This window comes from Glycine max, chromosome 14 (assembly GCF_000004515.6).
Source record: "Glycine max cultivar Williams 82 chromosome 14, Glycine_max_v4.0, whole genome shotgun sequence".
Lineage (NCBI taxonomy): Eukaryota > Viridiplantae > Streptophyta > Magnoliopsida > Fabales > Fabaceae > Glycine > Glycine max.
Window position 1 is genome coordinate 28604595 of NC_038250.2, and position 72089 is coordinate 28676683.

At 34.8% G+C, this 72089-nt stretch overlaps 3 protein-coding genes across 3 annotated transcripts; 2 read left to right on the forward strand and 1 right to left on the reverse strand.

The window, feature by feature from the left end:
* Window positions 1-5932: 5932 nt before the first annotated feature.
* On the reverse strand, window positions 5933-10737 carry LOC100775687 (BTB/POZ domain-containing protein At1g21780). The gene is made up of 4 exons (XM_003544644.5): window positions 10343-10737; window positions 10109-10257; window positions 6997-7112; window positions 5933-6728 (listed from the first exon to the last, which is right to left on the reverse strand). The coding sequence occupies exons 1-4, from the start codon at window positions 10453-10455 to the stop codon at window positions 6132-6134; spliced, it is 975 nt and encodes a 324-aa protein (XP_003544692.1). The 5' UTR covers window positions 10456-10737; the 3' UTR covers window positions 5933-6131.
* Window positions 10738-26918: 16181 nt separating this feature from the next.
* Window positions 26919-40291, forward strand: LOC102659869 (uncharacterized). Its single transcript, XM_041009041.1, has 5 exons — window positions 26919-27149; window positions 37637-37687; window positions 37900-37950; window positions 38286-38432; window positions 40247-40291. Exons 1-5 carry the CDS (start codon window positions 26919-26921, stop codon window positions 40289-40291), a joined length of 525 nt encoding a protein of 174 aa, XP_040864975.1.
* A 5995-nt stretch (window positions 40292-46286) lies between these two features.
* LOC100776231 (V-type proton ATPase 16 kDa proteolipid subunit) lies at window positions 46287-53562 on the forward strand. The gene is made up of 3 exons (XM_003544645.4): window positions 46287-46612; window positions 46802-47087; window positions 53263-53562. The coding sequence occupies exons 1-3, from the start codon at window positions 46537-46539 to the stop codon at window positions 53393-53395; spliced, it is 495 nt and encodes a 164-aa protein (XP_003544693.1). The 5' UTR covers window positions 46287-46536; the 3' UTR covers window positions 53396-53562.
* The last annotated feature ends 18527 nt before the right edge of the window (window positions 53563-72089 follow it).

Genomic DNA, 72089 nt, shown 5'->3' on the forward strand with positions numbered 1-72089 from the left:
TGGAAGTGTGATGAACTATGTGTAAGTGACAAGTTGAGTATGTGTTAAATTGTGAGATCACACGTGTGTATTGAAATGTTGTATGCATTAAGTTGTGAGCTATAAATCGTACAATCACACGACTGTAAGACCCTTTAAGGAAAACGAGTTAATGTGCGACGAGTATTATGATGGGATCCACTGTGGGAACCCAACAAATTTAATCACTTTGAGGCGCGACAAGTTAAAATTATTTTGAGAACAATTGAGGAGTCGTGTGTTTTGTAAAGTCTGTGTGCTAAAATGTTTTCTGGGTTGGACCTGAATCAGGAGAGAGAGGCCCTGATGGACTCTTCAAAGTGTAGCATTGAGGGTAAATACACTCGATTTGAATATTCCTTAAAGTCTATGTTGATCCCATATGGCTGGAGCACTCTTGCAAAATAAAGTGACTCTAACTGGTCTCTCTATAATTTTATCTAGTGAGAGTGACTTACCAATGTGTGGTCTATATTGTCATGTACTCCTGGGCACTCGACAAGGTTTTTCACTAATACGGTACGACATTGTATATAGAATTGAGTCTTAGTATATTTGTTGCATAACACTTGTGTATTGATCGATATTGATTGGTTGAGTGATTTTGTGTTTTGATCCTTAAGTGCGTGAATGATGCGAAAATGTGTGAGACGTGTAGTGTTGAGATGTCATGTTACGCGATAAGAAGTGAAATGACATGAATTGAGTTAAAGTAAATTGTATTTCATTTATATAATATGTATATCTATGTTATCTTGTTTCTCTTTATTAGTTAGGAATGTAATAACTCACTCCCTATGTATTGTTTGTGTTTGGATCCTGTAATAATCTCAAACTTTGTGTTCGTGGGAGCAGATGATTAGGTGGATGGTTATGGAAAATCTCATGCTAGAGAACGTTGGAACACAATGTTCTAATAGGATGTGACATTGAGACATGGGATTCTGTGAAACCCTCTACCCTCACATATATACTAATAAAGGAATAAAAATTCAAATATTAATTAAAATTATTTTTAAAACATTTTTAGAAACAAGTCTTTCAAAGGGGAAAAAGACTCACGTTCATTTTCTTCTACATCATATTCAAACTAGTCCAAATAAATAATAAAGTTATCTCAGCTCAAACAAGGTCGTCTAAGACTTTATACAATTAATATAAAATCTTATACCCCAATGTCACATCCTATCAAAGGGTTGTGTCCCGACGTCCTTCAGCACAGGGTTCCTTAAAGCAATTCACCTAGTCATCTGCTTCCCCAAACACAAAGTTCAAGATCATCACAGGATCCAAACACAAACAACACACAGGGAGTGAGTTATCACATTCCTAGCTAATAGAGAAACAAGACAACTAATTATACATATCATATAAATGAGATACCACTTGCTTAAACATAACTCACGTAATTTCACCACTTCGTCATTTCAAATTCACTTTTCAATCATCAATCACATTACACATGAATCACATAATCCGATCAACACATAATAACACATCAATTTCATAATGAACAATTAGCAGGCGTTATGCAATAGTTATGTTAAGACTCAAACCTATATGCAATGTGGTACCATGTCAGTGAAAAACCACCCTAGGGCGCTTAGGAGTACATAACAAGAGACATCATACAATGGATATGTCAGGTCACTCTCACTAAGTAAAATCATAGGGAGACCAGTCAGGGTCACAGTGTTTTGCGAGAATGCTCCAACCATATGCGATCAACATAGGCTTAAAGGAGCACTCAAACCGGGTGACCCCCAAGGCCTACACTCTGAAGAGTCCATCAGGGTCTCTCCCTCCTGATTCAAGTCCAACCCCTAAAATCATTTTTGCATGCAGACACTGCTCATGAATTATATAATACTCACGACCTCACACTCGTGTTTTAAACACGTTTAACACAATTGCGCTACAATTTAACACTGGTTCCTGAATAGGAAACCTACATCTTCTCTTTAACACTGGTTCCTAAATAGGAAACCTACACTTTTTCTTTAACACTGCACATCAACACTGGTCGGGTTATTGTACAATTCACAGCTTACAACACAAGTGATGTCTCATTAAGTGTTAACCACACACTTATTCGTATCCTTACAACACAAGTAATGTCTCATTAAGTGTTAACCACACACTTATTCACAGCCAAAACTCATTCACAATTTCACATCTCATAGTGTCACAATCCACCATTACATGTTTACACGTATCTCACAAATTAACACATGTTCAACTTTACACTTATACTTAATCTCAATAACAATATCATAATCTCAAGGAAACATGTTATTACACAATTCATCACATATTTCATTGATAAGCACTACTCATGAATTATACAATACTCACGACCTCACACTCGTGTTTCAAATACATTTAACACATTGCGCTACAATTTAACACTGGTTCCTAAATAGGAAACTTACATTTTTTCTTTAACACTACGCATCAACACTGGTGGGGTTATTGTATAATTCATAGCTCACAATACAATTATTGTCATATCAAGTGCTAAACACACTTCATGAATTACATACACTTTACCTATAAACCATGCAATACACACAACTATTCAATTGTTTTCAAAATCATTTTAACTGTCGGGTTCCCACAGTGGATCCCATCACAATACTTTTCGCCCTTAAATGGTCTTACAATTGTGTGATTGCACAGTCTATAGCTCACATCTCAATACACACATCTCAATACACATTCACCATTAATCACAGGTTTAAATTATCACAACATAGGAAATAAAACCCCTCAAATAATTTTACACAATTATATCAAAATCATGGGTCAAAACACAAAAACATCAAGAGCAATCAAGCTTATCAATCAATTCTTATCAGAAGATCAATTGGTACATAAAACACAATAATATTGTATTTATAACCATAAAGAAAAAATTATAAGTCAATAAACATCCCAAAATAAATTCCAATTTAATCCTCTAAGAATTCCTATACATGTTCATTCTAATCTCCAATTGCGATAAACTCATCCCTTACCTCTAAGCGGGTTCACGTGTCTTCCGACAACGATAGCGCCATCTCTAGCAAGTTCCTGAGATTTCTCAATTTTTTCTCTGGTTGCTCTGATAGGATTCCCAAACTTTAGAGAGAATGAGAAGGGATTGAAGCCTCCATTTGTACTATCTTGATGCGATTCCTTTTTCTCCCTCCACGAACATTATCTCACAAATCCCAACGGTGACGGTGTGCGCACTTGAATTTCTAACAACATATAAAAATTTCGTGAAAATCCAACGGTTAACGAAACTGGGATCGTAATTTTACCTAGATAGCTCTAGGTTTCTGCGGGAAAGAAAAAGTCACGATGCAAACAATATTTCTCTTAGCTCCGACATATTTTCGTAGTTCCCATTGGTAAGAATGCTCAGAATTGAGTTGCGGACCTGGTGCTTAAATTTCACGATGATCCAACGGTGAATGAATCCGAAATCATCATTTTTCTGAGACAGGTTTGGTGGTCTGCAAGAAAAAAAGAGGGCTTTGGGAGGAGAAGAGAGAAAAACGAAAATGAGGGGAAGAAGAGGCATCGTCGGTCTGAAAACTGACCTAACATATCGCTATTTACACATAGAATACTCACAGCTTATTGTTTACTCTATTCATTTATTTTTATTATTTTATAAAAAGGAATACTATTTTATTTCCTATCAAATGAATAAATCAATATATATATATATATATATATATATATATATATATATATATATATATATATATATATATATATTCAAAGCATTATTTTTTTGCTACTATTTTTCTCTATTTATTTAATTATAAAAACATCATTGTTCTCTAAAACTTTATTTATTATTTATTTATACTAAAAAATATTTTTAATTTATTCACGAAAAATGGGATGTTACAGATTCTGGATTAATTGCATAAAGGTCTGAACATGTAATTTTTATCATTTTTTTCACATGTTGAGTCTTTAATTCATTCTTTGGAGTTTTAAACGGCCTTATTTTGAGTCTGAGATGTGTTTAATAAATTTTATTTTATAACGCTGAAGTAAATGTGATTCTCTTACCTATATGAATTTGTTTAAGTGATTTGAATAAAATTGAGTTAATTAAATTTCATATTTTTTATATTTTTCTTAAGTATATGTATATCGGAGTAAAAAGTATCACAACTCCTACCTCTCCCACACTAGTGGTGAATATCTGCCTTCAAAATATAGTTTCTAGTTTATTTTATGTTACTTTCTCTCAAATCATTCCCATAAATCTCCCGATCCTCGAGCTTTTTCCTTACCTTTCTACCTTCAAAAGTCACCGTTGACTTCTTCTATCGCTCTAATCTCTCAATACTACTTCATTCTTAGTTAACATTTTAATTTTTCTTTTAACTTTCGGTCTTTTTCTTTTAACACCTAAATAACTTTTTCAATAAAATTATCTTCATCAAATTGTCACAAAATTACTTTTTAAACATGTCTCTCTAGCCTCCTTCCTCCTTTAAAAATGTATAATTTAATTATTATTATTATTAGTATTAGTTGATGGTAAATGATTTGTAAATTTAAAATTAATTTTAAATTCTTTTATTTGTAATATGATACTACCATCTGACATTTGAAAAGGAGAATTAAACTATAAATCTCATGAAAAATTTGGATATTCTTATTTTTTTAATATCTATTTATCTATCACATTAATTGATAAGTTATACTTTATTCTCAAAAATATACATTATCTGCACTTACCATCAACTCATCCACAATAACCTAACAAACTTAACAGTTTTTGTCTCCTAAATTTTTATAAATATTTTTTCTTTTATTTATAGAATAAATATTTTTTCTTATAATCCTTACAATTTTTCTATTTTACTATTATTTAATTTTGTACTTTAATGTAATATTTTGTAAATATTTCTTATTTCTCTAAATTACGTCATATAAATTAATTTATAAACCCACACAACATGCGAGAAAATTTCTAGTTAATATATATTTACAATTCTACAAATCCAAATTAAAAACATTAATTGCTTTCTTGGATATTAGTAAAAATAAAAAAAAAATATAAATCATTATTATCATAAATTACTTTCTATTATTTACAAATAGAAATACTATCGATCTCATTTTTTTTCTTTTTAAATCATTCATAAAGAAAATAATTTCAATTTTTGGTTTCTTAAGAGACAGTGTTTCTTTGTTTCTATATTATATGTTGTGTGGTGGTATTTGATTTTCATAAAACCTTTAAAACTTTGACACTTCATCAATATGTATCAGCGAAGTATCCAAAAAGTATTGGTATCAGATACGTGAAACAAATTGAATTATCAATGCTTCAAAGGTTTGGATACGCCATCTATATGTGTCAATGAAATATCCAAGAATACCAGTAGTATCAAATACGTGAAGCAAATTGAAGTATTGGTGTTTCATTGGATAAACCAAATTCTCCCTCCTCAAAAGTTCACAATCATTGGAGAGCTTTCATATTCAGCTTTCCATTGTTATTGATTGGTAATTCCCTGAATGATCTCAGCATCTCCTCTAAAATCCATCTTTTTTTTTTTTCTATCCCTGTTTTAGATTGGAAAGAATCACAAAAATGTAGAAAATCATATAGCAGTAGCAGTGATAACCAAAACGAAGAAGGCATTGCAAGTCAAATAAAACAACTAATTAAGAAGAGATAGGTAAACTAAACGTTCTTATTTTTTGGTGTCTCTTCCTTACAAACCATTTGTCTGTTAATCTTATTTTTTTGTATTTCCCTTTTCTTCAACAGCAATCTGACAAGGTTAGCCTGAGTGTTCCAAGTTCCGACCTTGGAGCCACAGTTGGGTCCTCTTTTAAGGTAACAAGTGATAATGGGCCCCAAGACGGGACTTAATTTAAGAACAAAACCGAATTAGAAACACCAACCAAACTCAACATGCCATTATATACAGTGTAATGTACTCCCTCACTTGACAATTTAACCGCTAGGTTGTTGAAGAGGGCAGATTGGTATTATCTACATCATAACACAGTACTATAAAGTTAAAAAAGTGATTACACAAAAGGATCCATCATTTGCAAGATTAGGGTCCTAAGAGTTTCATGGCAACCTATTTTGAAATTGTAAGCACTTCCTGAAACATCTCCAGCATTAGCTCCCTATCTGCATGTCGGAAAAAGGTATCTATTTCATCTCTAACATCATATATCTTACCAAAATCAAATAAGTATGAGAAACATCCTTTCTTTAACTTGTGCAACTGGTAAAGCCTCGCATCATTTAGCCTATCCAGAACATTTCCCGAGTTAAGATCTTCCAGTAGGCTTTCCTCACTGGCATCTTTGAGATCACCAATCTCATATTTATTGGCTGCTCCAAGCAATGCAAGCCTGTGCTTCCAGAAATCTTGTTGCTTTATAGTGCCGTACAAGTAACTCAGAAGGGCCATGCAGGATTCTTGAGACATATCTTCTATGTGGATTGTAGATGTCTCTTTCTCATCACCATTGTGAAGATACAAGCTATGGAACACAGTAGAACTTGCAGATAAAACTGCCTTATGAGCCCTCAGGGTACCATCTGCAGTGATAATGGTGAGGTCAGCATGTATAGCCTCATCAAGCATACGGGACAAGCATCGAAGAGTGCTTTGAGCTGCAACAGTTTGCAGTTTTCCATCAGATGGCCATACAGATCTGGTTTCACCCTGATTTTCAAAAGAAACAATCAACGGTCAAGAAGCAACAATCTAATACTAGTTCAAAGGTTCCCTGGAGCTGGAGACAATGAAATTTATTAGATAAAGGACATGATGTGCTGCTTAGTGCTTAGCAAGTAACTTATACCAATATTTTTATAAACAGATGAATATTTAGAGGAAAAAACAAACACCATTATATTTACAAATTATAAAATTATTTAATTACATCAATATCATATAAATATATTAATGATTATAAAAAGTAGCGACTCACATTCACGGGGCAGGTCCTCAGGTCAAGAAATTCAATATCAATAACGAAGCGACCAAGGAATGCAGTATCAACAGGCCAGACAAAGTCTTCACATGTCCTAAGCACCCTTTCATGAACTGAACATTAAAAGCACATACAAATGAAGGTGTAAGCTGTGTCAGCATTTCATTATACAATCTTGAAGTTGGTACAGGTAAATGCAATTTCAATTTTCATGGTTGCCATTTTGAGGTGGTGATGCAAATTGAGCCCTATTTCTTGTAGGTAAGCAAAAGTGAAGAGTGTATGTGTACAACAGCAGATGCCAAAATCATAACACTAGAACTTCTGCTATAAGGCTAAACCCTGATGATACCAAAACTGGGAAGCAAACATCAAGCTTATGTTGGTAACTTGAATTTAACGGTCAGGATAAAAAAAAAAATCTTACATGCATTTTGAGAGTAAATTTCTAGATTCTAATGAAATTGCTCCAAGTACTTTTCACTCAGCATACTGAAGTTTATCTATACAGGAAAAATAAATAAAACACAAGATTAACTATATTTTTAGACAAAAATGACAAATGACTTTATTTGAGTTTGGTCCTTCAAAAAGTTTTATGTTGGTTTTAATCCTCACAATTTTTATTTTTTTTAAATAGTCGTTGTTAGCCTGTTACCACTTAGGGGAAATGTGGCAAGCATCTAGTCATGTCATGTTAGCAATCATTTTAAGGTGACATGTGACATGACACAACTAGATGCATGTCATGTCATTACTAACTTTTTTTGGTGAAAAACATCATATCATGAGTCATGACTAAGTTGCGATAACTGACAAAGATCATTTAAAAATAAACATGGACCAAAACCAATAAAAAAAATAGAAAACTAAAACTATAATAAGACATATTTACTAAAACTATAATAAGCCAATAGTAATATAGAAGTAGACTGTTTTCTGTGATCCTTATGTTCCCAATGCATGATAAATTTCTTTTATTGCCAAAGGCTTAACTACTTCCCACAAAAGCCAAAAGTGAAAAGCCAGCTCATTCAAGAAGAGAAATAACAAAAGGTGTGAAAAATAAATAATGAGGATAAGAACTTTCATGACCAAAATCATTTTTTTGCCACAAGACTTTATCATAATTATAGGAAGTGTTTCTGGTCATGTGAGCTCTATTTTAAAAAAAGTTCGTACTAACTGCTGATGATTTGATCACAACATGAAAATTATGTAACAAGTATGGGTAATTAAATGTGTAAGTTGGCAATGTTTCAAGGCTTGACAAAACTCCGCAGCATTTTAAAGTCACAAGTTTCTTATTGTTAATCACAAATATTTAAAATACACATTGTTTCAAATCACCACAGTTAAATGTCTTTAAAACAATGTTATTTATCATGAATTCTGAACAAGCAGTTTTCTTTACATGCTTACTCCAGAACAATCCTTTTGGTGATATGGAAGCTACTACTAATGCAGAATAGTTATTGTTGGAATATGAAATTGATAAGCACCCAAGCACTTGGGGAACCCTCCCTTAAAAGCCAGTTGTCAATGGGGATAACTAAACCACTTAAGTACTCCACCGAGCATCCCACACTATTCAACGTGAATTGTGAGACTTAGGCACCCAAAATACCAAAGTCTCTATCAAGCACCACCCTTTAGAGCCAACGTATTGGCAATTGCACTCTACAACGCTTCACTAAACATTTTTGGTCAACTATCTGTAGGTAGCCCTTTCCAAGACACTAATAACTAGCTCTGGTACCAATTGATAAGCACTCAAGCACTTGAGGAACCCTTCCTTAAAAACTAATTGTCAAGGGGAGAGAATTAAGCCATTTAAGTACTCCACCAAGTATCCCATAGTACTCAATATGAGACCTAGGCACCAATAACCAAGTTCCAATAAGAAATGTATAATGATCACATGTGCTTATTAATTTGTGTGTTGTAAAAGTTTCTGCATACTTGTGACACAAAAACTTGAATATTGCATAGTTGTGTTGTGTGTAGAAGGATGTAATACGTGAGCAGTGAGATGATGCATCAGTTTGTTAAAACCTAGTCACTATTCCTTAATACCAACATCCATCGGCCACATTTGTCCACAATTTCCACCAACATGAAGAAACACGACAAAACCACAGCCGCGACCACAATTTAAAATTGTTAGGAACCAAGAATTGATATGGCAAAGAAAAGAAAGAATTTTATTGAATAAGATGAGAAGAACAGAACATAGGAGAGAAAACTCTCCTCCAAGAGTTTCTCCTTCACAAAGGATTTCTCCTTTCACAAAGAGCTAATGTTCAATCTACAAATGATAAGATCCCCCTTTCTCCTATCCTTCTTCCCCTATTTATATCTAATAAACCCCTCTAACTAACTAACTAACCCCTTAACTAACTAATCAATATCCTAACTGTAGTAACTAACTCCCCCTTCTTCATAGTTCTAACAATAACCTTGCCCACACAGCATAAAATCACATTGCCCAAAATTTTCACCTCTTTTCTCTTGGTGTCTCCCCTTACTTAAAACAAACAATTCCATTCCTTGATAATAGCCACACAGTAATAACTACTGACAAATCAAAATCAGAATCTAAAAGTTTGGCCTACAAGTATAATCTCCATCAAATGTTCCATCATATCTCCTTGCAATCAACAACCCCAAATTCCATCTTTTCACTCACAAACACACATGGATCAACTAAAACGAATTGAGATAAAATATTTTCACATGATCAATTAAGGTCACACTATCTCAAGTCTCAACATTAAGACACTGACATCTCCCAACAAATGTTATTCATACACACGAACTTGGAAATCCATTGAACCAATAATCACATACTTTAAAGACATAGTTATTTGTCAACCATATCACATACCATGTTGGTCTTAAATCAATATTAAGATTTATAGCATGTTTGGAAACACGTCAAGAACAGCAGAACTAAATTTAGGCTGTGAAAGCTATAACTATTAAAAATCGCATCCAAAACGTGAAACCAAACACGCTATTAATTAATAACAGAAAACCAAAACCTGAATCCAAAACCTTGGCTACAAAAGGGGAAAGAAAAGAAGGGAATGAGTAATGTGGCACAGACCAGGGGAAATGTAAAATTTGCGGGTAGGGCCAGAGTTGTTGGAGACTCGCAGGATGAAGCGTGCCACGGGTGGCTGTTCCTTAGTAAGCCGAGAAGGCTCCGGAAAGATGTGTATGTAGAGGTACCTGTTCCTCTCTATGGACATGAACCTGAAAAAACATAACAACATATACATAACAATTCAGGCACAATCACTCACAACACAAGGGTATTAAATTAAGAAAATTGGTGTACCAGTTCCAAATTCCGAGCTTGAAAGGGTCTGATTTCTTGTAGGAGCAGGGTCCGAAGTTGTCGATTTTCCATTGGGCTAATCTGGCGATGGTTTCGACCTTCGAATCGGACATGATGTCGGTGGTGACTGGTGAGTAACTGAGTGTGTTGCTGTGGCTATTGGGAAAGTGCGGAGATCGAAGGAGAAGAAGGGAGAATCACAGGCAGAAAGACCAGGGTTGAACTGTGTCAAAAAAGCATCTTTGTATAAAGAAAAATAAAAAACAGGCAAGTTTCTAATGTTTGATGTGTGTCATTGATTGTTAACTCCCGTTATTTGGGTTTCGTTTTTGGGTTTCGTTTAGTTTGGATTTTGATCCTATGCAGTTATTGGTGGAACGTCACAAATCCCATCCATTAATTTATCTTTTAAATAAGGTTTAAATATAACTAGTGGAGAGCCTATAAGTGACATAAATACTATTGGTTAAAGTGTTGTTTGTATCATTAGATTGTAAGTGAATAAATAATATTTATTTTTTACTGTAAGTGACATGAATATTATTTGTTAACATGTTGTTTGCATATAACATAAAGATAATTTGTATGAAGAGTTGATTGTGTTAAAAATATTTAAAAATTGATTTAAATTATATAAAAGAAACATAGGAAATAAAATAAAAAATATTTTGTTTTTCAGGAAAAAAATTATTTTAGATGTATTTAATTGTGAAGAGGGACTAAATTTTTAAAATAATTTTGTAGTGGGCCTGATAGGTGGTGGTATCACACCCTTCTCAAAGGAACCGTACATGAGACTCTCGCGTCAACATAAATATTATTAATCATGGTGTTGTTTGTATATAAGATAAATAGTCAGTGTGTTGTTTGTATATAATATAAAAATAATTTACAAAAAGAGTTGATTGTGTTGGGAATATTTTGAAATTGATTTAAATTATATAAAACAAATATAGGAAATTAATTTAAAAATATTATAGTTTTGCAGGGAAAATTTTATTTTAGATGTATTTTATTGTGAAGAGGGACTAAATTTGCATAATTAGTGGGCATAAATACTATTAGTCAGGGTCCTGTTTGTATATAACATAAATATTGTTTGTAAGAAGAGTAGATTGTGTCGAAAACATTTTGAAATTATTTTAAATTATATAAAACAAACATAGAAAATAAATTATAAAATATTGCGGGTTTGCAGGGTATTTTACTATAAGTGGTACAAATATTAATAGTCAGGATTCTATGTTGGCATTAGTCAAGATGTTGTTTGTATATAATATAAAGATAATTTGTAAAAAGAGTTGATTGTGTTGAAAACATTTTGAAACTGATTTAAATTATATAAAAGAAACATAGGAAATAAATTCAAAAATATTGTATGCAAACGAACACAAAGACCAAAACGAACGACATACGAACGTGTGTAAAAAAGAGCAAAACAGAAACAGTAGTACGCATCAAAACGAACAGAAAGGCATAAACAGTAGCAATGTAAATTAGAATCAGACAAAGCTCACACATGTTTTCACCACTTTCAGTCCAAAAGAAACTGAAAAAAGGTTAACAGACAATGAACACAATCGCAAAAAAAGAAGCAAATGCAAGACAAACCAAAAGTTTACTTTCATATGAAAAAAAAAATTTCCACATAAATTATATATATTAATGTGGTCTAAGAACACAGCATGGTGTGATAGGATTTTTTTTTTTTTGATCAAGTAAATCTGAAAACAAATCATGAATATAACATGGTTTATAAAACATAAACACTGGAAGAGGCAACAAATAAATATAAGATCACTATAGCAGGGAATGTGTAAGATGAGCAAAGTAGACAATAATATTGCTTTATCAACAATGTTTAGTTTACCATACCAAAAATTTGTAGTACAGCAATTGTAAATTACTAATATAGCATATTAAATTAAACAGTCATTTCATTCAAATTCAAACCATGAAATTTCAAAATTGAGTGATACATTTGTTAACAATGTCATACGACAAAACAAAATCTGAAAGCCAAAATTTATGTGTAACACATGTCAACTGCATCAGAAATATAGTCGATGTGTAAAATGCTTAACTGTGGCTCTACCAATAATATTCATGTTGAAAATAAAATAAAAATAACATGTGCATACAATAGTGATTATATTATGAGAAGTCAAAAAACAAAATAAAAATGTTTTTATGAACCAATACTCATGTAAGAAAACATGTACCCACAAAGGTTAGCAGAACAAAAAAAACCACAAAATTAAAAATTGAATGACAGTAGCCAAAATGCAAAAGCCAAGAGAACAGATGCAAGGCCAATTTTTGATGGGTGTAGTAAAAAAGAAGAAAACGAAAGGAACAAAAGGAGTGGGTGAAAATGAAAATGCCAACACAAAAAAATAAATGTTGTTTCAATTAAATGAGAGGACAGGGGAAAAACATAAAAGACAGATAAATCAAAGTACATAAACTAAAGCTAATAGTCCCAATTCTTTCTCCGGCGGATGACAATTTCCCATATTTTATCAATGGTCCTATAATAGAAGGAGACTTCATCACCGTGGGAGAAATCATTATCTGCAAGGAATTGATATCATGGTTGTACAACATATTTGCACCCAACTCCACCATCAACCACGACAACATTCCACTGTAATGGAGGTCCAAATCTTCTGAGAATGGTCATGTGTTGACTGCAGGCATTTACATGTGTCATGACACAGTTGGGGAGTCTCTGCATGGGAAAAAAAACAACATGATATATAAGCCTGAATTAATAAGCAACATTGAAGAGGTTTTCATTGTTACTAGTGGTCCTGGTGCACCAAGCATTGATTGTGTGATTTCAACTGTCCAAATATGTTGTCTTGACATAACTTTTGGCCTTCCGCAAGTCAGGCATTCCAGTAAGGGAACGAAATAAAGATCAAACATGGATTTGTTGTTGCATGCCAAGAATTTAATTATCACAGATTCAAAAATTGATAAATCTTTTCTGAATTCTTTCAGCCCTTCCGCAAAGTAGACTTTTGCTCGATGCTGCCTTAGCCTGATTTGGTATATTGTTCCATCATATCTAAAGTTGACAAACTCAGGGTATTCTGGTGCCCATTGTCGATGATAAAAAGAGGGCACTTCTATAATGTTCTGCAAATAATCATAGCAAGAAAGCAAATATGAAATTATATGAAGAATAAAAAGAATTAGTATGTAACATTACCATATCATTGTGTAATATTGCAGTGAACTGTAGGATTAATGGATTTGTGTGAATTGGATATTGAATCTGCAGTGAGAGGAAATGCAAAAAATGAAAATCAAGTATGGTACTGAAATAGGAAAGTGTAAAATATCTGGACAATGACAACAACATAATAAAATGAATGAATAGGACTATCAGTGAAGATGAGAGATCAATATAGGCCCAAATTCCAAAGTTTAGCAGCATAATTTGCTATCCAGAAACAATTGAGGTAAAGAATAAGCATAAAAAAAGGAATTGTAACGTGCAAAGTCATGAAGAAACAGAGGAAATAACAATCCTACCAGTAGAATATTATATTTAATTGCTATCTATCAGTGGTATATTCCAAATAAACAAAGCAAATAACAATGGAAATTGTGTATTTGTTGTCTGCTGGTAAAAAATGAAGAAAATAATGTTTACAACATTTGACAATATTAATGAGTCAAAATATATCCCTGTATGCATTCAAAACATAAAGGAAGAAAGAAGGGTTTGTTTCATAGCTAGATCAAGATCAAAATAGCCGGAGACAAAGAAAACCTAGGTATGACAAAGGTCATGCATTTTTTCAGTATTTCAGTCGAAAGCAATATACATAAAAACCAAATAAAAATAAAACGATTACATGCAAAGGAAATCAAAAGCTGAGCGAGTAGGAAGCAAAACAAAAACCCAAACCGAAAAAGGAAAACAGAGAATGAGCAATGTTCAAAGTAATTTGAAAAAGTAAGCGAGTAATTGGTTTTACATTCACCTTGCTTGTTGCTGATGATGAATCAGAACTGGTACTTATCTTGGTTGTCTCAATCGATAACTCTGAAGCCATTCTCCGAGCCGTTTCAGTATTTTTTGTTAAAGGAATGAACATTGAATATTTGCCAAAGAAGTGGTCTGTGGAGAATAAATGTTGCAGTGACACAGTAGTTGGTGAAAATGTTGAAGTGGCGGAATACGGAGGGGTTTAAGAATTGTCGAGCATTCAATGCAGTATGGCAAGATTGGAGGTGGAGAGTCATGTGAATCATTGTGAATGTATTTGTGGTGGCGTACACAGCCAAAGTGTTTTTTTTTTTTTACTGAATGTCCACAACCAATATTGATATTTATAAAAATGTAGAGAAACAAATATATGAGCAAAAAATAATCAGCATGTATATAATATGACAAGTATGCACAAATAAAAATATGAGAAGAAGGTATATAAAAAAATATTTGTGAAAACTCAAAAAACAAAATAAAGGGAGAACACCTGAAAAAAAATTAAGGATTTTGTCTTGGGAAAAATCATAAAACCCAAAACTTTTTTATGAAGATGAAAAAATTTAACCATAAACCAAAAAATCAAAGAATACAAACTTGCTGAGGAAGAGAGGAAGAGAGAGAAGAAGGTAGTGACAGAGACAAAAGAAAAAAAAAGATAAAAAAAGAAACAGTGAAAACGCATGAGAGAGAGAAATGGAAAAAAGCAAAACACGTGGAAAGCGAGAAGGCTCGAGAACGCTTCCAGACTCCACGGGAGCTAGAAAAGAGGGGAGAATGAAAGATTGGAGAGTGGTGAGATTGAGGGGAGAAAGCACGCGTCTGAGATGTACACAGAGGAAAGTGGAATCCACGCGTCAACTAATCAAGAAGACCAAATTGATAATAAATAATTTTTTTAAAAAAAAATTGCAACAACTGACACTAAGGAAGAGAGAAGTGGTCTATTAAAACACAGCTTCAGAATTGAGGAGGGAAAAAGATAAAAATATCAACCATATTTTTAGCCAGTTAAAATAAAGAAGATAGTTTAATGTTTTTTAAAAATCGGATGGAACACATCATTTAATTATTAACTTTTCTTATATATGTATGAATTTATATTTATATAAAATATTAAATTAGGATAAGTTGCTTTTTTAATTTTAAAAATGAAATATATATATATATATATATATATATATATATATATATATATATATACACATATAATTTTTTTAAATCATTTGTCTGACTTAAAAGGCATAATTTTAATTTTAATTTTATAATGTTGAATGAAATAAAATTAATAGAATGAGAATTTAGTATAAAAATCTTTGATGTTATTAATAATATTTAATGCCTGTTTTAATTATGGCCCATATAAAACTGTAGATGACAAAAGTAAGGTAACCTTAGACAAAATTGAAGTTATATTTCACATATTTTCTGTATTTTTAATTTTTCATAAAATGGAAAGGGATGTAAAAAAATAATGAAATGGATTTTTTTGCAAAATAATAAAGGAGGAAAAACAAAAGCGAAGAAGAAAAAAAGGAGAAGTTGAGGAAGAGAAAAGAGGGGAAACTAAATATTGATAGAGAAGAAAAGAGAAGAAGTTGAGGAAGAGAAAGAGGGAGGGGGAAGAGAATCCGGACTGATGCAATAGAAATGGAAGAGAGAGAAGAAAGTTCTCGAATTAAGGAGAATTAAATGGTGCGGTGAAATCCGGCAATTAGAAAGTGACATGTGGCTTGGTGGTTGTGGAAATAAATAAATAATAAATAAATAAATTTAAAAAAGGGAGGAATTGCAACAACGGGCACAAAAAGAGGAAAGGGACCTTCTAAACACAAACCGTTAGGAAAGGATGAAGCCTTGCACGTGGACTGAAGTGAGCAAAGAAGGTAGAGGGTTTATTATTTTTTGATTGGACAGGTGTCAACAGGACAGAATTCCGGTATCAACCTTTGATCCCTTTGTTTCGAAATATAAATTTGTGATTTCTTAAATTTTTTTAAAATTCACACTTTTTGTTTAATCTTTAATTTTACTTATATTTAATTTTTTTCTTTTTTTACTTTGTAACCAACCAATACATTTTTCAATAGTACCTTAAATGAATATATTAAATTAAGAATTCAATATAATAAAAAAGATAAGAAATAAAACATTTAAAAATAAAAAAATGTGAGCAAAATAAAAAGGAAAATAAAATTAAATGTCTTTAGGATAAAAAGCCAAATGTGCATATTAAACAAAATAAGGAGATTGAAATGACATTTAAGCCAAATAACTAACTACAAAAAATCTGAATTCAAATTTAAAAAAATTTTGGTTTTTAAATTTTTTTAAAAATTCACACTTTTTCTTGAATCTTTATTTTTTTTATATTTTATTTCCTGTTTTTTACTTTGTAACCAACCAATTCATTTTTCAATAGTACCTTAAATGAATATATTAAATTAAGAATTCAATGTAATAAAAAAATAAGAAATAAAACATTTAAAAATTAAAAAATGTGAGCAAAATTATAAAGGAAAATAAAATTAAATGTCTTTAGGATAAAAAACCAAATGTGCATATTAAACAAAATAAGGAGATTGAAATGAAAAAGAGCTACCATGTTCTGAGAAAAATAGACTGATGATGACCCCATTTTGATTGATGGAGAAATTTTTATGTTACTTTGTTTTGACAGTTTAAAGTTGTAATTTAATCATTATGATTTCCAGATAATGCATTTTATGTTACACTGACTTATTTAATATTAGTTATTTTATTCATTTCACTTTAGTATGAAATTTTTTTTCCATTTTTCTCTATTTTAATTTATAGCAATTTCGGGATTTTGGAAGTAAAAGGAGCTTGCAAATTGATGGTTTTCTGAAATGCATTGGTTGCAATTTTACCGTGCATTATTGTTTCAAAATGTTAATTTTTTTCAAAAAAAAAAATTCCGAGAGGCTTTTATTTTCATTGTATCATATTTTTGTCATTACTACATTTGATTTATTATATAATCGAATTCAATATAATGATATGTTAGTATGAATACAAAAAAATAATTGTATTTATTATTTATTATTTGAAGTCAATCAAAATTTAAATATGCAGTTATCACATGTCATCTTCCCTTTTAAAAATTATTTCGATTAATTACAAATGATCTGCAATCAATCAAATTGTTTGAAACAATCAAAATTGAATCATAATATATTTTTGAATCAATCAAATTCATATTTTAAAGCATATATATTTTATACAACTGCAAATCATCCACAAAGTTAGAAATCATTTTTAAATATTTTGTTCAAATATGGGAATAATCATAATCTTCAAATTAATTATCATATTCTGTTGGTATAGGTCTATTAATTTTATACGGGCCATAATTGGTAAATAATTTTACGACCCACTCTTAAAATGATTTGATTGATTCAAAATAAAAATAGTCTTTCAAAAATGAAAACTGAAAATATTTTCAGAAAACTAAACAGCTTGTTTTAAATATTTTGTTCAGATATGTGAATAATCATAATCTTCAAATTAATTATCATATTTTGTTGGTATAGGTCTATTAATTTTATACGGGCCATAATTGGTAAATAATTTTACGACCCATTCTTAAAATGATTTGATTGATTCAAAATAAAAATAGTCTTTCAAAAATGAAAACTGAAAATATTTTCAGAAAACTAAACAGCCTGTTTTGAAGTAGAATTTTAGGTTGAAAAAAATAATGAATATGAATAGAATTTTAAACTAAAGTATTGATCGAATTTCGAATTAAATAAGTATTGTTATTTTAATATATATGTTGATGTTGCCTATTGTGTTGGGAAACATTCATGGTTAGAAGTAAGGTGGTGGGAGTATTGCAAGGATTGTAATGCTTAAGTCAGTTACAAACCCAAAAGAATATAAGTAAGGAAATAAATATTAAAAGGTACAATTTGGTATGGATTTATATGAGAGTGTCCATTGTGATTTGTGAGAGAGTGACTTATTCTTGTTAAGCTATGATTTGGGTGGCTTTATAAGGATATTTGTGAGAGACTAAAATTAAACTGTAAAGTTCAGGGGGCAAATTATTAAGTAGAATTCTAATATAGAAATTTATAATTTATAGACCTAGGATTCTATTTTATCATCAATCCAATCACCATTCACGTTTTTTATTTTTCTTATCAAGGAATAGATTGTTTTACTTTAGGATAAAAGTAATAAAGAATAAGCTTCTTCTCATCACAACCTTACAAAAAATACAAATAGCTACCAATACATTTCACCTTAACTTTATTCATTCATTCATATTCATATTAGTAAAAAGTAAAAAATCCATCATCCCTTACAATAAAAAGCAGAAGGGGATACAACTATCACAGAACTAAACTACTTTACTTAAACAACCTCTTTTGAATCCTAACTATAGAAAATCAAAATCAAAACCTGATATAAAAAAAAGAACCAAATCAAAATTCCACAGGTTTTCTAGGAACACAACTGCAATTAGCAATCTTCCTACAAGCTTGGCATAGTACTTAAAACAACCAACATCATCCTACATGATAAATGATAAAATCAGAGATAAAAATAAGGAAGAAAAGCTAATGGTAACATCACTTGTTTTTTTGGCAAAATTAAATGTAACCACTCACCAGGTCTGCCAGTGCTCCATTTTTTCTCTCTGTTATCTAGGATAAAGAGAAGCACATTAAGGTGTCCACACATAGTAAAAGGTCAGAAAGCATAAAGGGAAAAATGTATATAAAAGGTATATAAAAGGGAAGATATATAGTAAAAGAAAGAAGGTATCGTTGTACTCATGTAGAAAACAAAATAAAGGCAGAACACCCCAAAAAATTTAAGCTTTTATGTTAACGAACCTGTACTCATGAAGTTTTTTAGATAAAAATCGCAACTTTAATGTGTTCTTCCACCTTCTCTGCACACAACATGTCAAAAAATATATCGAACCATTACACAATCAAAAAAGGACGAAAACACAAAAAGCTAAGCATAAGAAGCAATGAGCACGTTGGAGAAGGCTGAGGAACACAAAAAAATGTAAACTTTTATATCTTGAGAAGTCAGAAAACAAAATAAAGGCAGAACACCCAAAAAAAATTAAGCTTTTGTGTTTACGAACCTGTACTCTTGGATTTTTTGAGATAAAAATCGCAGCTTTAATGTATTCTTCCACCTTCTCTGCATAAATAAACACACGTCTTCTACCATTGTAGTTCAAGAGGGAAAAAGAGAAGAACAAAAGAAGAAGAAGAAGAAGAAGAAGAAGAAGAAGTGAGAAGTGAGAGAAAAAGGTCAGCACACAAATGAAAAAAAACAAAACAAAGGCAGAACACCCAAAAAAAATTTGAGCTTTTGTGTTTACGAACCAGTAGTCATGGAGTTTTTTAGATAAAAATGGCAAGCTTTAATGTGTTCTTCCACCTTGTCTGCATACAACATGCCAAAAAATATATCGAACCATTACACAACCAAAAAAGGACGAAAACACAAAAAGCTGAGCATAGGAAGCAATGAGCACATCGGAGAAGGTTGAGGAACACAAAAAAATGTAAAATTTTATATCGTGAGAAGTCAGAAAACAAAATAAAGGCAGAACACCAAAAAAAATTTAAGCTTTTGTGTTTACGAACCTGTACTCTTGAATTTTTTTTAGATAAAAATTGCAACTCTAATGTGTTCTTCCACCTTCTCTGCATAAATAAACACACGTCTTCTACCATTGTAGCTCAAGAGGGAAAAAGAGAAGAACAAAAGAAGAAGAAGAAGAAGAAGAAGAAGTGAGAAGTGAGAGAAAGGGGTCAGCATACAAATGAAAAAAAAAACAAAATAAAGGCAGAACACTCAAAAAAATTTAAGCTTTTGTGTTTACGAACCTGTACTCTTGGATTTTTTGAGATAAAAATCGCAGCTTTAATGTGTTCTTCCACCTTCTCTGCATAAATAAGCACACGACTTCTACCATTGTAGTTCAAGAGGGAAAAAGAGAAGAACAGAAGAAGAAGAAGAAGAAGTGAAAAGTGAGATAAAGGGGTCAGCGCACAAATGGGAAAAAAAAACCATACGCGTTTGACGATAAAAAGGAGCAATAAGGAAGTAGAAAGGAAGTACCTTGTAGAGGAAACACACGTCCTCTACCATTGTAGTTCAAGTGAGAGTAAAAAAAGAATAGAGGAAGAAGAAGAAATGAGCAGTGAGAGAAAGGGAAAGAGAGAGAAGGAAGAGGAGGGGAAGAATCTGGATGGATGCAAGAGAAATGGAACAGAGAGAAGAAAGTTCTGGAATTAAGGAGAATTAAATGGTGCGGTGAAATCTGACAATTAGAAAGTGACACGTGGCTTGGTGGTTGTGGAAATAAGGAATTGCAACAACTGGCACAAAGAAGAGAGAATGGGCCTTGTAAAACACAAACCTTCAGAAAGGAGAAAGCCTTCACGTGACAATGAGCAAAGAAGCATAAAAGAAGGCCTAAACTGGACAGGTGTCAACAGGACAGAGAATTGGCAGTGGACAGGTGTCAACAGGACAGAGAAAAAGTAGTCAGGACCTTGTTTGTGTAATTATATAGATTTTTGATACTTGATATTCAAATTTTATATTTGGTGTCTGATACTTTTTTGTTTTACGATGGGGTCCTAATGTTTGAAAAATTTTGTATAAGATTTCTGCTGTCAAAAGAAAATACGTTTAACCGTTAATGTGGTGGTCGTTAACTCGACTCATTTTATATTTGAGTTGGGATTCCACGTAAAAAAATAGATTTTTTATTTTTTTTAAAAATAGCAAATATTATTTAGGATAAAAATTTAAATTAAGATTAAGAGGGAGGGAGAAGGACATTGTGACGTCGTTTGGCTAATACAAATAGGGCATTGTGTTTTGATTCAAAACACAAACGCGATTTTCTCTCTTCATTCTCACACACTCCGTTAATGTTCACCACAAAAGATGATTAGGGTTAATAATTTGCTCTGTCTATAGCGTCACCTCTGCGGCCACCACTACTGTCATAACATTCAACGGCACCATCGTTTACAGCAAAAAAAAAAACCAGAAACCAATTAATCAAGCTCAATTCCATAAAACTATGATGTCATCAATCAAATTGTTTATCGCAACAAATGAACCAAAAACAATCAAAGAAAAAAACAACCCAAAAACATCACCATCACCCCCATACGCAGTATAGTTCCCCCATTGTTCCTCTTGTCGGAATCACTACAAGTCCATGAATGAAGGAGAACGAAAAACTAGAAAAGCTCAAAATTTCAAATTTAGGGTGAGTATTGTCATATCTGGTGTGGGTTTCATCGGATCTTCCAAGATTCATCAGATCTGGGATGCTTAAGGTTGGTTCTTAGTAGCGGTTAAAGTTTTTGACCGATAACGTCATGGTTGTGGTGTAGACATAGGTGTCGATGAATTCCAAGCATAGATCCATGTCTTTGATCTCTACCACAACACCCACATCCTCTTCAAACTCATATTTTTGCTTGCTTTAAGAACCTTCGCCATGCACGTGCACTCGTCTACCACTGTTGCCCCATAACCCATTTTGTGGAACATTCTCATCTGAGGCTATGTCACCAACAATTCCCCCTCGAAGCCTTCTGAGGGTTTTAGAAAATGCGAGAATGCAATATCATGCCCAACAAACTCACCTTCTCTTTCCTCACCAAGTCTTGTGTTGTGGCTTCTGGACTTTTGGAAGGAAACAAGTGCACACGAACAATGGTTTGGACTATTATTTAAATTTTTATCCTAAATAATATTTGTTAATTACTTTTTAAAAATAAAAAAATCTATTTCCTATGTAGAATCTCAACTCAAACATAGAGTACGTGTAACATCACAAATAACTTGCCAACGTGTCACGTTAACGATCACATGAGTAGTTAACGGATATCTTCTAACGACAGGGATTTCGTACAAAACTTTTCAAGTATTAGGGACCCATCGCAAAGCAAATTTATTAGGAACTAAATGTAAAATTCAGGCATATATCAGGAATAAAAAATATATTTAAACCTTTAAATAATAAATTAAATTTTACAAAGTTTCATGGTTAGATTTGCAACTGCACCGTGTGAAGTTTCTTTTCAAACTCTAGACGATCCAAATCCAGTTTATTTATTGTTTTCTATAGAAAATATTAAAATAAATACATTACTATGGTTACAGGGTCGGTAAAGTTTTTTACTAATATTTTTTTAAAAAAATGTTAACTAATATCTTAAGTATATTGATTAAAGAACTTAAAATATAAATATTTTTATCATAAAGTAAAAAATTATGTTGTTTATAATATTTTTTACGTTTCTTATAATTTATACAATAAATATTTTTTTCATTGTAGCTTTTTTACCAATTTCCTAAGAGTATTGATTATCAATACTTTTTTCAGAGAAAACTTGGATACAGTACAATAAGTATTGTTGGTTCTCTTGTACAAAAAAGTTTTTTTGTTCTATTTTTTTCCTTCAAAATATACTTTTGGTCTGAATAAATGTGTACTTTTTTAATTTTGATTTCTGTAACTTTTTTTAATCTATGTAAGTTTGTGATTTTTTTCAATTCTTATCCTTGTAATTTATTTTATTTATTTATAGTCCTTATAAATTCACAATTTTTCAATTTTGGTTCATCTAAGTTTGAGTTTTTCCAATTTTGGTCCCTATAAACGTGAACTTACAACTAAAATGAAAAAAATTATAAACTTAAAGGAACTAAAATTTAAAAATGCAAACTTATATGACTAAAAATGAACAAAAAAGCACATAAGATCCAAAATTGAAAAGCTACAAACTTATATGGACTAAAAGCGAAAAAAAACTTACAAGGACCAAAATTTAAGAAGTGTTAACTTACATGGACCAAAAATATATATAAGTTTTTTTTATCGACTAATGTTAGTTGTTAATTATTAGTTAAATCTAGAACTTTCAAAATAGATCCAAACTTGTAGGCCAACTCAGCCCACTTGGGCTAAACCCGTGGTGAGCCAGATTGACCCACCAACCACCTTAACAATTACACAACTTTAATAAGTAAACCTAATTTAGTAAAAGTGGATTGACACTTGACAAACACAGGGAACAACACTCTCTCCCTCTCTGTCATACTCACTTTCGTCTCTCCCTCTCTGTCACACTTACTTTCATCTTTCCCTCTTTGTCACAGTGTCATCGTCACTCACTCGAGCTCGACGTCACGACGATTCAGTCACTCACCCAGACACAACCACACAGAGGCAATGTCCATCGTGATCGCCATCCACTCTGCATCAAGAGTTGGAACCCACTCTCCATTGCATCTCCCACAAGTGACCCACTCTTTACAGTGAGACCGTGACTCACTCATAAACACTACTCGACACCGCAACCCTGTGCCACTGCTTTGTTGTGATCGTGACCCTATGCCACCATGATTTTTTGTTGAATTTTTTAAAATATGTGTGTGTGTGTGTGTGTGTGTTTTTAATTTTAGGAGGATTGGTGGGCCAATCCATTTAATTAATCCATAACTCGTGGTGGCCCAAGTTGAGTCATTTTTTTCAAGACTTAATTATAAGTGGCCCGGGTTGGGTTGACTTGTTTATAAGGTGGGTCGAGGTGGACTGGATGAATCTATTTTGAGAGCTCTAGTTTAAACCCCCTATAATATTTGTAGTTTTACCTTGGGAATATGGGAAACAAAAGAATCTATTAAATATCATTGTGTATAACTAAGGTGAAACTCTAAATCTGATTGGAAAATAGTGTCTATAATATTGTATTTAAGTTTTTTTGCTTTTTTTGGTGAGGTAAAGTTTATTTAATATCTAATAATAGTATTTTATAATAATTTCTTTATTTTTTGTTTGAAAATAATTTTAATTTTTTGAATTTTTTTTTTACATTTATGCTCTTATTCAGGAACCATCGATGTAGGAGTATCATATCCAAACTAAATGAGATTCAGTCAGTTTGTATCTTTTTGTGTCAAAAAGGGGAAGATATTATTATAAGTCATGAGGGAAAGTTACAGCAGTTTCATCAGGTTGTTCATGAGTATAAAGATAAAAAAAAATTCCCTCCTAGTTCATGGAGTGATGAGAATCCAAAAACTGCCCAAATACAGGGATCTATGACCAGGAATAACAGTCAGTGGATACCCTCTAATAAATGATAGCAGACATACTTAACAAGGCCCAAGTGGAGAAGGATGAAAGCCCACACTAATTTGAAGGCCCATGCCAAATATGTTCTTTTTTATAAAAAATTTCGTTTTAATTTTGGGCCAAACTGTTTTGAAGGCCCATGTCTATTTCTATCTTTTCGTTCAGATACACTATATGTATGGATTTCGTTTCAATAAAAGGAACTTTTGGCATTTGATAAAATTTTGTGAGAGCTTCTCTCTGGGTTCCTCACTAAACCAATCTCAGACTTATCAAGGTAATCCTTATGGTGACGTCTACCCTGACTTATCTTCCTTCACTGGAAGTGGTGTCATCCAAAACTTTGTAACCTGTATCAAGCGATCCGCTCCTAGTAAGGATCACATCATTTGGTATCAGAGCTTCGACTCTTGTTACAGGTTCTATCCTATACAATTTTTATTTTTTTTCCTTTTCCATTTGTGTCTCAATTTCGTGTTTGCATCTTGTTTCATTTTTGTTTACATCTTGTTTCGTTCTTGTTTGCATTCTTGTTTGCATCCTTGTTGCATTCTTGTTTTCGTCTTCTTCCATTCTTGTTTGTGTTCTTGTCCTTGTTTCTTTTAGATTCAGTGTCAAAAAAAAATTTTGTTTGAATTATGTTTCAAATTTTGTTACAAATTCTGTTTGGGGACAATTTGGCTTATGGGAAGAATTTTGGGGGTTCAGGGTTTAGTAGGCCATTGAATTTCTCATATTTGTTTGTTTGACTATTGAGTGAATTGCCTAATTGCCTATTGAATTTGGACCAGTGGAATTGATTGAGTGAAAAATAGTCTATTATCCTAGACGAATTTTGAAAAAGAAAGCAAAAAAAGGAAAGCGGCAGACAGTTAAAAAAAAGTGGGTGTTTGAATCTTTGAACACGAATTTGAGGCAATTAGAGGCGTTTTATTTTGGCAAAAAATCTGTTATCCAAGTTTGTTATCCAATCTGTTAGTTTGTTATCCTAGTTTGTTATCCAATCTGTTAGTTTGTTATCCAATTTGTTAGTTTGTTATCCTAGTTTGTTATCCAATCTGTTAGTTTGTTATCCAATCTGCTATTCCATAATTAAGTTGTCTTTCCTGTTCTATTACCTTTGTGCATCCAATTTGATTCATCCAGGAACTTAAGAGGGAGGGAGTGGTAAAAGGCAAGAGTGAACAAAAAAACATCATACAAAAGCCTATATTGAGAGCATCAAACACGAGTGAACTACCATCAAACAGAGAACACGTGGGTAGAGTGTGGTGAGGTCCTGTAATCTTTGTTTAAATTACTGTAGAATTGTTTGTTCCTTAATCATGGCAGGAGCTGGTGACGGTGGTGGTAAATATCATCAACTGGACAGATCTCAGCGCTTATTACAGGACGTGATGACTACACAAATGCAACATTTGATGAACCGTAACAATGAAGAGCTCTATAGACGAATATAAGGACTAGAGCACCAAATGAATCTAAATGTTGGAAGACCTTATGCTGAGAATAGAAGGGGCAATAATGGACCGAACCGAATCGAGGGGCAAAACATAATTGAGGGAGTAAAACTCAATGTACCCCCTTTCAAAGGCAGGAGTGACCCAGACACCTACCTTGACTAGGAGATGAAGATTGGGCATGTATTCTCCTGCAATGACTATACTGAAGAGCAAAAGGTGAAGTTAGCAGCAACTGAATTCTCACACTATGCCCTTGTTTGATGGAATAAAAATCAAAGAGAGATGATGAGAAAGGAGGGGCGAGAGATAGATACATGGACTGAGATGAGAAGGGTTATGCGAAAAAGGTATGTTCCAACTAGCTACAGTAGAACCAAGCAACAGAAACTCCAGAGGCTGTCCCAGGGAAGTTTGACTATGGAGGAGTACTACAAGGAGATGGAGATGGCACTAGTGAGGGCCAACATTGAAGAGGACACTGAGGACACAATGGCTCATTTTTTGAGTGGCCTAAATCCTGACATTAGAGATGTTAATGAATTATAAGAGTACCTGGAATTAGATGACTTGCTGCATAAGGAAATTCGGGTTGAACAACATCTGAAACGGAAAATTGCAACAAGAAGGAACTCATCCAACAATTTCAACCAGAACTGGACTGACAGATCCAAGAAGAAGGGAGGCAACTCGTCCAATCCCCATGGAAAGTCAACAGTTTCTAGTGTTGAAACCAAGCATTATTCTGCCTCATCATCCAACACTGGTACCAAAAACATAAAATACTTCAAATTCCTAGGCAAAGGACATATTACTTATGATTGTCGAACCAGGAGGACCATGATCATGAAGGCAGACGAAGAAATCACTAGTGAATCTGAAATCGGTGAAGAAGAAGAGGTGGAAGAAGAGCTTGAGGAGGGAGCTATGTAGGGTGATATGCTAATGGTGAGAAGGCTCTTGGGAAGTCAGATGCAACCACTGAATGACATCCAAAGAGAAAATATTTTCCACACCAAATGTACAATTAATGGTAAGCTTTGCTCTTTAATTATTGATGGAGGAAGTTGTACCAATGTTGCAAGTTCCAAGTTAGTCTCCAAATTGAATTTGGATACTCAGCTCCGTCCTAGGCCATACAGACTTCAGTGGCTTAGTGAAGATGAAGAGGTAAAGGTAACTCAGCAAGTTGAGGTGTGTCTCACCATTAGAAGATACAATGATAAGATGTTCTGTGATGTGGTTCCAATAGAGCCGACTCATATACTGTTGGGAAGACCATGACAGTATGACACCAAGGCAGTGCATGATGGCTTCACCAACAAGATTTCTTTCCAATACCATGATAGGAAGATTATTCTTAAACTTCTATCCCCTAGAGAAGTGTGTGATGACCAAATCACAATAAGAGAAAAGAGAGAACAAGAGAAAGAAAAAAGTGAGGCACCAAAGAGGAATAGAAAAAAGAAGAGTGATACATCTGAGAGAAAGAGTGATACACATGAGAGAAAATTTAATTGTTTAGCAAAGGCGAGTGAAGTGAGGAAAGTGTACTTGCTCGTGAGCCACTTTATCTATTGTATTGCAAAGACAATAAAATTTCTACTGATAATTCTAATGAGTTAACTATTTTTGTTTCTCCTAGTGTTGAACCCTTATTGCAGGAATTTAAATATGTCTTTCCCAAGGAGATTCCTCATGGACTGCTATCTTCAAGAGGCATAAAACATCAAATTGACCTCATTCCAAGAGCTTCATTGCCTAACAGGCCAACTTACAAAAGCAATCCCCAAGAGACTCAACATAAGGATACACATACTAAAGTTGAGTATGTGAAAAGATTGCATGCCCAAGTGAAGGCGCAAATTGCAAAGAAGAATGAAAGCTATGCCAAGCAAGCCAACAAGAATAGGAAGGAAGTGGTACTTGAACCAGGTGATGATTCTGAACATTTGAGGGCAAATTCTTTCCAAGAAGGGAATGATGAGAATCCAAAAACTAACCGAATATAGGGATCTATGACCAGGAGTAGAACCAAACAGTCAGTGGATACCCTCCAACAAATGCTAGCAGGCACACTTAACAAGGCCCAAGTGGAGAAAGATGAAGGCCCAGAAGCAGAGGAACTACCAAGACTATTAATTGTTGTTAAAGGCCCATACTAATTTGAAGGCTCATGCCAAATATGTTCTCTTTTTATAATTTTTTTTTCGTTTTAATTTTGGGCCAAACTATTTTGAAGGCCCATGTCTATTTCTATCTGTTCGTTCAGATACACTATATGTATGGATTTCGTTTCAATAGAAGGAACTTTTGGCATTTGATAAAATTTTGTGAGAGCTTCTTTCTGGGTTCCTTGCTGAACCAATCTCTGACTTATCAAGGTAATCCTTGTGGTGTCTACCCTGACTTATCTTCCTTTATTGAAAGTAGCGTCATCCAAAACTCTGTAACCTATATCATGCGATCCGCTCCTAGTAAGGATCACATCATAGAGAGACCAAACTTCACAAGCGCGTTGACCATTTGATTAGCCTTCTTATAGACATGACACCAAAAACAAAAGTCACCTTTGCTCACAAAAATCTTTAATCTGTTGGACCAATTGATATCAACCATGAGAAACATCACAACTGCCTTGGATGAGAGTTAAAGCACACTTGGAATAATAGAGCATCTACCCAACTTGAAGGAGTAAGAACGAATAACTTCTCCATAATGATCCCATACAGTCCCCTTGCATGCAGCAATACCACTAACCATGACTGCCCATCCTAATTTAAACTTACCTGTCATAGGTGGCACCCAAGCTATTTGCTTGTTATTGTAATCATGCCTCATACCACCATGCATCACTTCTAAATGCTTCTAAGTATGAATTATGTTTGCCCCTATTCACCGAATATTACTCACCAACACGTCGGTTGGAAGAGATGTTTGATTAAAAACAAGTTCATTATGGCCCCTCAATCAGCAACATATACAAGACGGTGCCATAAATAATCTACAAGTACTAATTAAGTTCCTTTACCTGAGTACCTACAATTCTTGCTCATCCAAAACTGCACATCCCCACTGAAAAAAGTAAACAATAGTTTGATCATCCATCAGTTGCTCCTATAACTTGTAAGCATAATCATAATCACAATCTCGCAAGGTATGGATGATAGATTCTGAGTGAAGTTGACAATGATGGCACAAGTCGTTGCCTGCAAAACCTCTTTGAAAATGCAATTCATTAGCTAGTAAGCAACCCAAATTTAGCTACCTTCCACGCATGGCACCATATTCTCTCGTGTCCACGCCATTTCTAGATTCCCTTGAAGAGTAGTGGATCACACCTGTCAACATTGCCCACAAGGAAATTGTAGGTAGATGCTACTATAAAGAACTCGTCTTTATAATGCTTCTAGGCTGGGATATCATAAGGACACAAAATCACAGGGGGAACCATGGCCATAATAACCTCCCCAATTTCCCTGGCAAGCATCCTGATCGATCAACTTCGAATGGTGTGACAAAGTCATTGGCAGAAGCAAGCTTGTCAATATCATCTAACACCATCAATTGTTGCTTTGTCCTCCAGCGCCGTATAATTTGGAACACATGCATCTTTCAAGAACATGATAGATGTTCCATGGCTAACACCCGAAATTAAACTCTTCTCATCAATACCATCCCAGTATTGACTAACTCCTTTTTGTAAAGCTTAGGAATAAGCTGACTGCCACATTTATACTTGGAGCATATGATCAATGAGCAACGATTGTGCTTTATGGAACACATTCTCCATATGACCTTCATTAGTTAGAAAAGCTCTATTCATTGCCTTTGAAGAACGAAAACCCAAAACAACCCTTTGGTTGATTCCAATATATGCAACGATGCTTATATCTAAAATAGTGGGTTCAATCACTACTAGAAAAACTAGCTTTTACGACGCTGATTTTAAGTCAGTTGATAAACAAGCGTCTTAGAAAGAAACATGGTGGCATTTTTGTAAATAAATATAATCATTTTAAGACGGTTTAGCGAAAATCGTCTTAGAAGGAAGTCATTCTAAGACAGTTTTACAAAACTATCTTAGAAGATTTTCAATTGTTTTTAAATATATATCTCCCTCTAGTCTCTTGCACCTCTTCCTATTCTCACTCTCCCTCTCACTTTCTGTGCCAACCTTTCACGTTTTTGCGCTAGGGTTTTTGCATCGTCCATCTCCTCCTCCTTCTTCGCCAACCTCAAAAATTTGATTTTCCTTCTTTGGTCGGATTCATTTACAAACCTGAATAGAGATCACATCTCACTTCTTAGAGATCCTCACTAGTGATTAGTGATGCCTCAGCCGCTTGTGAAGAAAGACGGTGACCGTGACGACGAAGGTGCACTTCTTCTTTCGTAATTTGACCTGCTTTCTCTCTCATTCACACTTTGCATTTTCATTTCTCTCTATTGTTGTTACCATTTCCATTTTCGGATCAATCTCTTTCACTTTTAGATTCGTGTTTCATTTCCATTTCCGAATTCTACAGTAGGGTTCACCTAGTTAGATATCTCGATTCTCAACATCCTTGTATTGGATCTTGATGCAATCCTACCACGCAAGGGCATTGGATAGAAGACTCCAAGTAGATTGTGCAAGAGATCCAAGGGAAGGCCCTAGGGTTCTCATGAGCCTTAGGGTAGATTTCGAGCCCATGGGTTAAGTATGAGCCCGCTTATCTTTGTAAATATTAGAATAGGTTTTTCCTTCGTTTGGGCCTTGTATTTTGGTCATTTTAGTAGTATAGGGTTTTAGCCTTGTATTTCGGGGCATTTTGAGTAGTCTTTATAGTCAGGACTTTTTTTTTGTATTTTCATGTATTTTGTCAAGGAGGTGAGCTTAGTTTTTATATGGGTGTGTGTAGCTAAGCTCTAGCTTCTCAAGGAAGCTTCTCAAGGAGGTGAGGTTAGTTTTTAGATGGGTGTGTGTAGCTAACCTCTAGCTTCTCAAGGAAATTTTCTCAAAGAAGCTTCTCAAGGAAGTTTTCTTAAGAAAGCTTCTCAAGGAAGCTTTCTCAAAGAAGCTTATCAAGGAAGTTTTCTTAAGAAAGCTTCTCAAGGAAGTTTTCTTAAGAAAGCTTCTCAAGGAAGCTTTCTCAAAGAAGCTTATCAAGGAAGTTTTCTTAAGAAAGCTTCTCAAGGAAGCTACCTAGTCTATAAATAGAAGCATGTGTAACACTTGTTGTAACTTTGATGAATGAGAGTCTTGTGAGACACAACTCAAAGTTCAACTTCTCTCCCTTTTTCTTCCTTCAATTTCGTGCTCCCCCCTCTCTCTTTCTCTCCCTCTTTCTTTTCCTCCATTGAAGCAGTCTCTCCAAGCATCTTATCCAAGGCTCATCTTGGTGGTGAAGCTCCTTCTTCCATGGCTTATTCCCTAGTGGATGGCGCCTCCTCTCACCTCTTCTCCTTTGTATTCCGCTGCATCTCCATGGTGGAAAATCACCATTGAGGGACCTCATTGAAGCTCAAAGATCCAGCCTCCACAGAAGCCCCACAAGCAAGCTTCCATCAAGTGGTAATCAGAGCACAAGAGCTTCAAGTAGGTGCTCCTTAAACCTCCATTAATTTTTTGCTTTACATTTTCTTCCATTGTTGTTTCTTCATTTTTCTCCATGTATCTCCACACATGTCTTGTGCTAAATGTTGTTAACATGATTATTTAGAGTTTCCACCGATTAAACTTGCTATAGAAGCTAGATTTGATTTTCTATGGTTCAAATTTCTTGTTCTTGTTCTTGAACCATGAATTGTGTTGAGTTTAGGTTCCTTTGAGTTTGGTCTTGTTATTTTTTGTGGCTAAAACCTAAACCATAAAATTCTTACAAAAACAATAAAGTAGAAGAAAACCTCAAAAATCTAGAGTGACTTGTTCACCTATTGTAGTTTTGTCATAGAAGTCATGTCTAGCCATGAAACTTGTCACATAAGATTTCTTATGTTGTGCTGAATTTTATTTTCTTGTTTCTTTGTCTAACTCATTTGTTCATGAGTGTATGAAATTCTTTTAGTCTATTATTTGATTTGAGTCCAATCTTTCATGTTAATTAATCTTTAACATGTTCATGCAAAATTCTTAGAGAGTCTTTGATTGTGAACCTTTTCTTGAACTTTTAGGTTTCCTTATGATTGTGTCTATTGTGAATTTGAGTTTTGGTGATTGAATTGCTGGCTGAAATGTTGATCCTAAGTGAATATTGAACTCCTAAAACTGTGGTAAACTATCCTAGTGAGTTCAACATACATAGGAAGGTTGAAAGTAAGCCCAAGGCAATCAATATACCATGCTTAAAAAAAAAAATCGTTGGTGCTGGCAGCTTGGACATACAAACTTGTAAAAATTACTGAGAATTGGTTACTTCGAATTTTGAGCTGAAATTTTTACTGAATTTTCTAGACATTTGGAAAAAAGTTAGAAAAAAAGAAACAAGTGATTTGGATAAAAGGAAAAAATACAAAAAATCACACAATTTGGCAGGAAAATCAATATCCAGAAAAAAAAGGTAAAAGGGAAGTGTGCTTGTTGTTTTAGCTCAAAATTTATTCTATAATTGGAAATTTCAATTGAAAATTAGTGTGAAGACAAGTGCCAAAGCTAGAGGTTTTTTGAGTCTTTTTTTTCAGTTTTTTTTACTCTACTATAAAGCCATTCTAAGTTTCTCTTTGAGTCTTAGCTTGCTTCTATGTCCTTTTCATTGCTTTAATTGTTGAATAATCCTTGAAAATTTGTCTTGTTAAAACTCCATTGGTTTAGCTTTCATTTCATTTTTTTTTTGTCTTTGGTTATTGCTTGTCTCTTTGTTTCCTTGTTTGTGGGTTGCCATATAGGGAATTGGAAGGAGGATTGGTGCCATCCCTTGAAGAATTTGAGTCAAGAAGCAAGGGGCCAACCACCTTAAAAGCTATTGGACTAATAAGCACTCCAAATTGAGTGAATCACCAAAGAGAGAACAACCACCAAAATTAAGGACCGTTTTGTAATTTTATAATTTGTAATTTACTTACTGATGTGCCATCATTTTCTTCTATTTTCTAAACCCTTTTTGCACCATTTTAATTACTGATTGGTCTTAATTGTCAATTAATCAGGCAGTTTTATTATTTGGGCTCATTTAGCTAATTTGATGTTTTTAATCTAATTTCAGGAATTAATGAAACATTGAGCTTAATCCGGATTTTGGTTATGGACTTGAAGAGGGCAAATAAAGCAGCGCTTATCTTAGTTAATTTCTAATTAGGAAATTTCGCAATTTTATTTTATGTTGTTCAGTGTTTATTTCGTTTTGGGCCAGAGTATTGTAATAGGGCCCAGTGACATTGAGTGACTCTTTTTAAATACCAGCCTTGGGATTCGTGCAGGGCTATTCTATTATGCTATTTTCATTATTCAGAGCTTTGGTTTTAGGTTTTCACGTTTTTCTGTTCCCTTGTTACGGTTTTCGTTCTTAATGCAATTTTCCGTTTTCTGCTTCTAATTACGAGTTCATTCTTGCTTCTTCTTCTACTTTCATTTACGTTTCTGTCTCATTTACGTTTCTGTTCATTTACGTTTCTGTTCATTTACATTTATGCTTCATGTTTCAATTGCGTTTTCTGTTTGAATCCATGGAAGGCTAGATTTTCTGGTGTTGTTTCCTTTTGAGGACGAAGCCCAACTCTCTTTGAGGTTTCGCTTGTAATGTGGTTTCCTGGCAGTTTTCCCTTCACCAGTTATCCCAAATTCGTGAATATTAATCAGTGCACGCTTCGTGTTCGATTAATTGCCTCTGAGCCTAACTTGCGTTCATGCTTAATGGACGAAGGGCTAACTGGTGTATGTGGTGCCTAATCACGTATTGACAACCCTAAGTTGATTTTCGCTTAGTAAATTGAAATAGGGTTGGATTAAGTGGTTGACTGTTAGGGACGAATTCTCCATAACCCAGGATAAGAGAATGACTTCTGAATCAAAGGAAACAACCCGTTTTTAATATTAGTAGTTTCGTATTCCAGTTTACTTGTTCTGCTCTTTAATCACAAAACAAACAAACCCCCCCCCCAATCGTTACTGTTACTGCAAGTATATTATGAACAATTGGTGTGTCACTGCTCGTTGGGAAACGACCTAGGATCACTTCCTAATTACTGCATTTTCATGTTTATTTGATTCGGGTATGGCCTCGATCACTTACCTTCATTGCTTTCAAGTTTTGTAACAAAAAGGCCTTTCATTGGAAGTGTGTTGGGAGCCTCCAATAGGTTACCAAACTTCCATTTGTGTGTAATAATTTTAGGCAATTTTTCCTTAGGATAGTGAGTGTTTTGTTGGGAACCTTGAATGTGGTCATCTAAACACTCTTAGGATTCACCTAGTTTACATTTCTTACTTACTTTCATAGCTTATTTCCTTTACCTTCCATTGTCAAACCGCCTAGATAGCTTTCCTTTTACCAATTAGTTTTTTACCTTATCTTTCACACCTTTTTTAGTGTTTATCTTGGCTAGTTTCAACCATAGTTTCTTTTACCTTTTGTTTTCAAACCTCCAACAAAAAAGAACCACAACTTAGGAACCAACATGAGTCATCATTCATCTAGTGTTAATGGCGAGGGTACTAGTCATAAAGACCCTTTATCTAGAATCTTAGATGAGTTGAGTTCCCTCAAGTTATGGAGAGAAAAACAAGAGAGAAAAGAAAAAGGAAAAAAAAAGAGTGGAAGAAATAAGTCAAGATGAATGAAAGAAAATAAGAGAGGAAGAAAGAAGAAAAATAATGAAAGAAATGAAAAGAGAAAAACATGCCTCCTATAGTAGTCATAACTCTTGCAAGAGCCTAAGTGAAGAACTTCGTGACTTACGAAGGAAGGCATAGGTCATATCTTAGACCTCACTCCCATAGAAGAGAAAAGAAAAGAAAGCCTCAAGAGGCTAACATTAACCTCCCATACTTCCATGGGAAGGACAATGTAGATTGTGTCAGAGATCCAAGGGAAAGCCCTAGGGTTCTCATGAGCCTTAGGGTAGATTTTGAGCCCATGGACTAAGTATGAGCCCGCTTATCTTTTTAAATATTAGAATAGGTTTTTCCTTCATTTAGGTCTTGTATTTTGGCCATTCTAGTAGTATGGGGTTTTAGCCTTGTATTTCGGGGCATTTTGAGTAGTCTTTGTAGTAAGGACTTTTTTGTATTAGGGGTAGTTTTGTAATTTCACATGCACTAAGTGAATATTTGATGTGTGTGGTTGGAAATAAATTTAATTGAATTGGTAGAAGCCCAATCCAATTAAATTTTAGAGGGGGAGGTGAGCATTTGCTTACTACACCCCATTGCCACATCATATAGTCACACTTTGTGCATATCCTTCATGCTTTACATGCCTCATGACACCTAAGCACACTTAGTGGAGAATCTTGGAATTGATCTTGGATTAGTGGGCTGAACCATAACTAAAATTTACTAATCATAATAAGTGAAATTTTGGCTCCAAAGTTTGGCTCCACAAATTCAATTTCAAATTCAAGTGAAATTTGAATTGAAATTCAATTTCCCTCCAATTTTGTGTGACACTTAGGTTATAAATAGATGTCATGTGTGTGCATTTTTTTCAACTTTGATAATTTGAATATTAAACTTCAGATTTCAGAGCTTATTTAGAGCACAAAATTTCGTGTTCTTCTCTCCCTCTCCCTTCATTCATCTCCTTCTTCCTCCAAGCTCTTATCCATGGCCTCCTATGGTGGTGAGCTTCTTCTAGACTCATCTTCTCCTTGAAGTGGCATCTCCTCTCTCTCTTCCTTTCTCCATTCCACTGCCATTCATCTTCCAGGAAGCAAAGGAATCTATTGATGAAGAAGATCCTAGGCCTACATGCTCCAACGGAGCTTACATCAGATCTTATGTTGCTTTTCTCCGACTTCCCTAACTCTCTTTCTCGTTTGATTTCTTTTTGTTTGTGAATACTGGAATTGATCATTCGCAATGCTGATTGTGAAATAAGTTTTGGGTGATTACTTGATAGTGCTAGATTTTTTAAGCTCTTTGTTGAGATTTTCTTTTTTCTTTGGTCCCGGGTCAGGGTAATACTTATGGGTGATATTCTTGAGGTCAAAGCCTTGATGAATTGCTCTAATCATGTTATAAACCTGTCCCTTTCTGCAAGTGGGGAAAATTGGGATCGTTGTTTAAAAAAATATTCATTTTAATTTTTAGGTTTGATTAATGAAAGACAGGGACACTGGAGAACACAAGGGTTATGCCTTTGTGGCTTTTAAAACAAAACAGGTAGCGCAAAAGGCTATTATGGAGATACATAACAAGGAATTTAAGGTATTTACAGTGCTTCCTAAAAGCTTCTTCCTTTTGTTTCTCACTTTAATCTTTTTTTTTTTTATTGTTGAATAATAATTGGGTTGTCAATGACATGCATGGGTCTTCTACTAAGAAGAACAAAGAGTACCAAGAGAAGCTACCCATTGTTGTGCTCAGGGCAGAGGGAATTATTTACTCTAAAGCCAATTTCAAGGTAACCTTCCTTCTTTGTTTCTTGCTTGCTAGTGTACTCAACTATTTTATTTTATGGTTTGCAAAACAAAAAGGGAAAATAAAAATGACTTGAGGTTATTTTATTTCTTGAGGAGGTTGAAAGAGAAATATCACACGTGCATTAAAAAAAAACTTTTTTAGTGTTTAATAAATAATAAATTTGTTTTTTTGGGTAGGCTGAATACATGGACCTTACAACACTTTTTGAGAGAACAAATGATGTTATTGATACAATAATTTGACGTGATGAGCATATAGAAACTGGAGAGTATTTGCGCCCTTGCATCGAAGGTACTATTTTACGTTACTAACTCTTATTATATCAAGTTGCACCATTTCTATTTAGTTTGTTTCATTTAACCAAAGGAGTAGCAACTTAAGGGGAAAAAATAACAAAGGTTGCAACTTTTGTTCATTCATATCAAGAATTAACAAATAAAAGGGAGAAAAATGTTTTCATAGTCTTCAGTTTTTACAATCTCCGTGCACCCATTATTTCATGCTTAAAATAGAGCAGGAAAATCTTTTCTTTTCCAGCACCAACGGGTGGAATTGCACTTGGTAGGTAGTACATAAAAATTAAGTAGTGTAAAAAAGTGCTTTCTTTTAACACTTTGTTTGGTATGAATAGAATTAGAAGGAACTTTAAAAGAAAAGTAGAGAAAAAGCACTTTTCCCTTGTTTGGTTTTCTAATTAGAGAGGAAAGAGTGTTTATTTTGTGTGAGTCCTATCTTAAAATGTGTTTCTCCCAATATGGTAGGAAAAAAAAGACTAGCATTTTTAGATTAAATTAAAAGAACTAGTATCATTTATGTAGAGGTGGTAAAATGTGTTGCTCTACACCCCAATGGTTCAAATGATGCTGACAAAAAAAAGTGGTTCAAATGATAATGAAGGTATGGATCAAATTCCTTAACATATTGATGAGAACGTACATATTTCTTCTGTTTGTTATATATGTTTCAATATCATCTTACAAACATATTGATTTGCGAAACAAGTTTCAAGTCTTATGAAATAAGATCCATGTCGTCTCTAACCATATATATTTTCTTGCTGTTTGAACTCTATTACTGGTATGGTTTCTGGGTGGTGTTCTAGGTGTGTAAGAAGCCTGGTGAAGAGGGAGCAAGGGATATTTATACTGGAGAGGTAATGTAGAATAGAAGCCTTTGTGGATTGTTGTCCTTTTTGCATATTTATGTAATAGTGTGGCTTTTGGTTGGATTTTCTTGAGCAATTTTGACAGATCTTTTGTGTTTGGTGATTTGTATAACGATCTTGTTGCTTACTTTATTTATTTGTAGGATGTTTTGTCACTATTTGAACTCTGTTACCAGTATGGTTTCTGGGTGGTATTCTAGATGTGTAAGAAGCCTGGTGAAGAGGGAGCAAGGGATATTTATACTGGAGAGGTAATGTAGAATAGAAGCCTTTGTGGATTGTTGTCCTTTTTGTAAATTTATGTAATAGTGTGGCTTTTGGCTGGATTTTCTTGAGCAATTTTGACACATCTTTTGTGTTTGGTGATTTGTATAAGGATCTTGTTTGGTGATTTAGTACTATAAAAATATTTGAGCATTGTTTAACTTGGTTGTCCATTTGAATTCAATGTCACCTATGACCTGTTGTTATTTTCTGCTGTTTTGCATTTTCTCCAGTTATTGGCCTAATTCTTTTGATATACATACAACCATGCTTAATTGATTTTGTAAATTCTTAAATAATTTAGTTCACCATTTACTTTCAGGGTTGGTTTAAGATGTTATCTTTGTCTAGATCATTCACAGTTGCTGACAACAGTGGCATGAAAAGCCGAACCGGTGGATTGAGTGTCTCACTTGCTGGTCCTGATGGTTGGGTGATAGGTGGTGGTGTTGTTGGACTTTTAACTGTTGTTGGTTGGCCCCATCCATGTATTTTATTTTCTTGACTGCTTTATACAAGATTTTGCTTGTAAGGATAGGTTTGGTATATCACATGTGGTACTTATGAAAGTGATTCATTAATTTTTCAGGCTAAAATGTGTTTAACATTATAAGTCCTTCTAGATTTGGTGAAAATTGATTCTAGTCCTCTACATTTTAAAAAGAATGGCTTTGGTTCTTTTTTTTTTTTTTTTAAATGTGGTGGATTTTGTCCTTTATCTAATACTATATATCATAAATTTTATGGTATCTAATTGCAATCATCATCCCATTTAGATTCTAAAATCTCTTCCACTGCAGATTGCTATTCCGGCCACGGGAAAAAAAGCCAAAAAACAAGGTATAATATTTTTTCTCTCTCATGTTAATCATGTTATTACATTTCTTTGTTGTTAACAAGTTAATAGAATATCTTGAGGGAACATAACATTTAAGTTGTCTTGCATATAAGAAAGCTAAATCAGAAGTGACTGTCCAGTCCAAATGTCCAAGGATGTAATACACTTTTGCATGAACTCTATAGATCTTTCATATTTTTTTGCTTTTTATTGCAGCATCAATATTTAACCCTTATGAGAATTACATATTGTCCAAGAATCCAAAAATCAAGGAAAACTTTTAACCTTGTATGTTAATTGATACTACACTTGAATTTATTTAATTAATAATACATATAATAAAAAAATTAAATAATATTTAATGTTAATTTTTATTAATTAAAATAATGTGATATTTTTTAAATAAAAAAATGTATATGTTGAAATTTTGTTATCATAAAAAAAATTAACTATTTTTGCACCTTTATTGAGAATTTGGTACTCCCAAAATGTAGAGAGAATATTTTTATTTGGTACTCCCAAAATGTAGAGAGAATATTTTTATTCCCAAAACTGAATTCTAAAATGTTTTTTTTTCTTTTTATTTTTTAGTAATTATTGTCTTTTTAACTTTTTTAAAAAACACAAAGAGAATAAAAATAATTAGAAATACATTTATATATTATATTTAAAAATTATAATTAATTATTATAATTGTCAAATATGAACAAATAATATAGCTAAATAGTAAGAATAGCTATTGGTAATTACTTGTAATTAATTATGTCCATCCAGCGTTTTTGGACATTTTTCATGTGTTTTTAATTCTTGAAAGTTATACACTCGACTTCATCAATTTAAAAATTATAGGAATGAAATATTATTTTGACCCTTTTCTACGCACTTGACTCACATAAATGGTCTTCCCTGATTTAATTTTTCCCTTTGCTTGGCCACATATGTTCCTTTTTTTTTGTCATTCCTTGCATGTGTTCCTGAAGACCTAAACAACTCACCTACATTCATAGATAGTTCCACACTTCATTTGTGTTAATTCCTCCTGGTATGGTTCATAAGCACCTTCTAATCCAACCAACCCATATGGCATTGGACTATATGGACATGGAGAGGGAATTGCTATTGGCCCCTATAACACTTTTTGAAAATGGGATGGGATGAAAAGACATCCCTGTCCCTCTCTAATACATTATATGGCTTAATTAAAGGAGGATGAAATGACTAAAACTAAGAGAATAAGAAAAAAAATACTCCCAATAGGAAATTAATGTATTAATATGTATTTTATGTTTCTTTTTTTTTCTTCCTATTGTAAGTTAATTTTCAGTTCTTTGATTCTCTTTTATTTTATCACTACAAGTTTAAATTTTGAGATGCAATATTCTAATTGCCAAGGACTGTGCTATGATGATTTACTGATATATCTTGCATAATGTCTTGTGCTTCAGGTGCTTTCAGATTCTGAAACAGTCCAGGTGCTATACTTGCTGTGAAACTAAGAAAAAGGTTGGGCTTTGGAATGTGGGGAAAACTGCACATCATAGGAATGCATGTTGAAGGAAAGGTATGACAATGGAATTTTGATTTTACAGTGACACATTTGTTGAATATTTATCAGAATAATTGTGACCTTTTGTTAGTTCCTTTATTTATAGAGTAAGCACCTAACACTTTACTCGTCATGCCAAAGTTAATCCAGAATTGTGACCTTTTGTTAGTTCTTTTATGTATAGAAAAGTCGAATTGTGACCTTTTGTTAGTTCTTTTATTCACGCCAGTGCAGGATTGGGCATACATGCTTCTTAGAATGTACATTATAATTTCTACTTTTTTTTAAAAAATAATAATTATAAGACGGTTCTTTGAAAGACCGTCTTAAAAAGTGTACATTCTAAGATGGTTTTTTGGAAAAACCGTCTTAGAATCCTCAAAATATTTTTGTTTTATTTAAAAAAAAATACATTCTAAGACAGTTATCTAAAAAATCGTCTTAGAATGTTTACATTGTAAGACGGTTTTCTCAAAAAATTGTCTTAGAATCTTCAAAATATTTTAATTTTTTTTAAAAAAAATACATTCTAAGACGGTTCTCTGAAAAACCATCTTAGAATGTCTACATTCTAAGTAGAATCCTCAATATATTTTAATTTTTTTATTTTAAAAATACATTCTAAGATGGTTCTTTAAAAAACCATCTTAGAAAATTTACTCTTCTAAGACAATTTTTAACTAAGAATCGTCTTAGAATGATACATTTTTCTAAGATTGTCTTCTATAGAACCGTCGTAGAAAGTAAACACTTTCTACGATGTTGCCTACAATGACGGTTAATAACCGACTTTGAATGTCGGAAATAACTAACGTAGAATAGCGTTTTTCTAGTAGTGAATGTTACTTTTTTGCATTAAAACAAATTGAAACTATAATATTACACCCTTCACTAGTTGCTTTGAATTGTAACCATTAAAATATTGCGCAACAAGAAAATTATCATGTATATAATTGCTAAAATGTTGTCATTTTTTTTCTTTTACCATCACATACGAATATTAATATTATCATGTATATAAATATGAGTAACATGAAAACAATTTTACACAACCCTTCTTCTCAAAGTTGCTTTTTTACTCAAAGTTCACTCACAACCCTTTTGTAGATTTTTTTTACAATTAGATATTGAATATTAATACTATCATGTATATAAATATGGGTAACATGATTTTTTTTATATAATCATTCTTCTAAAAGTTGCACTTTTACTCAAAGCTCAATCTCATCCAATTTTTTTACACACATATCCCTAATTCTCAACTTCCTCTTTTATTTATTTTTATCCAATTTATCCAAATCAATTCAATCTCAGCCATTGGTTAAATTTGATGCACAATTATCAATCTCCCACCAATTCAAAATTTCAAAATCCTTCTATTTCACCAAATCAACAAAATAACTCAAACATGGACAATTTTCTATGCTCCTATTTCCCTACAATTTTCCATGTTTTGATCACCACCAAATAACCCCACCATGGATTATGACACTTCTATGGGTACTAGTGAAAGTAAAATATTGTTTCTTTTTATACTTAAAAGTTTAGATGAGTTAGATCTCGGAAGCTCATTAGAATCATAATGGAAATCTATGGGATATGAATTTATTCTTTACCAATTGGATCAACCTTTGTATTGTATATGTGTGTATTATTATCCAAAATACATTTGATTAGATGAAGAATTGTTTATGTTGTATCCTTCAAACTCATTCAAAAATAATTTTATATTTCATAAAAAAATATTGTCAATATTATTTTATTATATTAAAATTAAATAGGTGTTATTATTATTGTTGTAAAAAATGCAAAATTGTCAGTTGCGCAAGTGTTGCTTTTTTGTATAGCAAAAAATGGGTGAGTTTTCTGGAGTACACCAGGAAAGAGATGTTTTATGTCCTTTTTATCATGTTAAATTATTAATGTGACTCTTATGACGAGTTAGGTTGGACAAAATTAACGGAAAAACTAGTTAAAAACTAAAAAAATTAGCTTAAAGTTAGTAGCTAAAGTTGAAAAATCAGCTAATAGTTAAAATTATAATTGTTCAATGAAACTAATTGTTATAGTAGTTGTATAAAATGATAGAAAAATAATAATAATAATTTATTTAAAAATGATAACTAGGTAATTGGATAAATATATTAAGGATGAAAATAAAAAAAATAAAAAATTAAGAACTAACATTTTAAAAATACTACTTCAAGCAATGTTTCAAAAAAAATACTAGAAACGGTTAAAAAAAACTTATTTACCAATAGTTAAACAAATTTTTCAACTACTAAGAAAATATTAAAAACTAATTGAAATGCCTTAAATTCTCATATCTAATTAGTTTTTGTACAACAAGTTTAGTTTTTTCTTTTATTTTTTTATGGGTCTTGTTATCGAATGTTACAAATTTTCTTAATCATTTTTAATTAAAAAACCCTCTCAAACAAGTGTTTTATTCATTGAGTTTCATTGTTGTAATTTTTCTTTAACCCTTAATTTGAAAGAGATTTAGTGTTTCTTTGAACTACGGGAAATCATTATGCCCGTGCAATGGAAAAGTGTTGTAAAAAATGGAGTGAAATTTTTAGTAAAATTAAATTTATAAAATGAGAATGAAGTAGTTGTATAATTATATGAATTATGTTCTATAAAAGTTGGTTTGATTCTTTATCAATAAATGTTGATTGTTATAAGGTTAGTTTTGTTAACACAGAGGGTCAAACATACAACCTTTCTTCATTTGTTTCTCCCTTAATCATCCAATCAATCTTATATCTTTAAATTGTTTTGATATAAAATTTAGAATTTATCTAGTTGTAATTATAAGAAAATGAAATCTGAATATTAATTTCACAAAAAATAAAATGCTTAAAATTCTTAATGTCCTATTTTGAGCGATTTTTAGTTGAGTTTTAAATTTTTTTAAAAACAATAATCAATTTTTAGTTTTCTAAATTTAGTTTTAGTTTTTTTCTCAAATTTTAAGTTTCAAAATAAAATTATTTTGAAAGTATATTAAAATTAGTTTAAGATTTTTTTGTGTGGTGGTAATCATAATAAAAACAGTGGTGGTGTTGATGTTGCTGGCCACAACAATAACGATGGTAGGGATGATGATGGTTTTTTTTTTTACCAAAATGGGTTAAAAACTAAAACTAATGATCATAATGGGTTGATTTACTAAAATGAGTATTTTTGGGATGTAGGAATGTAGGAAGCGTCACCATGAGTGACATTTTATGTTTTTTGTTTGTCATGTAGCTGAAGACACAACCTTGATAAGCTCCATCCTATCAGGTATTTAGTGTTGGAAAGCTGATGCAATATGCCTGTAAAATTAAACTCTTGTCTTTACAATAATTTATTTTCACCTCAACAATCATGTTTGTATTATATTGATAAAGCTACTTATAATAAGTATAAATGTATAATTAATTATGAAAAAATGGATACATATTGTTATTAACAAAGAATGAATTAATGGGAGTATATAATTCTATTTCATTTGGTAACAAAGAATGAAGTCATAAGAGTATGTATTTTAGTATCCTTATAATATACTACATATCATGATAGATAAAAATTATTATGTTTATATTATATATTTGTGCTATAATAGAAGATTCAGTTAGTCAAAATATTGTTTTATCTAAAATGCTATTATTATTATTATTATTATTATTATTATCCATAAGAATCTAACCAGGAGATTTACACCAACTCATATCCTACTCAATCAAATGAGTTAGACTCTTATGGTAAAATAAATTAAGCAAATATATTTTTAAAATGAAAAAAAATTAAAATTACATTTGTAACAATATTTCAATTATTGTTTTGCCTTTCACTATCTAATTGTATTTCATTATAAATTTTATAATTATAATATAATCTTTATTTTTTACTTATATTTTATAATCTTAACTAAAAATTGAAATAAATATTAACAAAGTTCATAGGAATGAAAATAAAATATATGTGAGTTTATTTATTTTTAAAAGTGTTTTTTAATTAAATAAGTTGTTTTTTGTTTGCCTGTTTTCTAATTTAAAACAAATATTTTGGGTTGGCTTAGCCAACACTAAATTGAGTGAAAATATGTCATGAGATTAAGTCATTAAACAAATATTTAGTGTTGACTTAGCCAACACTAAATACAGGATGTTGCCTATAAAACAAATAAAAAGCACAAGGTATCACTCAAGATAACACCTCATATTCCTACGAGGCAAAAATTATTCATTTTGATAAATATTTTGTTGACTAACCCATTATAGTAATTAGTTTTAATTTTTAACCCATTTTAGTATAAAAAAAAGTTGATGATGACAATGGTGGCATAGGTATTTAGCGTTGGCAATGTAAATGTGACTGTGAATGTGAAATTGGTGGTGATGGCGGTTGCAAAAATTATCATTGTCAATTGTAGGCTGTATATATGCTTTTTTTTTTAAATTAAAAATTAAATTCAAAAACTTTTTTCTCTTGATTTCAAAAATGAGTTAAACACAATTTAGCTTCATTTCTTAGGAAACATGTTTTGTTTTAAAAATTATATTTGCAAATCAAAATTTGCAACCATCCCAACCGGGCGCTAATAGAACACAAGCAAAAAACATGATATTTATATAATTTTAAAAATATTAACTAAAAAATGATAGCAACTTAGATTAAATTGTGAAAAAAATCTTAAATAAACAACATTTAGAGCTGTAAAAAAATTCTATAACTATAACATGAGAAATTTCAAACTTTTATACCAAATCATAATTGCTATGGACATTTAGTTATCGTCCACGTAAATTAAATTGATATAGAAAATTATTTTTACTTAATGGATGTAGCACAATTGACAATACACGGTTTGAAAGGATCTTAGTTCCATCCCAAAAAAAATTTCTAGGGAAGGGACGAGCAACTTTAAGTTGCTTGAGTTTCATATCAAAGATTAATCTCATAACTAACCCAAAAAACAGAACTTATGAGAATAAATCGGAGTCTCACGGAAGAGTGAAAGACTCTAATTATGGTGGTTAAAAAAAGTTATCTTTCATGGCTAGAAAAACAATTTTTTTCTCTATAAGGTTTTAAGTGAGGAAGCATATTGAAGAACATAAAAGTTTTAGAAAAAAGACCAAGAAATAATAAAAGAAAAAAAATAGGCGGGACAGTGTTGAGAGATTAACTCGTTTTTATTATAGTATGGATAATTATGTATGTTGAGGAGTGTTAAACTCACACTCTTTAACACACTCCTATAAATACATTTTTCTATTAATTAAGATTCATTAAAAACCATAAAATCAGAATAGAGAATCATTAAATATGATATATGACCCACACAATTTTATGATTTTCAATAGATTTCAACTAATAAAAGGGAATGTGTATAAGAGTGTATTCTTAGCATTTTCTATGTATGTTAGGTCTATTAATGTGCTTATTCTTATGTGTGTCTATTATTCATTAAATTTAATTATTTTAACTTCTGGTATTGGTAATTATTTATTGAAAGAGAGAAAAGATTATATATCATCTAGATAAATTTATTGATTTTTATGATAATTACTTTAAAAATCATATTAATAATAAATTATAATTAGACAAGGTGGTGAAAGTATATAACCATTAAACTCTTATTTTGAAAATCAAATAAGTCTTTTGAATTTGAAAGCAACAGCATTCTTGGCCCCCTAATAGTTTAAGTCTGACTTGGTCACTGACCTAGTAGGAAACATTCCACTTCTAACATACTGGGTCTCGCTGAGTCGACCACAAGGCCAACAGTAACTCCCGGATGATAATGAGGTTCATACATAATTTAGCCAAAAGAAAAAGAAAATGGCCAAGCCCACCCTGGCAACAACTACATTATTTTCAGTAGACCCAGGCATTACGGTAAGGAAAAAAAAACAAAAAAAGAACCCACGGAAGAGGAAAGGGCATTATGGTAAAATCAGATAACTCGATCCTTCACTCTCACACTTCAATCTGTCTCCATCTGTACCAATCCAAATAACTAATAACTTTTTCCCCAAATATCAAAATTCATTCCCTCATTTCACTTTGATCTGATCCCAATTCCATTCATTCATTCATTCGTTCTTCTTCTTTCACCAACAACAAAGAAAACAGAGAAACTTTCATTTCATATATTTTCATCATCGCAGCAAAGGAATCAATCAATCAAAAACCATGGCAGGCTTCAGTGGCGACGAAACCGCTCCTTTCTTCGGCTTCCTCGGTGCCGCTGCGGCCCTCGTCTTCTCCTGTTCGCCACTCTCTCTATCTCTCTCTTTTTGTTTATAATTTTTTATTTAATTTAACGATAACAACAATACTACTAATAATAATACCAAGCTCTAGCGTGAGTTATTGAAAACTTTCTGTTATCTGTCTTTGTTACGGATTAAAAAAATATGATTTATTCCGTGGCCTTTATTTTTATTATGATTGGTAGGTATGGGAGCGGCGTACGGAACGGCAAAGAGTGGGGTGGGGGTGGCGTCGATGGGCGTGATGAGGCCGGAGCTGGTGATGAAGTCGATCGTGCCGGTGGTTATGGCGGGAGTGTTGGGGATTTACGGTTTGATTATTGCGGTTATTATCAGCACTGGGATAAACCCAAAGGCTAAGTCTTACTATCTCTTTGATGGCTATGCCCACTTGTCCTCTGGCCTCGCCTGTGGCCTCGCTGGCCTCTCTGCTGGAATGGCCATTGGGATTGTTGGTGATGCTGGTGTCAGGTAATTGTTATTCATTTTCATTATCATGATCATGCCATGTATGCCTATGGACACTTCTTGAATGTTAGGTGTAGTAAGTGTTGGAGATCTTTATATTGATTAGTGATATGGCGAAAATAATGTGTGTAGGGGGAGGGAATGAATTTCAATATTTTGATAGTAATGAAATTGATTAGATTGTTGTCTCGTAAAAGTCACATATTTCTTTTTGTTAGCCATTGCTATCTTTATGGTAACTAGTAAGTGAACTTTCATATTGGTTCAGGGTATTGAAATGTATTCCGTTTGCAATTTTGTTTAATTTGTGCTATTATGTAGTTTAGTACTTTTCCCATTCAAACTCGTTTTCTGTTGATCCTTAAAAATGTTAGCTAAAGGAGTATGAAACTATGAATCATGTTTGCATGATTTAGGTGTTGAATTGTAAACTTAATTAAAATCAGGGACTAAATTGTGAGTAAGAAACGTTTTCAAGAACCAGTGCTATTTTACTTGTGAATGCAGTGTTCCTCATCACTAAGGTTAGATGCATTACACATGTTCTGTTATTTATTATGGATTTTGTACCATCATTTCTACATGTTTTCACTTGAGCATTCTTTTTCGTGATGTGGAAATTAGTAATTACTAATGCTTGCTAAATAGGCATATTTAACTTCTCCAAAATATCTGCTTGTGGAAATTGCTGCTCAGTTTAATTCCTGCCGCCAATGTTGTGTGCTTGCAATTCATTATATGTTGTTGGAGTGTAATATGCCTTAATGTATGTTGTCTTATGGACATATAAGACAAATGAGCTAATGAAATTTATCTGTAAGATGCTTGCTTTTAGTTTTTTTTTAGTTTTTTGTTTTAAGACATCTTTTGTATCTCTTTCTAGTCATCATTTTTTAGGTGGTATTGGAAAGGGTAAAATATTATCAATCTAATTTGGAGGGTTGACCACCGTTATATCACTTGTGTTATGTGAATGAAGGCCTACTTTCGCCTTTCCGGTGATTGTTATGAGAAGGAAAAATTCATAACTATGTGTTACTTGTGGAGATAGTTATCTATATTAAATCTCATTTGGAATTTTCACTTTTTTTGTGAGTACAATGATGATAGGGCTGTGGGTTAGAATTCTAACTTTATTTCATGTTGTTTTTTCTTTGAAAGAAATATTGAGTGCAAACATTTTTGGCTGCTGCCCCACTCTTTCTCCATTCATATATAAATGTTGACAATGGAAGGTTGATGTAAATAACTAAGCAACCATTTTCAGATTCTTAATGCTTATTTGGATCCTGGGATTTATCCATTTGATGCTTAATTTATTCCCTTTTGGCTCTTTCACCTTGCTTTTGTAGTTTTATGCCTTGCTAGTTGCTATCTTGATTTTCCTCCTTCAAGTCGTGTTTTGGTGTGTTAGAAAATAGGTTGTTATATCCCTATTGTACTAGGCTACTGTTCTTCTTTTTGACTTTATGTATCTCCTTTGTTCTGAGTTTTTTGTAAAAGCTTCCTTGTGTGTGTGTGTGTGTATATGTATATGTGTGTATATATATATATATATATATATTTATATAAAAGAGAAGCTGAGTGTTATGAAAACACTCAAGCATTTCATCCAAAAGGGCCTCTATGCGCTGCTTGTCCAGAGCCCTCGGTTTGGCACATGAAGTGCATGCGCTGCCCTCTCTATTGGTCAGAAACTTTCTGCAACAGTACAGAACGACTTGTCGGACCTCCCTGGACCTAGATCTGGTCCTGCATCTTCAATATCTCTATTCAGTAGTGTTGGGTTCTCAAGTTGGAAACTTTCATGAAGGTTCTGTTTGTGTGAGTTCGACGTCTTGGTTTGCACAGCTCCTCCTTGTTATAAGATGGCCTCCACAACTTCTTTTGTTGGTCCCACAATTTTGAATCTTAATGGTTGTAAAAGTTATTTGTCCTGGTCTGCATATGTGGAACTTTGGTTCCTTGGCTAAGGGCATAATGACCACTTGGAGAAAGAGTTCACTGAAGTACAAGCAAATAGTCAGGAACAATGGAAAAGGCTTGACTTCCAGCTCTGTGCCTTGTTGTGACAGTCTGTGGAGCCAAATATCTTAGGAACCTTGAGGTCCTTCTAAACCTATTACTCTTTTTGGAAAAAGGCCCAAAAGATCTATGCCAATGACATTCAGAGATTGTATGATGCAGCTGCCAAGTTGACATCTTATAAGCAAACAGATCATGATATGACCTCATTTGTTGCTTAAATTCAATCTGCAATTGAAGAACTAACTATGCTCTTAGATGCTGACTCAATGGAGGAAATGAAAAGGAAGCATGACAATCTGTACGTGGTGCTGGCCTTATGTGCCATGAATCCAGATTTTGATCATAATTGTGATCAATTCTGACTAGTCAAGAAGTTCCTTCAATGGATTGCCTCATGACACGTCTTCTTCATCTTCGCACCCCAAGGAAGATTGGAAACTCACTTGAGCATTCTGAATCTTCAGCAATGGTGTCTACTAGAGGAAGAGGGGGTCATGGGAATCGTGGAGGATGTGGTGGTAGAAACACGAATTCAGACCTTCGATGCTCACATTGTAAGAAGTGGGGCCCCGCCCAAGACAAATGCTACTACATAATTGGTGGCCTGATAAAACAGCAAATGTCACCAAATCAGAAACACTTGATCCTAAGTTTTCTGAAGAGAAGTATTAAGAATACCTTCGATTGAAGTCCAACAGTCAAACTCAATCATCTTCGGGCCCGAGTACTTCAACAACTTGCATTTGTCTATGGATAGCCAAGGTCCTTGGGTAATTGATTCAGGTGCTTTTGATCATATTTCTGGTAATGACTCTCCATTCACCTCTAAGTCTGCTCCAAAATTTCCTCATTTGATCACCCTAGCAAATAGTACCAAAGTCTCCTCTAAAGGAGTCAACAAAGTCTCCATTTCTTCTTCTTTAAACTTGAATCCAGTTCTTTTTGTTCCTAATTGTCCTTTCAACTTAGTTTCTCTTAGTCAACAGACAAAATCATTAAACTGTCCTGTAACATTTGATGTTGATTCCTTTGTTATACAGAAATGTGGTACGGGTTAGTTGATTGGTGTAGGACATGAATCCAGTGGTCTCTACTATCTTGTACCCAGCCCGTTTGTGTCTTGTTTTGCATCCCCATCTCCTAAACTTATACATGATCGCTTGGGTCATCCACATTTGTCAAAGTTGAAGAAAATGGTTCCTAATCTCAGCAAACTTCAAGTCTTAGAGTGCCAGTTATATCAATTAGGATAACATGTCAGATTCTTTTTTCCAAAGAGAATTGAAACAAGATGTAACTCTACTTTTTCCACTATTCACTCTGATATTTGGAGTCCTAGCCGTGTCACATCTTTTGGTTTAAGATATTTTTTTACCTTTATTGATGAATACTCTAGATGTACTTGGGTTTATTTAATAAAAGATCGATCTGAACCTTTACCAATATTCATGTCGTTCTTTAATGAAATCAAGACCCAGTTTGGAATAGAAATTATGATTCTTAGGAGTGATAATCCCAAAGAATATTTCTTCTCTAATCTCTCTTCATTTTTAACCACACAAGACATTTTACATCAGTTCACAAGTCCTCACACCACAAAAAAATGGTATAGTGGAAAGAAAAAATAGACACTTGGTTGAAACTGCATGTACCTTATTGCTTGGTGCAAATGTTCCTAGTCATCATTGGGGTGATGCCATCCTTACTGCTTGTTTTTAATTTAATAGAATGTCATCTTCATCTCTTGAGAATAAAATTACTCAATTCTCTTTCCAAATAAACCCTTATTTCATGTCTCATCGTATTTTTGGTTGTACTTGTTTTGTTCATGATGTTTCTCTAGGTCAGGACAAATTATCTGCGAGGGCCATTAAATATGTCTTTTCTTGGCTACTCCCATTTACAAAAGGAGTACTGTTGCTACTCACCTGACACTAGATGGTACTACATGTCTGCAGATGTCACCTTCTTTGAAGAAACTCCCTTCTTCTCTTCTTCAATGCAAGATTTCAATTTTGTCCAACAAGTTTTACTTGTCCCATCACTTGATCCACTATTGTCTCCAGTTCATGAAATCCCTATTATGGACACAAGTCAAGCCACCTCTCCAACCAGCCCTTCTTCATGACCTCACACCACTTCATCACCTTATACTACTCACCACTATGAGACACACAAAGAGTTATCTAGTCCTATGTCACATGGAGAGTCCTCTGCTTCATGTCTGTCACCTTTAGCTATTCATACATCGTTTCCAATAGATGACGACTCTAGGTGTCCAATTAATCTTAGGAAAGGTATTAGATCTACTAGAAATTCTCATCCTATTTATAGTTGTTTGAGTTATCATCGGTTATCTCCTTATTTTTCCTTTGTTTCATCCATATCACCTCTCATCATTCCTAAAATTATCCATGAAGCACTTGATCACCTTGGATGGCGACAAGCCATGATTGTTGAAATGCTGGTTCTTGAAAGCAGTGGCACATGGGAACTAGTTTCCTTACCACCTGGGAAGAAGATAGTTGGTTCCAGATGGGTGTATGCTATTAAGGTTGGGCCTAATGGTGAAGTTGATCACCTTAGGGCTCGATTGATGGCAAAAGGGTACACACAAATATATGGTCTTGATTATGGTGATACCTTTTCTCCTGTGGCCAAATTCACCATGGTCCGTCTATTCCTTGCTATGGCTATCATTCGCCATTGGCCTCTCCATCAATTGGATATTAAAAATGCTTTCTTACGTGGAAGAAGAGATATATATGGAGCAACCCCCCTGGGTTTGTTGCTCAGGGGGAATGTGGGTTAGTTTGTAATTTGCCTCGATCTCTCTATAGCCTCAAACAATCTCCACGAGTTTGGTTTGGGAAATTTAGTAAAATTTTACAGGCTTTTGGATTGGAGCGCGGTGAAGTAGATCATTTAGTTTTCTATTGTCACACTTCTCTAGGAAAGTGTATTTATCTAATTGTCTACATTGATGACATAGTTATTACAGGGAATGATGCTGCTATAATTTGTCCGCTGACAAAACACCTATTCAACCACTTTGAGACCAAAGACCTTGGGTGTCTAAAATACTTTTTTGGTATTGAGGTGGCTCAATCAAATGAAGGCATTGTTATTTCTAAAAGAGGGTATGCTTTGGATATCTTGAAAGAAACATGCATGATTGAGTGTAGACCTGTTGACAGTCCCATGGACCCAAATCAAAAGTTGATGGCAGAATGGGGTGAACCCTTCAATGATCTTGAGCGGTATAGGAGACTAGTTGGGAAACTCATTTATCTAATAATCACTAGACTTGACATCTCTTTTGCAGTTGGGGTAGTTAGTCAATTTATGCAGGCTCCTCACATTGATCAATGAAATGCTGTAATTCACATTCTTTGGTACATTAAAAGGACTCCAAGACAGGGATTGTTCTATGAAAACAAGGGAAACACCCATGTTATTGGGTATTGTGATGCTGACCAGGCAGGCTCTCCTATAGACAGATGCTCTACTATTGGATATTGTGTATTCATAGGAGGAAATCTGATTTCTTGGAAGAGCAAGAATCAAAATGTTATTGCTCGGTCTAGTGTAGAAGCTGAATATAGGGCCATGGCTTCAGCCACTTGTGAACTGATGTGGGTCAAACAACTCCTCCAGGAACTTAAATTTTGTGAAGTTCAGCACATGCAATTATATTGTGATAATCAGGCAGCACTTCATATTGCTTCTAATCCAGTATTCCACGAAAGAACCAAACACAGAAATTGACGGCCACTTTGTTCGAGAGAAGTTGTTGGCTAAGGAAATTAGTGCTGAAAAAATTAGCTCTAATGATCAATCTGCAGATATTTTGACTAAGTCATTGAGGGGACCTAGGATTCAATTTTTGTGATCCAAGCTTGGTGCATATGATTTATATGCTCCAGCTCTGTTCTGGGTTTTCTGTAAAAGCTTCCTTTGAAAGCTAAGTTTATATGTATGTAAGAGAACACTCAAGCATTTCCCATCCAAAAATATCTCATTATATTCAAGTGCATTTGTGTGGGTGCTTGCTTTTCTCAGCTAAATTATAGTTTGTTTCATAGATCTATGTAATGTTATTATTAACTGAATACTTGGACGCTGAGTAAGGTAATTCCTTTTTTGTCAGGGCTAATGCCCAGCAGCCGAAGCTGTTTGTTGGTATGATTCTTATCTTGATTTTCGCTGAAGCTCTTGCTCTGTATGGCCTCATTGTGGGTATCATCCTCTCATCTCGGGCAGGCCAATCTCGTGCTGATTAAAAGGAGTCAACTTGGTGGTACTTCGTAGTTCCGTAAATTTTATATCAGGCTTGTATTTGAAATGGGAGATACTTGTCTTTTATATATTACTATTATTTCATTTGTTTTCGTACACAAACCCTGTATCCAAACTGCATCAGTTTTATGAAGCATTTTCCTTTGGATTACATATTTGGATGGCTTGTTTGAATGTTTGTTATGCAGAAACTCTTGAAATTCTTGATAAACTAATACAAGCTAAAAGTTAACACTATTGGTGACCTGCATATCTTTGTTGCAATATGAACTTTTAACTTACTGATACAAGCACATGCATTCATGAAACTAGGATTATTATCACAGTTCATAACTGATGCATGTGAGAAGGCATCTATTAGAACAAAAGGAAATGCTTGCTTTCCTTCTTTTGATGAAGATAAAAGTTAGTTTGGGGAAAGGAAAGCTATCACATTCCAAGACCAAGAATCTTCAGTTGCCTCAAGAAGTCATATAATGGCAGTGGGAATCAAATCTTGAAGACTTCCAAACATAGTGCTGAGTACATGTATTCACATACATATCACGTATGTATTCTAGCTGAGATAACGTGAGATGCAACTTGCATTTTTCCCAGCCTAAAGCCGAAGTGATGCAAATAGAGTAAACAACTCAAATATTGACACATTTGTGAGCTTGGTAACGAACAACATCAATTAAAAATAAAATGGCATGCGTGAGCTTTGCTTGAGAGATGGAAAGGGTGAAGAAGGGGCGAAGGAGTAAGCTGAAATGCTGAATGGGGGGAACTTTAGATTCATTTGTATTTGTGGTTTGGACAATGTGACATGAATTTCAACATAACATCAACTCTTGAAATTGAATGATGCGCCACAATAGTTGAGTGAGAGCATATGTGAGTAAAATAGAAAATAAGATATTTGTAATTTGTAATAACTTTTTATCACCAGAATTTAATTTTATATTTTAAAATATGATTTTCTTGCAGTTAAAATTGTCATAATCGAGTTAATAAAAAAAATTAAAAATGAAACAGTTTTCAAAACAATTAATGAATTTTTATTTTTTTTCATTAACTTAATTATGACAGCTTTAAATCATCAAAAATCACATTTTTTTTCTAACAGTCAAAAGTCATCACAAATTGTGGATTTGTAATTTTTTTTTCGTTTGACTCACACAGTAGAGAGGGACTAAAAAGAGCATCATGTGAATTCCAAGGACAATAAAAAGTAATTTTAAATTTGAAGGACTAAAAGAAATATCCAAATTTAAGAGACTAAAAACATTTAAGCCTAATCAAAATAGATTTTGGACATTTTACAAATGGAGCCTTCCACTTGTTTGGTTTTGAGATTTTCAACAATACCTTATTAGTCCTAATAATGTTGCAAGTCTTATAAGTTATAGCATAGTTCATTGAGCCATTTTGCATTTAGATTTTCATTTTGTTTGCTTTAATATTATCAATTGAAATTTTTTATTCATAGGAATCGATAAACAAATATTTAGAGGTTTACAATAACTCTCGCATTCTACTCAAGCAATTAAGCTAGATCTCCTTGGTTAATATTATCATCCAAATTACATAGCTTGATCATATTAAATACTGCCTCATGTCTTCTTTTTTTTTTTTGGTCAGGGATGAACCCTGACTAGAGACCTCTATAAAAATGAACTCAAGAAGAGTCAGTGATAATAGGCAAATACAAAAAATCAGGAACACAACAAAAAACATGACAATCAAAAGCACTTAGCATCCCATGCCTTAGCAAGAGCATCAGTTGTTTGGTTAGCTTCTCTAAAAATATGAGAAAAGGTAACTTCCAATCTTGAATCCACTATCTCCTTAATTTGTTGAACCAAGTTATAGTTTGAATGAATAGTTGGGCAACCGTATGTTATAAGCTTAATTGCTATCTTAGAATCAGACTCAACAACAATATAGTTAAAGCCTCTGTCACGAGCAATAGTTAGACCTTTCAAAATCCCCCAAAGTTCTGCCCGCAGAAAATTGCAATTACCGATATTAGAGGAGAAAGCAAAAATCATGGCATCACTGTCATTACGGACCACAACACCATAAGCTGCCCGCCCAGTCAAATGATTATGAGCACCATCAACTATCGGACACTACTAAGTAAACGTAACCAACTAAATTAATAAGTCAATTATATTATGAAATAAATAATGTTATTATATATAATACTAAAATTTTTAATGTATATTTAATGTACATATAAATTTTAAAAATAAATTTTGTGATAATTAATTTTGATATAACTCATATGAATTATTTAATCCGTATATTTTTTATAAATAAAAAATATTTACTATTAAAAAAATAATTTATTAATAAATTAAAAAAATTTGAATTAAAAAAAAAAATACTTACGGATCATGTAATCTGTATGAGTTAACTCATACGGATTATGTGATCCGTATGAGTCATACGAATTACGTAATTTATATGAGCTAATCCGTATGACTCATACGGATCACGTAATTCGTATAAGGCATACGGATTATGTAATCAGTAAAAACAAAAAACATATTTTTAGAATTTTGTTTTAATGTTGGGTGCACAAGCAATATGCTTGGTGCACCTAGGAAAGCCCTCAACTACCTCATGTCATTCTTTTAAGGTGGAATTTAAAAGTGCAACTTCTTTCTTTTTATGACGTGCAAGTAAGATATGTAAGATATTTCTTGCATTAATTATTTTTTCACAAAAATTCCCTTAATTAAAACTAGTTTTTGAATAGGAGAGAGAAACAAACCCTAATGCTTGTTTGTTTTGTTCAAAGGGGTAATTTTGGGGAAAATAACAAATTTAATGTTTTCAATTAAATTAATCATTTTTTTAATCTTGATGAATTACTTATTTAAACCTTATAATAAGTACTGAAGGTAGTATTAATTATAATACTTTACAACAATAATTTTTTATAAATATTATAGGTTTAATTAAGTTTTTAGTTCCTAATTTTTTTGAAATTAAGTTTTTAGTCTCTAAACTTTTATTTGATTGGTCAAGGTCTTTAAACTTTTAAAAATTTCAGTTTTTAGTCCTTGAACAAAAGTTTAAACCCTTATTGTTATTTATTTAATGAGATTTCAAGAACTAAAAACTTAATTTAAAAAAAAGTTTAGGGATCAAAAACTTTAACAAAAAAACTTGAGGGACATTGGTTAGCAAAATAATCATTTAGGAACTAAAAACCTTAATAGCAAAAAGTTGAGAGACCTTGACTAATCAAACAAAAATTTAAGGACTAAAAATCAAATCTAAAAAAAATTAAGAATTAAAAACATAATTAACCCAACATTATATTATATTAATGTATTCTTAAGTTAAGTAAATTTGATGTACAAAATGAATATAATTCTTTCTTTTTAAGCTTAAAAAATAAAGGAAAAAGAGGTTGTCTATAGTGCATAACATTCGTGCAAAACTCACAAACCACCTTTTTACTGTTTAATTGTATATTGCGGGTAATGCCCTTTACTTGGAAATTTCTTTTATATCCTTCAATTGTTTTTTCCATCTTCGTTTTATATCTCAATTACTTCGATTGATATACAACTCAAGTAAGTTCAAATAAAAATTAGGGTTTTAGTGAGAGCTCCGTTTCAGGAATCCTAAAGTGGTGAAGCTTGCAAATTTAGGGATTGAGAGATGTCACATTGTATGTTAGTGGCCGAGTAATAGTATCCTATGTCAAAAAATTAGGAGTGGGTAAACGGGCTCAAGTCCATGAACTGATTAGCAGGACACGTGATCCAATCGGGCCACAAACCAACTTTTTTTATAAATCCATGTCTATGCAGGATTTTGGACCTGTCCCACATAATTTGCGAGCTGTGTTATTTATGTTGAAAATTTATTTAGCTGTGTTAAAACTTTTATGATTGAATATTTGTTAGAGATTTTTGATATATATATATATATATATATATAATATTAGTGTAATTGACTATTTTTTAAAAGAAAAATATATTTATTTTGAAATTGCACTTTTTTTTTAAAATTAGTCCGCATTTGGCCTGCAGGATCTATTGGGCGAGGACGGATCAATGTATTAAATCCGTGTAAGATTGCGGGATAGGCTGACCCGGTCTGTTGCTAATACGGACTTACGCACACAGGTCGACTCCTTTACCCTTTTTGGTGGACAAGGACATGTTTTTACCTTGGCTATGGAGAAGAAGACGTGCAAAGGATCATCAAGGGTAACTTGTATGGATTGCTGCAGAAAATTGTGGTATCGTGCAACAAGTGTGGGTATTGTAAAATTGTTTTCCCCCCCTCCTTTTCTTCCATTTTCTTGATCTTCCACTTTCTCTCTTTTGCTTTTTCTTTTTTCAATTTCTTCTTAATTTGTTATTGTTATTGGTGTATACATTTCTATAGACAATTATACCCGTCAATTTTACTGCAACCCCTATTCTCTTTCAATTCCAACCGCAATGTGTAGTAGTTAAATGATAAAATAGTAAACAAAAAATGTAAACACAAAATTAAATTGATAAAAGGTAACTGTCCACTATCTTCCAAGTGGTGCTTCACGTTTCTCCGTTCCACAGTCAGAGTAACGGGCACACGTACTACCATCGCTTCTTTTTTCTACTTATCGCAACTTCCACTTCGTAATATATTATCCATTGAAGTTTCATTCACTCCCTCCATATTTCCGTTGTCAGTATTCTCTCATCTCTTCTGTAAATAATAATTTTCAGAGTGATGGTGAACGACAGGTTACAGACTACAGGATTATGCAGCTACTGTAGTGTGGAGAGAGGCTGAAACGACGTTCTACAAAGGACAAACGGATGCCAAGTGACTGGAGACAGAGACAGCAGGTCGGTATCATGTCTCTTTTGCGGGTAAGTAGGATGGATGGGATTTCTCCTACTCTCACTTCATCATCTTTTTTCTTTTTCTTCTACTCACTGAATTTTTCATCAACACTAGTATAATTACTCAAGTTTTATCACCTTATGATAAACATGTTTCTATCAATGAAATTTATATTTATTTACATAAGCATACTCTTCTACATTTCCTTTTTCTTTTTGCAAATGTATATTCTTCTACATTCAGGTGTTGCTTTCTCTATTCATGTATCATCATTATTCGATGTTCGAAGGGACTGCTCTCTCTAAAATTAAGTAATTGTCCTTATTTTTTAAATGAATTTTCAGTTAGAGTGAATGAGACAATTTAAAATACTAAAGAATTTTAAATTCTGAGAATTTTAAATGCTTTAATTTAAATTTCTTTATTTTTAAAATTCTGTGTTTGGATACAACCTTTCTCTTCAACAATCACAGAATTACCACCAAATAACAGTTCCAGATTTCAAACTAAAACCAACAAGTCAGACCCAAAGCTTCAAATTCAGAGTAAGTAATTCAACCTTCTCATATTTAGAATCCACCTTTTCATTTTTAATTATCACAACACTAAAGCACCCTTTACGTCGTCGTTTCGTTCTTCCTCCACTTGACATTAGCCTTGCTTCTTTGATGTGGCAGACCCGTTTCACTGGGACCCATTCTTGCGCTCCATAGCCTCTCGATGTTTGTAATCTCCGCCACCATATTCTCTGGCCTCTTGGTCTTCGCCGCCGCCAAAATCAAAGAGACGCGGTGGCTCTAGCGGCGCTACAAGACCCCGCTCCAGTGGCTGCTATGTTTCCCCCTTGGGATGTGTCCCTGTGGTCGTGTTTTCTTCTGGTCCTATGTTTTCTACCTCTCGCATTTCCTTCACATGTTGAGAACTGTGCTCGTCGTCCTACGACGTCGTAAGCTCGTTTTCTTTCAGCTCCTCTACCACGTGATTTCCGCCTTCATGTCTTTCCTATGACTCGAGTTCTCGTGATCCTCTTCACCACGCTCGCGTTCTTGCATTTTCCAAAGAAAAGAAAGAAGAGAGAAGACGAACCAGAAAGAAGAGAGAAGATGAACTAGAGAGAGAAAAAAGTTCAAGAGTTAGTTATAGAATTTCCAAATTCACTCCCTTGAAGATAAAATTTGAAATTCTATTCTTTCAACTAATTAAAATTTTGAATTCCTTTTACTAAAATATCCAAGCAGTTACTTTTAATAAAAAAAAATTAATTCCCTATAAAAAATACATTACCTAGTTAAATTACCCTATCCAAATACACTCTTAAGAAAATCATCATTGTTATTTATTTTTTTTGAAAGGCAAACCACCACTGTTATGCGGCTAAGACCTTCCTTATCTCTTTGGTTGTTACACTTATCTCTCTTTCAAATTTGTTTATTTTTCAAATCTGTTTTCTTTTTTCTTTCTTTTATTTTTTTAAAAAAAATTGTGTTATACCGTTAACGTGGTACACTTCTTTATCTCTTTGCCATAGCCTCACAGGGTTACACCCCTTTTTTTAACCAAGTTAACCTCTATATGCATAGGAAGAGATTTTAAAGGCTTGCTATGGTTTAAAACTGGTAATGGATTTGTGTTTTCAAGCCTCACCTGTTATAGTGTTGTCTCAAAAATACATTTGATTCTCAATGTACCGCTAGACTTTGTATTTCTTTCAGTTGAACTTTCATGCAAAGCTGAAGTTTCGTGTAATGACATGCAAAGTCCAATAGAACTTGTCAATGATGTTTAAAAAGAGTTCATATTTGTATTTTTGTTTCCCTCTCTCACTTTTGCATCTGCATACTTATATTTGTTTTATTTAGTGTTTTTTTGTGCAGATACACAGTTGAAATGGAAAGCAGATTCGACATTTCTCTTCACTCAATATTTTTCTCTCTTATTTTATCAAAAGGTATTGCAATAGTTATGGGCTTTACGATAGTGTTAGATGGAATATAGGCCTCAACAAAAGGTGTAACATATGGTTTTATACATGTTTTTTTTTTCCGTGTAATCAGCGTTGTTAGTTTGTTTTTGAAAATGAAGTATTGATAATGTATAATCAAAAGTCTATGAAAGTCTTCCAAGAAGAAAACTTTGTCAAAAACGATTTATATATTTCTTACCACAACATCTCTCGCTTTTTACTACTGAAAAATGCATATACCTTTTGTTAAAATTATCAGAGGACAGAATCAGAGGAAGAAAAAGGATGGTTCTAGTACTATCTTTTTCTCTCTTGAGTGAAAAGTGGAAACAAAACTTGACTTTTGTTGTTGCTGCATGAATTGTCTCAATTAAGATTGTAAAATCCTAAAAAATGGAGAGGTTACCTTTGGAAAACTTTATGAGGATATTCTGTCTCTTGGACTACCAAAATCTTGCTGTTACTCATTTTTATGACGCATCCCCTCTTCATTTTTATGACGCGTCCCCTCTTAAAACATTGTTTTTTTTTTCAATCCAATTACCATTGGAATTTATTTCTAAATTTAGAATCAATAGCATGCTTATCAGTTGAAATGTGATTAGATCTGACTTAACTTTCTTGAATTTGATCCAATGATATTGGTTGGGACGATTTATTCTATTTAGTGTTTTCTATTTGTTTGAATTGGATCTGAAATTGAATTAATCAAGACATGATCCTCTAAATTTGGTTGATTTGTTTGTTCACCTTTTCCTTGATCATGACAATAGCTGACTATTCCTTTCAGTTAGTACCTAATTTAACGCATTTTTGCAATCGAAAATAAATTGGTAGAAAGCGATATAACTGTTCTACATTTTTTTTTACGGTAAAGTTGAGCAACTTGGGGAGATGCTTCCTCAGTCCAGTAGCTATCTAGAAAGCTAAAAGCAAGCTTAGCTAAGACATCTGTGATAAGTAAGCCTTTGTTCCTGAATTAGAGGACAGGACCTCCCTCCAAAATAAAAGGGAGGGAAGATAGAATTTTTGTGAAATTTCTGATTGCCTTTTCCATTATTCATGTCATTTATTTATAGGGAGTGCTTACAGAAAGGACAAAGCTCTAACGGTCTTGCGAGCTCAGGGGAGACAAGCTACAACAAAATTGGAAATGCAGGGTATAAGCACGATTGGAAAAGGACCTAAGAGGCACTAACGACCAAGCACTACACCAGCACTACGAGGCATTAACGATCAAGTACTACACAAGCATTACGAAGGAAGGCTAAACTACTGTAAGTCCCTATCTTGACCTTGGCTCCTAGCTGCTCTAGTGAACAAACTCCTCCAATCCTGGGGTCTTTTCGAGATTCTCGTTGGTTTGGGTTTGCTGCTATCATTCCCTGCTTCATCGAGAAACACCTTGTCCTCAAGGTGATATATGTCTTGGAGTTGGGACCAATCTTCCCAAGTGGAGTCTTCTGGTTGCAATCTTGTCCATAGTACTAGAACTGATAGGCGGGGTGGTGTTTGGTTGTACCACTTATGGTCCAGAATGGTCAAAAAACCAATCTGTCCGCTGGAACGAGGGTTGTCAAGAGGCGTTTGGAAGGATCAAACAATGTCTCATGAACCCTCCTGTGCTTATGCCGCCGGTATCTGGAAGACCTCTCATCTTGTATATGACGAGTTTGGACGAGTCGATGGGATGTATACTGGGGCAACATGACGAGTCCGGGAGAAGAGAGCGCGCTGTTTACTACTTGAGCAAGAAGTTCACGGCCTGTGAAATGAACTACTCCCTGCTTGAAAGAACGTGTTGTGCTTTAGTCTGGGCGTTCCACCGTTTAAGACAATACATGCTGAGCCATACCACCTGGTTGATATCCAAGATGGACCCGGTTAAGTACATCTTTGAGAAGCCTGCTCTTACAGGGCGGATCGCCCGGTGGCAGGTTTTGCTATCCGAGTTCGATATAGTCTACGTCACCCAAAAGGCAATAAAAGGAAGCGCCTTGGCAGATTATTTGGCTCAGCAGCCTCTTAACAACTATCAACCCATGCATCCCGAGTTCCCGGATGAGGACATCATGGCCTTGTTTGAGGAAAAGCTAGACGAGGACCGGGACAAGTGGATCGTGTGGTTTGATGGAGCGTCAAACGTTCTGGGCCATGGCGTTGGGACAGTATTGGTCTCTTCGGACAATCAATGTATACCTTTCACAGCTGGGCTGGGGTTCGACTGCACCAACAACATGGCTGAGTATGAAGCATGCGCCCTGGCCGTCCAGGCAGCAATTGACTCCAATGTCAAGCTACTCAAGGTGTACGGGGACTCAACACTGGTGATTCACTAGCTGAGAGGGGAATGGGAAACTAGAGACCACAAGCTGATACCCTACCAAGCCTATATCAAGGAATTGGCTGGTTTCTTTGATGAGATCTCCTTTCATCACGTTCCCCGAGAGGAAAATCAAATGGCAGATGCACTTGCCACTTTAGCGTCCATGTTCCAGCTAACACCGCATGGGGACCTACCATACATTGAATTCTGGTGTCGTGGCAAACCCGCACATTGTTGTCGGGTAGAAGAGGAACGGGACGGTAAGCCCTGGTATTTTGATATCAAGCGATACGTTGAAAGCAAAGAGTACCCACCGGAGGCTTCCGACAACGATAAAAGGACATTGAGGAGATTGGCAGTCGACTTCTTCATGAGCGGAAGCATACTATACAAGAGAAACCATGACATGGTTCTGCTACGCTACGTGAACGCTAAGGAAGCAGAAAACATGCTGGGGGAGGTCCATGAGGGCTCTTTTGGTACGCACGCTAATGGGTACGCCATGGCTAGAAAGATCTTAAGGGCGGGTTACTATTGGCTCACCATGGAGAGCGATTGCTGTCTCCATGTGAGGAAGTGTCATAAATGCCAGACGTTTGCAGACAATGTCAATGCTCCGCCCTTGCCTCTGAATGTTTTAGCCACACCATGGCCGTTTTCCATGTGGGGAATAGATGTGATTGGGGCAATAGAGCCCAAAGCTGCAAATGGACATCGTTTCATCCTAGTGGCGATCGATTACCTCACTAAATGGGTCGAAGCCGCGTCGTATGCTAGTGTCACCAGGAGTGTGGTGGTTAGGTTCATTAAGAGGGAAATCATTTGCCGATATGGTTTGCCGAGAAAGATTATCATGGACAACGACACCAACTTAAATAACAAGATGATGGGGGAAATGTGCGAGGAGTTTAAAATCCAACATCACAATTCCACGCCCTACCGACCAAAGATGAACGGAGCCGTGGAGGCAGCCAATAAGAATATCAAGAAGATTATCCAGAAGATGACCGTGTCATACAAAGATTGGCACGAGATGCTCCTATTCGTGTTACACGGTTACCGAACCTCAGTGCGCACGTCAACCGGGGCAACACCGTTCTCATTGGTATATGGAGTGGAGGCTATGCTACTGTTTTAGGTGGAAGTCTCGTCATTAAGGATCTTGGTGGAATCCAGATTAAAGGAATCAGAATGGGCCCAAGCACGTTTCGATAAGCTTAATCTCATAGAAGGCAAGCGTTTGGCCGCCATAAGTCATAGGCGTTTATATCAGAAACGAGTGAAGAACGCTTTTGACAAGAAGGTACGCACGCGCCGGTTCAGCGAAGGGGACTTGGTGTTGAAGAAAGTCTCCCAAGCTCTGAAAGACAACAGAGGGAAGTGGGCCCTGAACTACGAAGGGCCTTTCGTTGTAAAAAGGGCTTTCTTCGGAGGGGCCCTGGTGCTCACCAACATGGATGTAGAGGAGCTACCTTCAACCGTGAACTCCGATGTTGTCAAGCGATACTACGCTTAGGGTCTGGGGCAATTGTGGAAGTCGCTGCATGTTCTTTTATTTTTGTGCGTCCTTCTTGGTTTCCCCCAGGGATTCCTGTTTGCTGTAATTTTCTCGTCACAGTCTTTTAAAAGAAGAGAACATGGGATTGAGGTTCCGGTCCTCACTATGTGCTTTAAAATATGTGCAATATTTGATAACTTGAGCCTTTTCGCTCAGCCCATGGGATGCCCCAAACACTTAATTAAAACTGAACCTGACCGGCTTTCACTAAGATTATTGCATTTGAAAACGCTCATGCATATGCATACACATGCATATTTTGTTATGACAGGAGCAGAATCATCTTAGGCGATGGTCAAATACCGGGCCAAATCCAAAGGCAGAGACCAATCAAGGTAAACGGTAACGCGGCCACAGTTTGCTACACAATGTCATTTCCTGTTTTCAGGTACTTAGGGACGGACGCGAGTAGAGGCTAGGATCACGATCGATAGATCGTCGTCCCATGCCCAGCTCTGGACAAGCGAAAAGCGCAGCTGGGAGGCAGCCTAGTATCCTTTAAATTCCAAGTAATTATTACTGTTGTGTCTTTAAAGTAAATGTCGGATGCCTAATCTATCCTAAGGGGGTTCGAGTAAGCGAACGCCGACCCATAGAGAGCGCATGCCTGTGTCTTTCCAATATATATATATATATATATATATATATATATATATATATACATATACATAATAAATACAGGGTTAGCTCGCCTGGGCGAGCACCCCTGCACCTGGAAATATAAAAAATGAGGAAGGGGGAGTTTCTCTCCACCCAAAACTCCCCTCCCTCATTCAAAAATGCAAACACCCACGGGTTTTGCAGATTTTCGCCCCTAGGCCACCATTTTCGCGCTTTTGCTTCCATTCTTAGTGTCTTTGGTCAATCTATACAAGTAAGTGCACTACCCCTTGGTTTCTAGCTCTCCATTGATGCCTTTTATGCTTTGAATGATACATAATTTGACCAATTCCGTGAGACAATTTGGGGCAAATTTATGCTTTGTTTCTTTGAATTGAGGGGTTGTAGGGGGTGGCCTTAGACCTAAGTTGTTTTCTAAAATGATGGGGCAAGCCACATTGCCCCCATTCCCTTGTTGTTGGTACCCAAAAGTGCGCCCACCAAGGGCTCGGTGAAATGCCTCAATGGTATTTTTGCCTAAGTTTGTAAAAATGGCTTTTAGATTGGATTTGTGTATGTATGATCACCATTTTTTGGATGTGGACAGCTTGCGAGAACTAGGATAAATGCCAAAACATGACTTAGGCCTGGGGGGCCCAAGCTTTTGTTTGTTGAAATACAAGAAGGTATGATGAGTGAGAGCATGTTGGTGAGGTTTGCCCTTAAGGGCAGCGCTTGGTTTAGGCTGCACCATCTTTTCCTTGTACCTAGATAGTGTGAAAACGTTGTTCACCATGTACGTGTGTATGTTGAATAGGTAGCTAAATGCTTTGAAAAATGTGCATATATGTTGAAAATGGCACGAAAATGCGTCTCAAAGTAGGGACATATGATATGAAATTGCCTTTCAAGAATGTGAATGAGTAGTACAAAAATTACTTTTCCAATGAAGGTGCGATGTGAATTTGTTTTCAAATGAGTGTAAGCATGTGCGAATATAACATGAAGTTGCCTCTCAAATGTATGAACATGTATGTGAATGAAATGTGAACATATAGCAAAAAGAATGGGGTAGGTGGGTAGCAAAAGCCTTGGAAAATGTGTATGATTAGTTTGACACATAGCGTAAGGAATTTATTTGCCAAAAAAAATAGGTGCATCTTGTAGGGTGTCGTTCATCAAGAGAAAGATAGGTATAAATGTATGAATATCCTAGGAGAACCCGCACATTAACGTGTAAGCATTCCTTTCAAAATTCATATAGATATTCATGCTTTGTTGGAAAAAAGGTATGCTGTTTGGCTTGATTTGGCTTTCATTTTGATTAAGTTTTCTTGAACTAACTTTCCAAACGTTTTTGCAGGAAATGGCTCCGAAGAAACTCTCCATGAAGAGGTCTAGAAGAGACGCCACAGGAGAAGGGCCCAGTGCCGCCCCAGAGTTTGATAGTCATCGTTTCCGGAGCGTCGAGCACTAGCAGCGCTTCGAGGCCATCAAAGGATGGTCGTTCCACATAGAGAGGCGTGTCTAGCTCAGGGAAGATGAGTATATGGACTTTCAGGAGGAGATAGCTCGCAGACGTTGGACGTCGCTGGTGACTCCCATGGCTAAGTTTGACCCTGAGATAGTCCTAGAGTTCTATGCTAATGCTTGGCCCACAGAGGAGGGAGTGCGAGACATGCGTTCGTGGGTGAGGGGTCAGTGGATTCCCTTTGACGCAGATGCCCTTAGCCAATTCCTGGATGACCCGCTAGTTTTGGAGGAAGGCCAGTAGTGTGAGTTCAGCCAGAGAAGGAACAGGGCCGACGGGTTCGACGAGGAGGCCATTGCCTACTTATTATGCACACCGGGGCAGGATTTCGCCTGCATCGCTGCAGGGAGGCGGGTGCGGATCATGCGCACCAGCATGACCACTTTGACCCAGACGTGGATGACACTGCTGCTCAGTAATGTCTTGCCTAGCGATCATAACTCCGATCTCCCTTTGCCTAAGTGCCAGTTGGTGTATGCCATTCTGACACGGATGAGCGTCCACGTGGCCCAGGTGATTGTTGACGCCATTTATTTGTTTGCAGGTATGGCGCCTACCAGGCACTCTCTGGACCTAGATAAGTCCAATCGGGCCCTGGGGTTTCCGGCGCTGATCACGGGCCTCTGCCAGTCCTTCGGAGTTCCCGTCACCCCCAGTAAAGTAATCCGACCGCCGATCACCCGGGCCTTCATCGAGAAGTACTGCACGCCTAGGCAGACACATGGTGATGCACATCAGGCCGCAGACGCACCGCCACCACCTCGGCAGGCTGATCCCGCTAGATCACTAGGCATGGAGCGTTATCTACACCACTTGGTTCGCTAGCAGGCGGCCAACCACCGTGGGCAGGTGCAAATACATGAGTGTCTCTACCGGTTCAGCCTTAGTCAGCAGGGGCAGGGTTCCGCTCCTTTTGCATGCCCTACTCTGGAGCAGTTTGGGGCTGAGGTCGCATGACCCGGAGACTAGCCCGAGGCCCAGGCAGGGGAGGAGCCCGCAGGATCCCTCGATGAGGCAGAGGAGGCCCGTATGGATGAGGATATGACTGACTTGCTCGGTTTCTTGGGAGGAAGCGGAGCCACGTGACCAAGGTCACTGCACTTTTGTTATTGACATTACTGTTTTCTGTTATTGTCTATATTGCTATTAACATTACTGTTTTCTGTTTTTGTCTATATGGTTACTAACGTTGCTTTTTGTTTCAGTTAGAATTTTGCGTTATGACTCTCAGTTATTTCATCACCGTTTTTTTGCGACTTACCATGTCGTGCGTTTTTTCGTTTACCTTGTGGTTAGACGTAAGTATGTAGTGTGTGCCCTCGTCCGCACGACCTGTTCAAAGAGAAAAAGAAAAGGGAGAGGAAATGAACAAATAATAATAACTTAAAAAAATGGAAAGGAAAAAGAAAAAAAAGGAAGAAAAAGAGAATAATAATAATAAAGTTGTCTAGCTAAAAAACCCAACGCGCTTTTAAAAGGAGATAACTTCTAGCTTTTCTTTGCAAAATTTTTCAATGATCATAATCAGTTTTTGAAAAAAAATGTGTATACACCTAAAGGGAGAATGCTGTGAAAATTTTCCCGAACGCCCAAAATAGACTCGAATGAATGCATGAATTGATAAAAGAACATATTTTGGAAACACTAGGTTGACTAAAATAGAGAAAATGAATCCTGAGCCCTAGTATCACATGACCATAAAAACTTGATGCTTGAGTGTCCACATGGGTGCATGCATGACCAGTTTTGCATAAAATTTCCTAATCATCATTGTTGCATGTGTATCATGGAAATAATGTGGGACATCCCCTTTATCCCTGGACCGTTGGCCAAACCAACACTCTGACATATATCATGTCCAGCCGTTCTACAAGCCATGAGCCAAAGTCCCAACTCACCATAAACCCTGCCCTCAAAAGAAAACAAAGCGAAAGGAGAAAATTCTCGATCAAAAAATCGGAAGGAAAAAAAGAAAGTTCCCAATCAAAGAGTGGGAGGAAGCAAAAAAGAAAGAAAATTCCCGATCGAGGATCGGAAGAAAACATAAGAAATATGCAGAGAGCTCTTTGGACCAGACAATATCTAGACAATACAGAATTGTCACCAAGTAAACAAAAAAAGAAAGGAAACCACGACCTAAAGTGGTCCTCTCCCTTTGATTGCCAAACCAAAATCCTGTGCGTCAGTGACTTGTTCACCTCACACTAAACAAAAACAAGAAAAGGAAAAGGCCAAGAACACTCAAAGCCAAATTTCCCACAAAGAAACAAACCATTCCCAAGAAAAAGTCCTATTAATCCATGATCACGCATGTAATCTTTGATTTGATAGGAAAATGATTTGCAAAACCAAGTCATGACATATCTATGGTTCGGAATTAGGATGAAACACTTACCTATGTAAGGTTGATACACTTTGAGTGATTTTCTTCTATTGTTGTTGAACCTAGTGTTTCCTCTAAATGGTCGTTTAGAAATGAAATGCTAACATCCAAAATCTCATTTATGGTTATGAGAAAATTTCATCAGCATACTCTCCTTCCCCGGTAGACACATTGTTTTTCATCCAAAAAGCATATGTTGCTCTAATCAGTTGGAAGTTTTGTCTCTTTACTAAAGCATGTTCGCATTTTAGTGAAGCAAACACCGAGACTATTTTAGTCTCACAGTTATCTAGAACTACGTAAGTCTGAGTTCCTCATCACAAAGTGAGGATACGTAGGAGCAAGAGCCTCGCTTTTGTCGGCCACCCCACAATCTGACCCTAAGGTCATGTGACATGCGGAGACAAATTATGGTCATCCGCACACCTTTTGTCAACCAGAGGCGGCGGGCCCGTTGACACGCAGAGACAAATTATGGTCATTTTGCACCTTTTGTCATCCAGAGGCGGCGGGCCCGATGACATGGAAAGACAAATTATGGTCATCCGCACACCTTTTGTCAACCAGAGGCGGCAGGCCCGTTGACACGCAGAGACAAATTATGGTCATTCTGCACCTTTTGTCATCTAGAGGCGGAGGGCCTGATGACATACGGAGACAAATTATGGTTATTCCGCACCTTTTGTCAACCAGAGGCGGCGTGCCCGTTGACATGCAGAGACAAATTATGGTCATTCTGCACCTTTTATCATCTAGAGACGGCGGGCCCGATGACATGCAGAGACAAATTATGGTCATCCGCACACCTTTTGTCAACCAAAGGCAGTGGGCCCGTTGACACGCAGAGACAAATTATGGTCATTCTGCACCTTTTGTCATCTAGAGGCGGCGGGTCTGATGACATGCGGGGAACCATTTGGTCCCGCATTTTTTTTCACCTTTTGTCATCTAGAGGCGGCGGGCCCGATGGCATGCGGGGAACTATTTGGTCCCGCACATTTTTTCACCTTTTGCCATCCAGAGGCGGCGGGCCCGATGACACGCGGGGGAACATTTTGGTCCCGCACTTTTTTCACCTTTTGTTATCCAGAGACAGCGGGTCCGATGACATGCGGGGGAACTTTATGGTCCCGCATCCCTTTTTTCACTATCTAGAGACAATCAAGTCCGATAGCACGCGGAGACAAATTATGGAACAGCGAGTCGGGCGGTGGACGGAGATACCTTATGGTCATCCGCGCCTTTCGTCGACTGAGAGGAATGAATTCGGAAGTATCAGGATGATGTTGGTCGTTCGATACTGACCATTTTCAAAAAAATTTTGCAGGTTTTTTTTCACTCTCATCGTCCGGAAACATTCAAGTCCGGCAACGCGCAAAATTCTTCTCTGCTGGGGAGAGACGATTGGGTGCAATGGCAAAGGGAAGTGTCGTGGTTGTCCAAACTTTTCCATTTTCAAAGCACTAAAGTTTATTGACGCTTCTGATGCCTTTCTCTTTTCTTACTGAACGACAGGTTTCGATGGCGGGGATATTGACCGGCTGAATGATGTTCCACTCGAACGAAATTAGTGTCTTATCTTTACTTCCCTTCTCCAATAAAAGACAAGTTAAGAGGGACAACTGTCATACCATAATTTCGTCTGCGAACCATCTGTTTGGTGGGATGCAACTTTCGCTTGGCCACTTCGAGGTACTTGACATCCATCCTTAGGCAATCCGTGAAATTCCGCGGCATGTCGAGAGTCAAAAGAAAGCGTTAATGCGCAATCCGTAAAGTTCCGTAGCATTCCTGAAGCCAAAGAGGGAACGATTGTGTAATCCGTAAGGTTTCGTGACATGACGGAAAGAAAACAAGTATCGTTACGTAATTCATAAAGTTCCGTAACGTTACGAAAAAAGAACCATAAAAAAAGGGTAGAGGGGGGTGTATTTAGTAAACAAAGGGTTTGCAAATAGCAATCATGCCCACTTGGGCCTTCCAGGATGTTCCAACAGAAGGCGGTGCCTTCTGGTGGAAGCAACCCAGCTCGCCTGGGCGAGCTGGGCGGCAACCACCTCCTTCTTTTCCCCTATAAATAGGGGAAGGTGGGTAGAACAAATTCGTTCAACCCTCCAGGTATCTGAGATTCACTTAAAATTAGTGAGGAAAATTGTTTCCGTGAAGAACATCCAAGCTGAGGCGCTTCCGTAACGCTTCAGAGACGTTTCCGTGGGCGATTTCGCGAAGGTTTTCCACCATTCTTCATCGTTCTTTGTTCGTTCTTCGTCGTTCTTCGGTCTTCAATCGATAATTTCTTGAAATCGAACCTTTCAATTCATTCTATGTGCCCTTAGTGGTCCCCACTTGTTTCGTGTGCTTTTATTCTTATTTCATTTGCTTTCCGTACCCCCTTTTGACATGTTTTAGTCATTTATTTAAGTCATTTTCTCGCCTAATCAAAAATAAAATAAATTTCCACCGATCATTTGGATTGTAACACCTTTTAATTTCTGTTAGAATAAAATCTGACCGATCTTTCACGCCGTAACTACGTTTAAAACCAAAAAGAGGCGAAATAATAATATAATAATAAAAAATATCTTTAAATAAAATAATCAAAAAAATAATCGGACGTTTTTCTTGGGGGATTTTCTTTCTTAATCGAATTGACTACTAACCAAAGTGAAACCAAGGCTAAAATCAACTCACAAAATCAAACTTTTTTTGTCATCACCAAAAAAATCATTTTTGAGGTCCAACGCCTTGAGATGGTCTTTGCTTTTATCAAACGAAGAAATAACTTTGTCACCTCTTTCAAAAAACCAAGAGATCATTAATGGTTCAATGCCTTAATGTTTTCTCTTCTTTCAAAAGAATCGAAAGATCATTGAATGGTCCAATGCCTTAAATGACCTTTTATTCAATCAAAATATATTTTGCAAAAAAAGGATAAAAACAACTTAACCGACATTTAATTCTCAAGGAATTACGTAGGTCTGATTTCCTTATCATAATTGAGGACTACGTAGGAGCAAGGGAAACACCCTTGTCGACCACAAAAAGATAAAAAATACAAAAAAGACATAAAAAGTAAAAGGGAAATAAAACAAATTAAAGTCATATTTGCACACTTGATTAAAGGCTGCCATCCCTTGTGACGGACGTGTAAGGTGCTAATACCTTCCCCATGCATAAATACAACTCCCGAACCTTTCACACTCAAAGTTCTTAGACCACGTCTTTTCTGGTTTTTTTGACGTTTTCCTCGAATAAACGTTGATGGCGACTCCGCGCATTTTCCTCCCATGGAAGACGCACCCACGAGCTCCGCGTCGCCCTCCCGCTGAAGGGTAGGTTGCGACAACCCTAAGCTTGATTAACACCCAATATTCTTTGTCCTACCAAGCCATTGTTGGCTCTAAACAAATTAGAATAAATTTGTCGTTTAAGTTTGCTCAAAGACTAAATCTAGCACTATTAGAAATTACACTTT

Coding starts and splice junctions, on each gene's coding strand:
- LOC100775687 (XM_003544644.5), bottom strand. CDS start 10,455: ATGTCCGATTCGAAGGTCGAAACCATCGCCAGATTAGCCCAATGGAAA. Junction 10,258..10,342: donor AAGCTCGGAATTTGGAACTG/GTACACCAATTT, acceptor ATGTTTTTTCAG/GTTCATGTCCATAGAGAGGA. Junction 6,729..6,996: donor TGAGGACCTGCCCCGTGAAT/GTGAGTCGCTAC, acceptor TTTGAAAATCAG/GGTGAAACCAGATCTGTATG.
- LOC102659869 (XM_041009041.1), top strand. CDS start 26,919: ATGGTGAGAAGGCTCTTGGGAAGTCAGATGCAACCACTGAATGACATC. Junction 37,688..37,899: donor GGGATATTTATACTGGAGAG/GTAATGTAGAAT, acceptor GTGGTATTCTAG/ATGTGTAAGAAGCCTGGTGA. Junction 37,951..38,285: donor GGGATATTTATACTGGAGAG/GTAATGTAGAAT, acceptor ATTTACTTTCAG/GGTTGGTTTAAGATGTTATC.
- LOC100776231 (XM_003544645.4), top strand. CDS start 46,537: ATGGCAGGCTTCAGTGGCGACGAAACCGCTCCTTTCTTCGGCTTCCTC. Junction 46,613..46,801: donor TGCGGCCCTCGTCTTCTCCT/GTTCGCCACTCT, acceptor TATGATTGGTAG/GTATGGGAGCGGCGTACGGA. Junction 47,088..53,262: donor GTTGGTGATGCTGGTGTCAG/GTAATTGTTATT, acceptor CTTTTTTGTCAG/GGCTAATGCCCAGCAGCCGA.